The 72089-nt window shown below is 45.4% G+C and overlaps 3 protein-coding genes and 1 long non-coding RNA gene across 4 annotated transcripts; 3 read left to right on the forward strand and 1 right to left on the reverse strand.

Annotated features, from left to right (window-relative positions):
* Nucleotides 1–6069: 6069 nt before the first annotated feature.
* On the forward strand, nucleotides 6070–6960 carry LOC103626328 (uncharacterized). Its single transcript, XR_552862.3, has 2 exons — nucleotides 6070–6606; nucleotides 6690–6960. It is a non-coding gene; the product is annotated as an uncharacterized lncRNA (long non-coding RNA).
* Nucleotides 6961–33918: 26958 nt separating this feature from the next.
* LOC100279180 (uncharacterized) lies at nucleotides 33919–34836 on the forward strand. The gene has a single exon (NM_001152204.1). It carries the CDS (start codon nucleotides 34026–34028, stop codon nucleotides 34320–34322), a length of 297 nt encoding a protein of 98 aa, NP_001145676.1. The 5' UTR covers nucleotides 33919–34025; the 3' UTR covers nucleotides 34323–34836.
* Nucleotides 34837–38756: 3920 nt separating this feature from the next.
* Nucleotides 38757–40795, forward strand: LOC100381851 (uncharacterized). The gene is made up of 2 exons (NM_001356968.1): nucleotides 38757–38918; nucleotides 39047–40795. Exon 2 carries the CDS (start codon nucleotides 39070–39072, stop codon nucleotides 40498–40500), a length of 1431 nt encoding a protein of 476 aa, NP_001343897.1. The 5' UTR covers nucleotides 38757–38918; nucleotides 39047–39069; the 3' UTR covers nucleotides 40501–40795.
* Nucleotides 40796–41716: 921 nt separating this feature from the next.
* On the reverse strand, nucleotides 41717–43990 carry LOC103626329 (uncharacterized). The gene has a single exon (XM_008646725.4). It carries the CDS (start codon nucleotides 43633–43635, stop codon nucleotides 41893–41895), a length of 1743 nt encoding a protein of 580 aa, XP_008644947.1. The 5' UTR covers nucleotides 43636–43990; the 3' UTR covers nucleotides 41717–41892.
* Between the last annotated feature and the right edge of the window lie 28099 nt (nucleotides 43991–72089).

Genomic DNA, 72089 nt, shown 5'->3' on the forward strand with positions numbered 1-72089 from the left:
CGTTATTTGCACTTTTGAGAAGCACGCAACTAAAGCCCTTAGCCCGCTATTTAAAACCATGGTTTTAGGTCTTCATTTTTTATGTCTATATTCAAACAAATGATAATGAAACTAGATACATATTCAAAACACATACATCAAATATTGAATGAATTTGTTAAAAAGCTAAAACGACTTCTATATTAGAACAGAGGTAATACATACAAAGGTCCAATATAGAGCCAGATGTTGGATTGAGTAAATCCATCACATGTCACCTAAATCATGTGTGTTTCAGTTATAGCTAGAATTTAATACATTACTGATTCTTCACTGTTTAGTTACACCACTAAATACAAATCCTTGTTAAACACACACAATTATAGTAAAGTCCATGCTTTTTTCCCAACCAATGCACAATAGCTTGTTCAACATTGAACTGTTCTTAGAAAAATAAGGACGAAACACATACACACACGATAATGCTGATTGCAGTTTACGCATAATTTAAATAGCTAGTGTTGGGACCATGCTTCATCGCCGAAGGTCCTGCAGGAAGAAACAGCTTCGGCTGAAGCTGTCTACACGTGATGCCGAAGGGTGCCGTTCATGAAGCTTCGGAATTATAAACCGACTTAAAAGTAGAATGACCTTTTAGTCCATAAGTGTTTGAGTCGTTGTTGTAAACTTTTATGAGGGGTATGATTGTAATTGCTCACCGGCTGTGTTCTGTGCCTATAAATAGTGAACAGTATTCCTTTACTGTTCACGCTTTTCTGTAACTGCAACCGCGTCATTCGAGAATTATTCTTTGCCAAGGCAGAGGTATAAATGTATCTAATATTTAAGTATATCAAGTTGATATAATATGAAAATGATGTTGTTCATTTATAATTTGCTTATCTTTAATGTTTCATATCTCGTATTATTTTATACAATCTATTAGAGTTCAATTACAAAGATTCGACCTTCGTAATTGTATCGTCTTTAACCTTCGTCCGAAGTGCATTAGATCCTTAAGGGAATAATGTTTCAGCGGACGAAGGGCATTAACATTTAACATTTCATGTTGCCTTGTTCTTAATTCATAGCATTTGAGAACAAGCCCCCAACATTGGCGCCCACCTCCGGTGAACCCACTTCCACTTTTCTGAGCTGATGGCTTCGTTCAATATTCAAGCTGGAGCTGCTTCGGTTCCGAAGCTGGTACTCCCGATAACAGGCGGTTCATGTTCAGAACCAGCCAATAAGAAGCAGAAGAAGGAAGCACAGAGAAGGGTACAGCATGTCGGGGTGCAAGGACCCTTCATCAAGTCAAGATGGTCTCACATCCCTATTACCTTCTCCCAAGAGGACCTTCAACTCAAGGATTACCCACACAATGATGCTATGGTTATCTCTTGTGTTATCAAAGGATTTCTGGTCCACAATGTTTTGGTTGATACAGGCAGTGCAGCTGATATCATATTTGCTAAGGCCTTCAGACAGATGCAAGAGCCCGAAGATAAAATTCTTGATGCCACACATCCCCTCTGTGGCTTCGGAGGAAGGCAGATTGTAGCACTCAGCAAAATCTCAATGTCAGTGGCCTTCGGATTCATCAACAACACAAGGACTGAACAAGTTATGTTTGATATCGTTGACATGGAGTACCCTTACAATGCAATCATTGGTCGTGGTACTCTTAATGCCTTCGAAGCAATTCTGCATCCAGCTTATCTTTGCATGAAGATACCTTCGGACCAAGGGCCCATTGCTATTCATGGAAGTCAAGAAGCTGCCAGAAGGGCCGAAGGAAATTGGACAGACTCAAAAGCAATCCATAATATAGATGGAACTGAAGCTTGTGAGCAATACAAGTTCAGAAGGGAAAAAGCTGCTTCGGCTGACCAGCCGAAACCCATGCTCCTATGTGAGGATATAGCAGAGCAGAAGGTGCTATTGGGATCTCAATTGTCCGAAGAACAGGAGAAAACCTTGATAAGGTTTCTGTTCAACAATAAAGATGTTTTTGCTTGGTCAGCTAATGATCTTTGTGGAGTTAACAGGGATGTTATTGAGCATTCACTCAATGTTGACCCATCCTTCAGGCCCAGAAAGCAGAGGCTTCGGAAAATGTCTGAAGACAAGGCCGAAGGTGCCCGGAATGAAGTAAAAAGACTCCTCAGTGCCGGAGTTATATTAGAGAGGTAAAATACCCAGAATGGTTGGCTAACACTGTTATGGTAAAGAAGGCCAATGGTAAATGGAGAATGTGTATCGATTTTACTGACCTCAATAAAGCCTGTCCGAAGGACGAGTTTCCATTGCCAAGGATAGATTCCTTAGTTGATGCAGCAGCTTCATCAGAGCTTATGAGTTTGCTGGATTGCTATTCAGGCTATCATCAAATATGGATGAAGAAGGAAGATGAACCAAAAACCAGCTTCATAACCCCTAGTGGGACATATTGCTACCTTCGGATGCCTGAGGGGCTTAAAAATGCTGGAGGAAGTTTCAGCAGAATGACAGCGAAGGCCCTTCACTCTCAGATAGGAAGGAATGTGCTAACTTATGTTGATGATATCATTGTAAAAAGCACGAAGCAAGATAACCACATAGCTGATTTGCAGGAGACTTTCGCTAATTTTAGACAGGCTGGTCTAAAATTGAATCCAGAAAAATGTGTCTTCGGAGTAAAGAAGGGGAAATTTCTCGGTTGCCTAGTCTCAACAAAGGGAATCGAGGCTAATCCAAGCAAAATCGAAGCAATACTTCGAATGGAACCAACAAGTGCAAAAAAGGGGGCTCAAAGATTGACAGGAAGGCTGGCGTCTCTCAACAGATTCATATCTAGATCAGCAGAGAGAAACTTACCATTCTTCGAAGTGTTGAAGACAGCTGAAGTCTTTCAATGGGGACCAATCCAGCAGAAGGCCTTCGAAGAGCTGAAGCAGTATTTGATAGGTCTAACAACATTAACTCCACCTACGCCAGGGGCTCCTTTGTTATTATATGTGGCAGCTTCGCACTCAGCGGTAAGTGCAGCACTTGTTCAGGAGAAGCTTGAAGACCAAGTCAAGAGGCAGGCCCCAATATATTTTGTATCCGAGGTTCTTAACTTATCAAAGAAAAATTATACAGAGTTGGAGAAGGTACTGTATGCTGTCTTGATGGCCTCCAGGAAGCTTCGACATTATTTTCAAGCTTACAACATAATTGTTCCTTCTTCACAACCTCTGAAGGATATTATGAGGAACCGAGAAGCTACTGGAAGGATTGGAAAATGGGCTGCAGAGCTCAATGAATTTTGTATTGATTACGTTCATAGATCTTCGATTCAGTCCCAGGCGTTAGCAGACTTCATTGCTGACTGGACGCCAGGGGCTCAGGAGGAAGAAACAAATAAAGACGCCGAAGCATGGACAGTGTTTTGCGATGGGTCTTGGAGAACCTTCGGAGCGGGAGCGGCTGCTGTGTTGGTTTCACCTTCCAAAGTTAAAACTTGTTATGCGGCAAGACTTGATTTTAGTTGCACAAATAACATCACCGAGTATGAAGCTTTGCTTTTGGGTCTTCGGAAACTAAAGGCAATGGGAATCAGAAGGGCCATTCTTAAAACTGATTCTCAAGTTATTTCTGGTCATATTGACAAAAGTTACAAAGCAAGAGACCCGAAGCTTGAAAAGTACCTAGATACAGTCCGAAGGATTGAGGCTTCCTTCGAAGGTTTCTCTGTCAAAAATATTCCTCGTGGAGAAAATGAATACGCTGATCTATTGGCTAAGTCAGCAGCTCAGGGGCTGCCTATACCTTCGGAAGTATTTTTTGAAACAATAAAAGCACCTTCGGTCGAGCTTCTTGAAAGAGCAATCCTTAACATCTCCCCTGTTTATAGTGAAGATTGGAGAACTGAGATCATCTCTTTCCTTCAGGGTAATTTTCTTTCAGACGACGAAGCTTATAACAGGAGAATAGAAGCAAGAGCTACCCGTCTGTTTATATAGCGCTGCAGGTAAGAAGGTGAATCGTCAGGATTTTTACACCAGGCAAACAGCTGCTTACACCCGCTGCGCGGTGGACCGCAGAGACCAAATAGTAACCCTGCAGGGTGGGACCGCTACGCGCTCGGAAACTGAATCGTTTCTCGACAACGAGCTCAGGGAAGGTGTTTTTCGGACCTTCGGCTTCCTGAAGCCTAAGAGACTTTTTTCACGGATCAAGCTCGTTACGAAAAACGATCTAGCACCGCGAAGGGGCTACTGTCGGGACCATGCTTCATCGCCGAAGGTCCTGCAGGAAGAAACAGCTTCGGCTGAAGCTGTCTACACGTGATGCCGAAGGGTGCCGTTCATGAAGCTTCGGAATTATAAACCGACTTAAAAGTAGAATGACCTTTTAGTCCATAAGTGTTTGAGTCGTTGTTGTAAACTTTTATGAGGGGTATGATTGTAATTGCTCACCGGCTGTGTTCTGTGCCTATAAATAGTGAACAGTATTCCTTTACTGTTCACGCTTTTCTGTAACTGCAACCGCGTCATTCGAGAATTATTCTTTGCCAAGGCAGAGGTATAAATGTATCTAATATTTAAGTGTAACAAGTTGATATAATATGAAAATGATGTTGTTCATTTATAATTTGCTTATCTTTAATGTTTCATATCTCGTATTATTTTATACAATCTATTAGAGTTCAATTACAAAGATTCGACCTTCGTAATTGTATCGTCTTTAACCTTCGTCCGAAGTGCATTAGATCCTTAAGGGAATAATGTTTCAGCGGACGAAGGGCATTAACATTTAACATTTCATGTTGTCTTGTTCTTAATTCATAGCATTTGAGAACAAGCCCCCAACAGCTAGTTTAAAAGCATCTTCTCCTTTATTTGTAGCTCAACTTTTGTGCCTTATTTGTACTAGCACCACCAACGCCACTTCCTTGTCCGCTAAAAGTACAAGATGTCGTTTCTTTAAAGAAATTTCTAACCTTAGCGGAAATTATAGAAATTGTAGAAATTTACTAACTGGTTCTGTAGAAATTACTGATTTGTTCAATTGCAGATATTGCAGCCTGATTAGTAATACCTAATCTGAGCTGTTTTTGGCAAGTGTTTGCATGGAAGAGGATAGATGAGAGAAGAGGGGAAGGAAGATAGCATACCAGCTAGGCCATTTCATTTCTCAGCCAAATCAGTGCAGACTCGACATCATCATCGCATGCACTCAAGAAAATTAGCATGTTGTCAAGGTCCTTGAAGACATTGTAGGCTTTCCCTTTTCCTCCTTTGTAACTGTCATTCATTGTACCAAAACGGATATACACTTCTTGATTGAGAAGTCGGCAGGTTGACTCGCCTCCTTTTTCTCCCTCTCCTTTGCTTAGTTGTGTGGCTTCTTCTTCATCTTGCTTCATTCTCATATCGATGTATCCCAATTATTCTTTTTAGGTTATTGCTCTTTTTATGCTTCTATGTCCCTATTTCTCCACTATTCTCTCTTGCAACATCAATTCTTCTCTGTGGCACCGGATCATGGCTTTCACCTGTTGCATTTACTCACTTAACTACATGGACACCATCTTCTTCATGTGTTGCCCAGGTTTCTTCCACTTCAACTTGTTCATGTTCTGTGTTGAGAAACTTGTGACAACTCAGATGTTTATTTCACGTTATGCCATGAGATTTGATCGTTAGTGGAAATTTTTTGTTTCTTGATCGCTTCTATCTCCGTATCTCAAATTTTATTCCTAAAAGTTCTAGCAAATTCAAAGATATTCGATCTCAAGAAATGCCGAATTTGGAGCCGGTTAAAACTTTTATTTCTTGAAAAGAATGCAAATTCGGAAGTCAATCTCATCTCGTAAATCATGTCTCGCTCGTTTATTCGAACTCTCGATGGTTGTTATCTGACCTGTGTCCGAATATGATTTCTCAATTTTCGATCTATGTCCAAATGTTTATCCAAATCTGTACTCTCAAACGGAATGCTATGTTGCATCTGCCTCTACTTAATTCTTATCCGACTCGGTTTAATGTCTCTGTGTCCAATTCGAATTCAAAAATAATCAACATCGGCAATGCTTTTAATTCAACTGACTCGCCTATCCCAATCGCAAATCCGAAAGTCGGTCGAATTCCATGACGATTTATTTTTCTAATAGTGTGCAAAAGATTTTCCCAAGCGATACCAAAAATCAATTTTCTCAATCCAATTAATTCCTCGGTCTCTCGCTCGTCCGGACGTCGGTTCGCTCTGTTCTCCGCTCTGACCGATTCCCCTGCTATTTTTTTCTCTGAGTGCCATCTCCCTGCAGCCATGGTCGAGCTCCTTTTCCCCTGCCATGGACGTGCCCCTCCCTGCACCTCCCCTCCATGGTGGCTTCCAACATCCACGTCGCCGAGCTTCTCCCTGGCCGAGGGCACCCTGGAGCTCGTCGCGCCCCATGCTCGGGCTTGCTCCCTGTCTGTACCCATCTCTCAAGCTGCTGCCACATGCCCCTATGTTTCCCCTCGCAGTTGTAGCCTCGGCGTCATCGTCAAGATTTCCTTGTTGTGCCTTGCACCGTCGACGTTAGTTGGGCGTTCGATAAAATTCCTAAACCAACCAGCATGTTTTGAATAGCCCCGTCCGTGGCGTCGTCGACCCTCGGTGAGACTTCCTGATATCCTTGTTGTTTTCGCGTCCGTGGTGTTCGACGAATTGCCAAACCAATAACTCTTGTGTTATCGCAGCTAGCTGTCGCCATCACGTTTGGCGCTTTGCTTGATCAGTGAAGTGTCGCCGAGTGGGCAATGCGCGCAACTAGTCTCTGTTCTTCCAGGGTAACTACAGTGATGGTTTACTGTATTTTATAAAAAATTGATTGATGTCGTGCGTATGTATGTGCGTACATGTATGTGTGTGGTGGTGGTTGTTTCCGCATTTGAAAAGCAGGCGTAGTGTTGACATGAGAATTCGGTTTATAGTGCAAATCATGTGAACAATGCATCAGTAATTATGTATGCAAATCATGTGAATGGGGGGGGGTCAATGGGGACGGTTGATGTGTGTGGGGACGGAGTGCCCTGACATGTCGTGTATTTAGGTTTACCTTGCAAGGTTAAAACTCGATTCAAATCATCTACTTCTCGCAGCTAATGAGACTGCTTGATCCATTATACTGCATTGAGTAATAAGTGGAAATGAGATTATGACATATGCTTTCAATTATGCACTTTAAATTGCTCTTTTCAATTGGTATTTACCTTCAATTAATTAGCATGCATACTAGAAGAATCATACTGTAGGATTTGCTAGGTTTAATTCATAACCTTGGAACAAAGCCAACATGGTTTAAAATATTAAATAAATCACGACACATAGCTTAGCCAAATTCCAAAATAAATGATGCCTAAGTGATAAACCCAACGGGTAGAAAGGGAGCCCGATCTTTCGATGAGAGTTGACGATGGTTGGAAAAGGGTTGGAGAATGACATTGGCTGCCCGACTACCACAACCAAGATGGTGTGGCGCCTTGAGCGACAGGTACACCGTCTCCTGATAACTACGATTTATGGTGGAGGTCGACGTTATGCTATCTGACTACGACAACCACAAGGGTGTTGCGCCTTAGCGACAGTTACACCGGCTCCTATTGTTGCTGCTCTTTCCATGCCAAGAACAACCTTGAACCTACAAGCAATCGAGAACAAGCAAGAACAAGATAAAAAGCAGACAATCACGAATCTGATGAAGTTGGTGTCATGTTTCAAGTAACCGGGTGGTCTAGCCGACACACACGTTTACAAGGAAGTAGTAAAGGCTAAACTTACATCAAACAAAACCCAAGTTCTTTGGGGCTACTAGTTGCTTAAATAGAGGTATAGAAATAAGGAGTTCTGGTGGAGTAACGAAACACTCTAGGCAGTTCCTGGACGCCTCAGTTGGTATCTCTCATTAATTCTTGATACACCAGAAAGAAGATGAAGAGAGCTTTCGAACAGTACTTATTTGCCGTAAATAACCTTGGGAGTTGAAAGATATACTCCATTTAATTTGGTGCATGTTGCGGTTACGAAATTGACTTGGGTAGAGCAGGATTTCACTTAGTAGTTCCTGGACGCTTAGTGTGTGATCTCTCATTTATTCTTGATCCACTAGAAAGTAGATGAAGAGACCTTTCCAAGAAGTGCTTATTTACTTTAAACAACCTTGGGAGTTGAAAGATATGCCCTCTTAAACATGCACTTGTTGTAGTTACAAAATCCTCTCGGGTGCAACAACTTTTATTGCCTTGTTGCCTTCCCCACTCCAAGATGGTTCACCTCCCAAACACCTAAGCATAATAAAGTCATAGCAATACTTTAGTACCTCATTTAAAGAAGAATTAGCTTCAACAGCAAGGAACGAGTTCAGCTGATAATTAAGTTTACGTGCACGAGCTCGCGTCATTGGTCCTTAATTAGCTACGAATGGTGAAGTGGCCACTGGTGTGGTTGTATCAATGATAGTGATTTCTTCATCACCAAGTTTATCTTTCATTTGGTATTCTAAATACCAATCACTTCTTAAGTATTGTTTTCAAATAAATCAAGACACATAGCTTTGCCAAATTGGAATCATATTCATTAAACTGACAATTGAAACAAGTTTAACTTAGCCAAATTCCAAATAAATCACGAGACAGCTTAGCCAAATTCCAAAACAATGATCTCTTTCATTTGGTACATGCAATCACTTCTTTCAATTGGAATCATATTGTTTCAATTGATATCTTACAATTCGGTACCTTGAAATTTTCAATTGGTATCTATTGGTGACTTGTTTTTTAAACCTGAAAGAGATAAAAAAACAAGCCAACACAAATGAAAAGATTCCCCCTTCACACATTCATTAACCTCGTAGGAGGAGATTAATGAAAGGGAGAAGGTGTAAAAAGGTAATAGAGAATTGACAAAATGATTCATTTTGATTCATCTTGTTATTCATCATTTCATATTGAAAATTGATTACATATGTACCTTCCGCTTTACAAAGAAAGCATGAATATAAGACAATATATCTTCGAAGTCTGAGCGAATTGGTTCTCCCTCGGACTACAAGTCTCCCTTGTGCATGTCACTCTACTCCTATTTATAGTGGTGAGATACAACTTCATATAAAATTACAAACATGTCCATAAATCCTATACATATGAGCTACAAATCTTGTAAGGCTAATGTTGTCTTTTCCAACCTCGTATCATGCCAACCAATCTTCTGGATTCTTCTCATCCCCTTCTTCTTGTGTGTTAGCGCATCGGAGCTGAAGCTTCTTCTCCCCTTCATTGTTGTTCACAAGTCAATCCGACAAGGCTGAAGCTCCCCAGCTTCGTCCCTTCCTTGCATGTCGCTGCAGACTAGATGAAAATAAAGGTCCATCATTATAATAAGTGTCTAACATCTCCTTTGATACTTAGAACTAGCTGGCCCTTAACCTTTTTGAATGAGTCGAACGTCGATCTCCATCAATGCGGTATATAAACCTATTGAGCATATTGTTGACACCTTTTTGGAGGCGCCAAACACTCAACAAGAACCGTGGCGGTGCCCTCTGCACAGAGGCGGACGGTCCACGCGCGAGGGCCTGACGGTCCGCGGCCTGGTGCGAGGCGCGGCGGTACTCTCTGCGCAGGGGCGGACTGTCCGCGGCCTGGGGCCGGACGGTCCGCAGCCTGGTGCGCGGCTAGGGCTCCTGCCTGACGGCCGGACGGTCCGCGCCCTGGGGCCGGACGGTCCGCGCGTACGCAGGGACGGCGGAAGATCGCCGACGGTGCCTGGATCTTGCTCCCGGGAGGGACCCCGTCGGGGAGTAGAGATCCTAGGTTGTGTCTAGGCTCGGGCTGGCCGACCTAGACTCCTCTAATCGACGTAGAGCCGAAGAGAGATGAAGAATTTGGGGATTGGAAGGCTAAACTAGGGCTAAACTAGAACTACTCCTAAGATAAAATGCGAAATAGAAGTTGTATTGATTCGATTGATGATTACAAATCGGCCGTATACCTCTCTATTTATAGAGGAGGGGGGCTGGACCCTTTACAAACTAATTCCCGAGCTTATCCCGCGATTTTAGCTAACAACCGTAGCACAAAACTCGGAACCCTAATCTGCTCTGCGCACGCGTGGACCGTCCGGCCCACAGGCGCGGACCGTCTGGACCGCGGACCGTCCGGCCTCAGGGCCGAACAGTCCGCCGGCTCATTTCTGGTTCGAACATATGCCCCCTGCCTTTTGGTGGAGCTGGGCGAACCAAAAGCAACTAACTCGATGTGATCACATCGGTTTTCTTAGGCATCTTGCCACATACTAGGATGGTACTGTTTGAGGAAACGCCCATTCAAAGCCTTAGGTAAATCCTTGCCTTGTAATGTTTGTAGTAAATAAGCGTTACCAGACATCACCTGTTTCACTTTATAAGGACCCTCCCAGCTTGGCGACCATTTCCCGAACTTTCGGTCTTTATTCCTTAGAGGCAGAATGGTCTTCCACACCAAGTCTCCTACTTGAAATGATTTTGCTTTGACCTTCTTGTTGTAGGCCCTGGCTACCATGATCTTGTCCTTTTCTATTGCTCCCAAAGCTATCATCCTCTTCTCGGTCACCTCATCAATATTATCCATCATTGAATTATAATAATCAGTAGCAGTTAGATCATTTTGTCTGGCAAACCTGACAGCATTCAAACTTATTTCCACAGGTAACACTGCTTCCTGCCCATAGACAAGCTCAAAAGGAGATACTTTAGTAGCACTATGTTTAGATATTCTATGAGCCCATAAAGCTTCAGACAAAATCTTATGCCAATGTTTAGGATTATCAGATACCTTCTTCTTTATCAAATTAATCAACGTCCTATTACTAGACTCGGCCTGTCCATTGGCCTGAGCGTAATATGGAGACAAATTAAGCAGCTTAATTCTGTATAATTCAGCAAATTCACGTACCTCCTTTGACATAAAAGAAGTACCTTGATCTGTAGTCAAGGTCTGGGGAATGCCGAATCTATGAATAATATGCTCAGTTATGAACTCAATTACCTCCTTGTGCGTCATGTTCTTTAGAGCAACGGCTTCAGTCCATTTGGTGAAATAGTTAGTGGCAACTAACACAAACTGATGCCCCTTTGATGATGAAGGATGAATTTCTCCAATAAAGTCTAATCTCCATCCTCTGAACGGCCAAGGCTTGATGATAGGATGTAATTCGGCTGCAGGGACCAACTGTAGGTCGCCGAATTTTTGACACACTTGGCAACCCTTGTAGTACTTGAAACAATCAGCTATCATACTAGGCCAATAAAAACCAGACCTTCGCAACAACCACTTCATCTTTGGAGCTGATTGATGGGTACCACAAATTCCTTCATGTACTTCGGCCATGGCTAATATAGCATCATCTGGGCCCAAGCACTTAAGCAGGACATCATTAACCGTTCGGCGGTAAAGTTCATCACTCATCAAAACATACTTGAAAGCTGTTCGCCGAATGTTCTTATCTGTCCTGATATTGGGATTTTGCAAATAATTAAGTATAGGTGTCCTCCAATCACTTGCATCGGCTTCATTGTCAGCCAAATCGATTAAGAGAACATTTCTGGTAACCTCGGACGGTCCGGCGTCATCACGCGGACGGTCCGCGACCTGGGAATTTGGCTCTGCACTGGTTATCAGATTTTCAGTTTTGTGAAATTTCCCTCTCTTTATCCGATAACCTGATGCATCTTGTGCCAAATCATTAGCTCTATGATTCTCAACTCTAGAGATATGCCGAATACTGAATTCGTCAAAAGAATGGATTATGCTCCAACATTTCTCAAGATAATTATTTAGAGTACCATCAAGACATTGATATTCTTCTAACACTTGTTGGACAACCAGCTGAGAATCACCAAATACCTTCACATGTTTTACTCCCATACCATTTAAAAGTTCTAAGCCGAATAGGAGGGCCTCATATTCAGCTTGATTATTAGTGCAATAAGTTTTCAATCGGCTAGAGAAGTCAAAGGAGACATTACTTGGTGAAACAAGCACAATGCCAATTCCTTGCCCTTCATTGCAAACTGATCCATCAAAATATAAAGTCCAAGGAGTAATAGTGAGGTATGACATGTCTAGTTCATGAATATCATTAACCCGATGTTCTACAATAAAATCCGCTACGACTTGGCCTTTCATAGATTTCAATGGTTCATAGGCCAAGTCATATTCTATGAGTGCATAAGCCCACTTACCAATTCTACCACTCATAATTGGGTTATGCAACATGTATTTGATTACATCGGCTTGACCAGAAACAGTGCAATGACTAGACAGTAAATAACATCTACATTTTGTGCATGCATAAAACAAGCATAAGCATAACTTTTCAATAAAAGTGTACCTTGTTTCAGCATCCACCAACCTTCGGCTTAGATATGTCACCACATGCTCCTTCCCTCAGTTTCTTGTGTCAGAACAGCCCCAATAACCTTGTTGAAAGGATCACGATGCCCAAGAGGGGGGTGAATTGGGCTTTTCTAAAAATCAACACTAATTAAAACCTAAGCAAGAGCTAAACAAGAGCCCAACTTCACCCCAACAACTAGCACTAAGAAACTAATACTAGAAATGTAACAAGGCTAAAACAATGCTTCAAATACTTGCTAAACAAATACACAAAGTAAATAGCTTGAATTAAGTGCGGAATGTAAAGCAAAGTTTAGAAGACTCCTCCAATTTTTCCCGAGGTATCGAAGAGTCGGCACTCTCCACTAGTCCTCGTTGGAGCACCCGCGCAAGGGTATCGCTCCCCCTTGGTCCTCGCAAGAACCAAGTGCTCACTACGAGATGATCCTTTGCCACTCCGGCGCGGTGGATCCCTCGAGACCGCTTACAAACTTGAGTCGGGTCACCAACAAGATCTTCACGGTGATCACCGAGCTCCCAACGCCACCAAGCCGTCTAGGTGATGCCGATCACCAAGAGTAACAAGCCATAGACTTTCGCTTGACCAAGAGAAGCCTAATGCAAGTGGTGTGTGCTCTAGGTGGCTCTCACTAGCGCTAATGAGGAACAAGCGCGGATTATGATTCTCTAATCTCCTCACTAGGCTTTTGGTGCTTGCAATGCTCTACCAAGGTGCTGGAATAAATGTGGAGTGCAAGACAATGAATGTGGTGGGTGGAAGGGGTATAAATAGCCCTCACCCACCAACTAGCCGTTACAGGAAACTTGCTGCGCGATGGCGCACCGGACTGTCCGGTGCGCCACCGGTGCGCCAACGGTGCGCCACCGGTGCGCCAACGGTCACTTCCAACGGCTAGTTCTGACAGCTAGCCGTTGGACTCATGGCGCACCGGACAGTGAACAGTTCACTGTCCGGTGCACACCGGACAGTCCGGTGCGATGTCCGGTGTGCCGCTAAAATTCATTTTCCGAAGGCTGCGCTCTCGGGTTTCTGCTACTGGGTGAGTCCCTGCTGTGGACCAGCCTGGTCCCACCTGGCAGAGGGTGCACCGGACAGTCCGGTGCACACCGGACAGTCCGGTGCCCCAAAGCCAGAAACCCTAAGTCTTGTTTTTCAGCTGATTTTCAAATCGGTTTTCGCTCTAACTTGTGTGTGAGTTCTAGAGTGACACCTAGCACTGTGTATGAGTGTGATTGTGCACCAACACTACACTAGAACTCTCTTGGTCAAACTACTCATCGACAACCCCTCTTTATAGTACGGCTAAAAGAGAATAAAAAGCCTAATTAAAATGCGAGTGTCCACATCTCCTTGACACTCGGACTCCGTAGACCTTCACCTTTTGTTTCGTCGTTTTAGCCGTCGCTTCGAGTTCTTATCTCCGGGATTGTTTTCTCCGTTGTAGTACTTCTACCTGTCATGTGACCTAACTTACCATTTGTCTCTGCAAAACACACGTTAGTCACATATAATAATACGTTGTCATTAATCACTAAAACCAACCAGGGGCCTAGATGCTTTCAATCTCCCCCTTTTTGGTGATTGATGACAACCCTACAAGTTTTGTGAGAGTAGTTTGTTTTGAAGATTCTGTCAATTGAAAGAATGGTTAGTTATACTCAGTAATTTTTGACAGAAAGAATGTGTACCATAATAATAAGAGTGAGCGCATACACATCATAAGATTCTTGTTCATATAAAAGAAAAAGTAAATTAATGAAACAAGAGCTAGAAGACTGGCGATTTGAAATAAGGTGAAAACGTAATACACACAGTCAACCAGAAGCAACGAGAGTATATGACGAGTTTGTGAGCCAAAAACATAAAGCTAGTACAGAGAGTAGCAGGCACAAATATTACATCAAAAGAACACTGACTCTCTCTCTAACTCCCCCTAGCTCTCACAACTCATATCTCTCCCCCTTTGGCGTCAAACACCAAAAGGGACCTGAACCTAAACACCTGATGCAGGAGGAGGCGGCGGGGGCGCATCCGGTCGAGGTCGAGGTAGCAGAGCAAACGCCGACGGAAGGTCAGAGTCAGTCTCAGATCCAGGATCTGCGGTAGAGGCTGGAGCTGGTACTGACTCGGACGCAGGCAGCGCTGCAGGAGCTACCGGAGCAGAAGCAGTCACAGATACTGCCACAGCAGTAGTGGTAACAGCAGATGCTGGTGGCACTGGCGGCTGCGGGCAGACAGAGCTGAGAACTGGTGAAGTGAACGCCAAGGTGACCGGCCGGAGCGGAGAGGTAACAGCAGGGGGTGCAGACAAGATCGAAGGCACTACTGGAGCGTGAAGCGAAGAAGGCGGAGCAGACTGAACTGGAGACGCTGAGATACCAGAATGCTGAAGCATGAGGGCCATGAATGCCCTATTCTCTGCCCTATCCTGAATAAGCTGCTGCTGAAGTGAATCCTGCCTGTCCTGCATAGTCTGAAACATTGAGAGCATTCTCTCAGACATACGGGCCTGCTCGGCTGCCAGCTGAGCCTGCTGCTGAGTGAGAGTCTGAAGAATCGAAGCTAGAGCAGGGTCCATAGCCTGAGTGGTAGCAGGGGCAGCACTAGAGCTCCCAGCCTCATGATCATGAGAGCGTGGAGGCATAGGAGGCGGAGGTGGAGGAGGAATCCCAAAATCATCATCATCATCATCATCATCTGCTGCACCCTGGGTGTCAAACTGACGAAGTGCTGCATCCTCAGCCTGAGTGTCAAACACAGGAGCATAAGCTGGCACTGGAATCTCTGGAGCAGGACGGTAAGATCCAAACACAAGGCGAGAGGCCTCAAGGGTGCTCTGAAAGCGAGGTGGCTGGATCAGCTGCGCAAATATGTAGCATAAGTAGTGAGCATAGGGTAGCTGCCGCCGAGCACGAATCCCATCCAGAACAGTGTCCTCAATCTCACAGATCAGAAAGTCAACAACATCAAACTCAGAGTGGGATACCAGGGCACCAAGGAGCCAAAGCTGGATATGAGTGGTGGCCTCCCTGTATCCCATCCTAGGCAGGAGTGTCCGTCTGACGAGCTCATATAAGCACTTCGCTGCAGTAGTGAAGTCTGCTGGAGAACGTCGCGACCCATCTGTGAAAGGCGGGCGGAACAGAGCCGCGACGTGAGCTGTCCCTGGAGCTACACCACCGTGAGGGCGACGTGGAGGATCTGAAGTGCCGTAACAGAGACTGTGGAGGCGAGTCGACGAATCAGGGAATCCAAAAAGCTGTCTGATCTGACTGGCAGTGATCGTGACATCCTCGCGCTCAAAACGGAACCTCATCCACTGATGATCCGGGTCAATCCAAACAGAGGCATAGAAGACGCGGACCCACTCCTCAACATATCTGCCGCTGATAGTCAGAAAGGATAGAAGGCCTGGCAAATATGTGAGATGCGCCTCAGACTCAGCACCGGCTGCTAGCAAGAAGGCTGGAAGATCTAAGAGGCGGTGAACACGAAGCGCAATCTGAGCTGACATCTGTGCCCTGAAGAAAGACTCCTGAATCCGAGTGCTGAAAAGAACTCCTGCTGCTGGGTCTCTCTGAGCTGGCAGCCAAGACTCCACGGGTACGTACCTGAACCGACGTACCCGGGCTGCAGTGGCACGCTGAAGATCAAATAGACGAGGATCCGAACCCAGTGGACGGACCTCAGTCTCATCGCGCTCCCGGAAGCGAGGTGGAGGGACAGGTGGAGCTGAAGCGGGAGCGGGGACAGGGGAAGCAGTGGAAGCTGGCGTGGTGCTGGTAGTGGGTATGGCGGTGGAGGTGGATGGAGCAATAGGAGTGACTGGAGCAGGCAGAGTGGGTGGCGGAGTGGAAGCGGAGGTGTGAGTGGAGGAGCGAGACCGGGAGGCGAGACGACGAGCACGGAAAGCAATCTGATCTGATGGAATATCCGGCTGATCTCCAAGTGCTGCCTGTGCAGCGGCTGCGGCAGCTGCTGCTGCTGCGCGAGCCTCTCTGTCTGAACGCCGCTTCTTGCGGCCTTCCTGCTGCTCCAGGTACACAGTCTTCCCCTTCACCTGCCTGAAGGGGCGACGAGGGTCCTCGTCATCGCCACCCCCTGATGCCGACGCATTCTTCGTGCGCGGCATCCTGAACTAAAGTCTGGAAAGCGCACACTGGAGGTGACGATCCAGGCAGAACGGAAGACGGCACACACAAAGTCACTGAAATGACAGAAGAGGTGAGCACGTATTAGTCACATAGTCATAAGCATATGAAATGTGAATAAATACATACACAAAGAGATATGGCACGAGATGGGACGATCGATAAGTCAAAAGCCGTGAAAACGACGTTCGACGGACAAATAGAGACATAGGATGATTGGAATTCAAATTGAGGCACAAAACGATATGGGATTGAGCCGATACTTCACGAATAGGTTTATATAGGTCAATATGAGTGAAGTGTGTGCTTGGTTTGAATTTAGGCGAAGAAATAGGGTTTTGGGCACTCGGCTCGGAAACGATCGTGCAAAACGAGAATTTTGGTTAAATTTAAGCCTGGGATCTCGGATTGGCGTGAAATTTGGCAAGTAGGTTACTGGAAGTGTGGTGAAGGTGCCTGAAAAATTTGGGTTCAATTGGAGCAAGTTTGGCTGGTTTGGGCATTTCACCGAGCACTTGGTGGGCGGGGATTTAGGGTTTTAGGTATATGGCCATTTGAGGTGGGAATGCCCTCCCGAAGGAGCTAAGAGTTTGCAAGGATACACAATAGGGACATTAGAGCACAAACCACCAATTGGATTCACAGGAATTCACAGATTTGGAAGATTTGCAAAAGGGGGTGGTGAGTGGAATGCCACAGAGACCTTCAATCCGAGAGCAGGGAGATTGAGGGAAGGAAAGGAGCTGCTCACCGAGGGGAAGGGCACGGGCGAGGTCGCCGGAGCCTGGCGAGGACGGTGGCCGCCGGTGAGAGAAGGACGCCGGCGGGCGCTGGGAAATCGCCGCTGGACAGAGAGCACAGGCGCTGGCTGGGAAACAAGGGGCTTCTGGCCCGGCTCGGGCTGGAGGCCGTTTTTTAAAACGCGAGATGGGCACACCGGACAGTCTACAGTGGCTGTCCGGTGCACACCGGACAGCGCACAGTAGCTGTCCAGTGAACCACCGGACAGCGCACAGGAAAAAGACTTTTAGCGCGCGGCTGCCGGTGCACCGGACATTGCACAGTGCAGTGTCCGGTGCACACCGGACTGTCCGGTGAGCCCAGACAGAGGGGAGTTTGGAAAATTTTGAATTTTTCTATCTAACTCCTAACCAAACCAAATCCCAACTTATAATCACACAAAAGAACACTTGTTGGGACAGGTATTGGCACCCTCATATACTTTTCAAAATATTTTGCCATAGGCTAGATAATTTTTAGAGAAAATAGGCAAATGGTGAAATTTGCATTTTGGTTTGCACTAGGGGTTTTCATGAGTGATTTGAGTTTTGAATACTCCCCCTAAGTGCAGTACCTCATGCATATTTCAAGAACCAATAATTGCATGAAAGTAAGAATTTAAGTGCTTAAAAGCTTAAAAACTAAGACTTGTCAAGTTTGACCCGAGTTAAGCTTTTTCACTCGCTTTATTGGCGGTTATCTCAACTAGGTTAGACAAGCCCTAGATGCAATACAAGGAATTTAAATATGCAATGCAAGCTTGACAACACCATTTGACATTTCACATAAAATTTCTGAGATCAAGAATATTTAGTTCATTCCTCAACATGCAAAAGCGGGTCTTATCAAGTGGCTTAGTGAAAATATCCGCTAATTGATCTTCCGACCTCACTCCTTCTAAAATGATATCTCCTTTAGCAACATGATCTCTAAGGAAGTGATGACGGATATCAATGTGCTTGGTGCGAGAGTGTTGTACAGGATTATTAGCAATTTTAACAGCACTCTCATTATCACACAACAAAGGTACTTTTTCTAGAACTACGCCATAGTCTAGAAGAGTTTGCTTCATATATAAAATCTGTGTGCAACAAGCACCTGCGGCAATGTATTCCGCTTCGGCAGTTGACAAGGCAACACTATTTTGCTTTTTGGATGTCCATGAAACTAGTGATCTACCAAGCAAATGGCATCCCCCAGAAGTACTTTTCCTATCAATTTTGCAACCGGCATAATCCGAATCGGAATAGCCAATTAAATCAAAAGTAGCTCCTTTGGGATACCACAGACCAACGCTTGTGGTGTGCTTGAGATACCTAAGAATTCTCTTAACAGCGCGAAGATGAGCTTTCTTAGGATTAGATTGAAATCTAGCACACATGCAGACACTAAACATGATATCGGGCCTAGATGCGGTAAGGTATAATAAACTACCAATCATAGAACGGTAGAGAGTTTGATTAACCGGGTTACCTCCCTCATCTAAGTCGAGATGTCCATTTGTAGGCATGGGGGTCTTGATTGGTTTGCACTTCTCCATGTTGAATCTTTTCAACAAGTCTTTGGTATACTTCTCTTGAGAGAGAAAGTTACCATCTTTCATTTGCTTGACTTGAAAGCCGAGGAAGTATGTTAGCTCACCAATCATTGACATCTCGAACTCCTTCGACATCAACTCACCAAATTCCTTGCAATGACAGTCATTTGTCGAGCCAAAGATTATATCATCAACATATACTTGACAAATGAAAATATCACCGTTATGTTTCTTGGTGAAGAGAGTCGTGTCGACGGTCCCGATTTTGAAGCCCTTTTCGATGAGGAAGTCGCGAAGACGCTCATACCAAGCCCTTGGAGCTTGCTTTAGTCCATATAGCGCCTTGGACAACCTGTAAGCATGGTTAGGATATCTAGGGTCTTCAAATCCAGGCGGTTGCTCAACATATACAAGTTCATTTATGAAGCCATTTAAAAATGCACTTTTTACATCCATTTGATAAAGTTTTATATCATAACATGATGCATATGCAAGTAGGATACGGATGGCTTCCAGTCGAGCAACCGGTGCAAAGGTTTCTCCAAAGTCTAAGCCTTCAACTTGAGAGAATCCTTTTGCAACAAGTCTTGCCTTGTTTCTTACAATCACACCTTGATCATCCTGTTTGTTTCTGAACACCCACTTTGTTCCAATGATTCTTGCATCTTGTGGGGGCTTCTCCAGGGTCCAAACTTCGTTACGGGTGAAGTTGTTAAGTTCTTCATGCATGGCATTCACCCAGTCCGGATCCTGTAGCGCCTCATCTATACAAGTAGGCTCAACACAAGAAACAAAAGAGTGATGTTCAATAAAATTAGCATGTCTATGTGATCGAGTAATAACCCCTTGTGAAGGACTCCCGATGATTTGGTTTTGAGGATGAGCTTGAAGTAGTGATGAGTTTCTCCTGTTAACCACTTGGGAAGAAGATCCTGGAGCATCAACATCTTCGGCTTGTACCCTTGCTTGTTCATGAGAGACAAATGTATCTTCATTTGCATGCCTCTCATCTTTTTCATCATCTTGTGGTACATTTGATGAAGAAGGCCTGTCAATGATTCGCACCTCTTCTTCATCTTCTTTTGGTTTGATAGCTCCAATAGGCATGTTCTTCATTGCTTCCCTAAGTGGCTCATCACCTACATCATCAAGATTTTCAAGTGCTCCTTGGGAGCCATTAGTCTCATCAAATTCCACATCATATGTTTCTTCTACCACGCCAGTGGCATGGTTGAATACTCGATATGCTTTGGACTTTAATGAATAACCCAAAAGAAAACCAATATCACAACGTCTTTGAAACTTCCCTAAATGATGGCGTTTTTTGTAGATGTAGCATTTGCACCCAAACACCCGGAAGAAAGAGACGTCTGGCTTTTTCCCATTTAGCAGTTCATAAGGAGTCTTCGCAAGTAGCCGGTGAGGAAATAGCCTGTTTGATGCATAGCAAGCAGTGTTGACAGCTTCGGCCCAAAACCTCTCCGGTGTGTTATACTCATCAATCATTGTTCTTGCAAGAGTGATCAAGGTCCTATTTTTCCTTTCAACAACTCCATTTTGTTGAGGTGTATATGTGGCAGATACTTCATGCTTGATCCCAATTTCATCACAGTACTCATTAATGTTGGTGTTGTCAAATTCTTTGCCATTGTCACTTCTAATCTTCTTAATCTTGCAATCAAATTCATTTTGAGCTTTCTTGGCAAACTTCTTGAATGTAGATGCAACTTCAGATTTGTCATGGAGAAAGAACACCCAAGTGTATCTTGAGAAGTCATCAACAATCACTAGACAGTAGAGGTTGCCACCGGCACTGACATAATTTGTAGGTCCAAATAAATCCATATGAAGTAGTTCCAGTGGCCTTGATGTTGACATGAAAGCTTTAGTGGGATGTGTATTAGCAACCTGCTTTCCAGCTTGACATGCACTGCATGGCTTGTCCTTTTCAAATACCACATCCTTTAATCCTCTAACCATATCTTTCTTTAATACCTTCTTGAGTGTGCTCATCCCAACATGTGCAAGCCTCCTATGCCAAAGCCATCCAAGAGAAGCTTTGGTGAAGAGGCAGGTTCTTAAGTCTGCATCTTCTGAAGTGAAATCCACTAAGTAGAGGTTGTTGTATCTAAAACCCTTGAATACCATTGATTCATCATCCATTTTTGTTACAATAACCTCTGATGGAGTGAATAAGCATTGAAGTCCAAGATCACAGAGTTGTCCCACTGATAATAAATTGAAGCTCAAAGGTGCAACTAAGAGAACATTTGATATTGATAAGTCATTTGAGATTGCCACCTTGCCAAGTCCTTGTACTTTTCCTTTTGAGTTGTCTCCAAATGTGATTTTATCTTGACCATCAACATTCTCATCTAATGAGGTGAACATCCGTGGGTTGCCTGTCATATGTTGTGTGCATCCACTGTCAATAACCCAATGGCTCCCACCGGTCTTGTAGTTCACCTACATTCACAGACAATTCAAGCTTGAGTTTTGAGAGCCCTATATTGCATAGGACCAGTGACTCTCTCAATTAAGGACTTTGCCACCCAGATTTGTCTAGGTCTACTCTTATTTGGTGGACCTAGGAATGTAACCTTAATCTTTCCATTTGCAACCTTTCTTAGAACATAGTGAGCATTGAAAGCAAATGGTCTTGAGTGCTTAGGCAAGGGAGTTGGTGGTTTAGCTTTGCAGTTGTGGGCAAAATGACCTTCATTTCCACACTCAAAGCATTTGATAGGCTTGTGAGTCTGCTTTGGCTTGTATTGAGTGATAGATTTCTTTTGCACAAAAGCATTGTATCCAATACCACTCTTGTTATTTTTCATAACAGTGTTCATAAGCAGCTCATTTTGGAGGTATTGACCCTTGTTGAACTTTTGCACACTTGTTGCAAGATGTTCATTTTCACTTTTTAGTTTCTTGACCTCATTCTTAAGCCTTTGATTATCCACTGCCAACTCATTGTTGAAATCATTGTTCTCAATAGCAACTTTTCCTCTAGTAGTTGCATCAGTCAAATAATTCTTCAATTTTTGGTTGTCTAAAGTCAGGACTTCAACTTTTTCAGTCAATTCAGCATGTAGACTAGTTTGCTCTTCTTGAATCAAATCATCACATGAGGTTGCTACATCAAGCTTAACAACAGGGTTAATAGCCTCATGTGTTTTGCAAGATAAAAGTTCATTTTCAACAAGAAGATTGTCATGATCAAATTTAATTTGAGTATAGTCTTCCTTGATCTTAACTAGTCTATTTTGCAACTCCCTATTAGCTTCATTTAATTTGTCATATTTTTCCTTAGCATCTTTTAGGGAGATTGTGAGCTCATTTACAGTTGATGACATAGTTTTATTTTCTTCTTTTATTTCATCACTAGCCTTTATAACTATGTCATACTTGGCATTTAAAGATTCATTTTCATTTTTCAACCTATCACATTTAGCTTTTGACTTTCTAATGATTTGAGTATATTCTTTAAGTAAGTCAGCTAACTCATCATATGAAGGTGAAGCAAATTCTTCATCACTATCACTATCACTATCATCATCAATATCATTTTGTACCTTTCGTTCACCCTTAGCCATAAGGCACAGGTGAGAAGTGGATGATGGCGATGGTGGTGGTGAAGAGAAGTCCCCGGCGATGGCCGCAACTTTTTCATCATCCTCTTCTTCACTTGAAGAAGATCCACTTGATGATTCGACGTCGGTGAGCCAGTCACCAACAATATAGGCCTTTCCATTCTTCTTCTTGTGGAACCTCTTTTGCTTCCCATCCCTTCTTTTGAAGAATTTCTTTTCTTTCTTTTCATCATCACTGTCATCTTCTTTCTTGCCCTTGAACTTGTTCTTCTTGGGCTTGTTGCATTGATGAGCAAGATGACCAAGCTCACCACAGTTGTAGCAGTCCATCTCAGAAATGGGCTTTCTTTTGTTGGAGAAGAACTTCTTCTTTCTTGAATCAAATTTGATGCCTTCTCTATTTAGCTTCTTCAACATCTTGGTGGTTTTCCTTACCATCAAGGCAATGTTTGCATCAAGGTCATCATCACTTGAGGATTCTTCCTCAACTTGAATTTTTGCTTTTCCTTTTCTTTCATGATTTGCTTTGAGAGCCAAATCCTTTCTTTTGGAAGATGATTCTTCTTTGTTGATGTGCATGTACATCTCATGAGCATTGATCTTTCCCAAAATTTGTGTAGGTGTGGTAACTGAAAGATCCATTTGATGTAGCACAGTGACAATGTGTCCATATTTGTCTATTGGGAGGACACTGAGAATCTTCCTCACAACATCCGGTTGTGAGATTTGAGTAAGCCCCAATCCATTGACTTCCTCTACAAGAATATTAAGTCGTGAGTACATAGCGTTTGCATTTTCATTAGCAAGCATTTCAAAAGAATTTAACTTTCGCATAGCTATGTGATATCTTTCCTCACGTTCACTTCTAGTTCCTTCGTGTAGAGCACAAATGTCCATCCACAAATCATGAGCATTTTTATGATTCCGAACTCTATTGAACACATCTTTGCAAAGACCTCTAAAAAGGGTGTTTTTGGCCTTTGCATTCCATTTCTCATAATTGGACTCATCACCTACAAGATTTGTGGGATCTCTAGGTTGGGGAAACCCTTGTGTGGCGGCTTTATAGACACCAATGTCTATAGCCTCTAAGTATGCTTCCATACGAATTTTCCAATAAGGAAAATCGTCACCATCAAAAACGGGAGGAGGTCCATCCCCACCGGACATCGTAACTCTAGCGGTTAAGCTAATCTATGAGCAACAAGGCTTTGATACCAATTGAAAGGATCACGATGCCCAAGAGGGGGGGTGAATTGGGCTTTTCTAAAAATCAACACTAATTAAAACCTAAGCAAGAGCTAAACAAGAGCCCAACTTCACCCCAACAACTAGCACTAAGAAACTAATACTAGAAATGTAACAAGGCTAAAACAATGCTTCAAATACTTGCTAAACAAATACACAAAGTAAATAGCTTGAATTAAGTGCGGAATGTAAAGCAAAGTTTAGAAGACTCCTCCAATTTTTCCCGAGGTATCGAAGAGTCGGCACTCTCCACTAGTCCTCGTTGGAGCACCCGCGCAAGGGTATCGCTCCCCCTTGGTCCTCGCAAGAACCAAGTGCTCACTAGGAGATGATCCTTTGCCACTCCGGCGCGGTGGATCCCTCGAGACCGCTTACAAACTTGAGTCGGGTCACCAACAAGATCTTCACGGTGATCACCGAGCTCCCAACGCCACCAAGCCGTCTAGGTGATGCCGATCACCAAGAGTAACAAGCCATAGACTTTCGCTTGACCAAGAGAAGCCTAATGCAAGTGGTGTGTGCTCTAGGTGGCTCTCACTAGCGCTAATGAGGAACAAGCGCGGATTATGATTCTCTAATCTCCTCACTAGGCTTTTGGTGCTTGCAATGCTCTACCAAGGTGCTGGAATAAATGTGGAGTGCAAGACAATGAATGTGGTGGGTGGAAGGGGTATAAATAGCCCTCACCCACCAACTAGCCGTTACAGGAAACTTGCTGCGCGATGGCGCACCGGACTGTCCGGTGCGCCACCGGTGCGCCAACGGTGCGCCACCGGTGCGCCAACGGTCACTTCCAACGGCTAGTTCTGACAGCTAGCCGTTGGACTCATGGCGCACCGGACAGTGAACAGTTCACTGTCCGGTGCACACCGGACAGTCCGGTGCGATGTCCGGTGTGCCGCTAAAATTCATTTTCCGAAGGCTGCGCTCTCGGGTTTCTGCTACTGGGTGAGTCCCTGCTGTGGACCAGCCTGGTCCCACCTGGCAGAGGGTGCACCGGACAGTCCGGTGCACACCGGACAGTCCGGTGCCCCAAAGCCAGAAACCCTAAGTCTTGTTTTTCAGCTGATTTTCAAATCGGTTTTCGCTCTAACTTGTGTGTGAGTTCTAGAGTGACACCTAGCACTGTGTATGAGTGTGATTGTGCACCAACACTACACTAGAACTCTCTTGGTCAAACTACTCATCGACAACCCCTCTTTATAGTACGGCTAAAAGAGAATAAAAAGCCTAATTAAAATGCGAGTGTCCACATCTCCTTGACACTCGGACTCCGTAGACCTTCACCTTTTGTTTCGTCGTTTTAGCCGTCGCTTCGAGTTCTTATCTCCGGGATTGTTTTCTCCGTTGTAGTACTTCTACCTGTCATGTGACCTAACTTACCATTTGTCTCTGCAAAACACACGTTAGTCACATATAATAATACGTTGTCATTAATCACTAAAACCAACCAGGGGCCTAGATGCTTTCACTTGTCTTCAGCTGCAATGTATAATCTGAATGGTGCTCCTACTTGTGGTGCTTTTAACACGGGAGCCGAAGACAAGTATTTTTTAATGAGATCAAATGCTTCCTGCTGCTCTGCCCCCCAAGTGAATTCAGCATCATTCTTAAGCCGAAGGATAGGGGTGAAGGCATCAATCTTCCCGGCTAGGTTAGAAATAAACCTTCGTAAATAATTCACCTTGCCGAGAAACCTCTGCACTTCGACCTTACAAGTCGGAGGCCCCACATTCCGAATAGACTTGATTCGGTCAGGGTCTATTTCTATACCATGTTCATGGATGACAAATCCTAAAAACTTACCAGCCGACACTCCAAAAGCACATTTACGTGGGTTCATTTTTAAACCATACCGACGCATTTTATCAAAGGCTTTGCGCAAATCAGCTATATGAGAACTAAACTCAGCCGATTTGACTACAATATCATCAATGTAGACTTCCACAGTGTTTCCTAACAACTCATGGAAGATCAGATTCATAGCCCTCTGATAAGTAGCACCAGCATTTTTAAGACCGAATGTCATGACAACCCATTCAAATAAACCAATGAAGCCTGGACATATAAAGGCCGTTTTAGACGCATCTTCTTCGGCCATGAAAATCTGATTATATCCGACATTACCATCAAGGAAGCTAATAATCCTATTTCCTGATGCATTATTGATTAATGTGTCGGCTATGGGCATGGGATATTCATCTTTAGGAGTTGCTTTATTTAAATTACGAAAATCAATGCATACTCTAAGTTTACCTGACTCCTTCTTCTCCACCGGCATAATATTGGAGACCCACTCTGCGTATCTGCAAGGTCTAATAAAATTAGCTTCTAGCAGCCGGTGGATTTCGTCCTTGATTCGTGGGAGAAGATCTGGACGAAATGTTCTAGCTTTCTGCTTGAAAGGTCTGAAACCAGACTTAATGGGCAGCCGATGTTCGACAATCTCTCGGCTTAGTCCAGGCATTTCAGTGTAATTCCAAGCAAAACAATCTGAATATTCCTTCAATAGACCGATCATCTCATTTCTAGAATCGGCCTCCAGGGTCTTGTTTACAAAAGTCGGCCTTGGAGTTTTACCATTTCCTATGTCAATCTCCTCCACAGGATCAGCCGATGTAAGCCCCTGTCCTAGTTTATCAAGATCTCTGAATTCCTCTATCATGTCCCCCACAGAGGAATCAGATGATTTTTGTGTGATGGCGGACTTTCCGGTCTCGGGGACCGGATCATCCGTAATACTATCTTTTCGCTGTGGTAGATGTTCGGTCTTAAAGTCCGAACTGTTCTGTGAAAGACCAGACCATCCGGCTTTGAGGGCCGAATTGTCCGTGATCAAAGACTCATGAACTTTGTGTGTATTCATCATTTAAACTCTATTTAGGATTTAGCCGATTCTCCATCGGCTCTAGCATTACAGGAATGAAACCTTTCTTATCTATACTTATGAACTGATAATTAGAAAAGTCTACCCCTGTGAGACATGTAGCAGTCTCATAAGTCCAGAGTACAGGGGCATCGGCCACAGCGATGCAGGCCGATACATCAGCATGTACTTGTTCTACCTCATCGCCTACCCATTGTATTAGCATTTGATGTAATGTAGAAGGTATACATTGATTGGCATGAATCCAATCTCTGCCTAGAATTAAACTGTAATTCCCTTCTACATCAGCGACGAAGAATGCAGCAACAAGGGTCTTAGTCCCGATGGTTAATTCAATGGACGTGACTCCCCTGGCTTTAATCGAACTATCCCCAACACCGTTGAGGGTCATGTTGGTTTTGACAAGTTCGTCATCTTGTTTACCTAATTTTCTGTATAATGAATAAGGCATTAGATTTACAGCCGCCCCCCCATCCACCAACATCTTAGCAATCGGTATTCCATCAATGTGACCGCGCACGAAGAGCGGCTTTAAATGATTTACCGATTCCTTTGGTTTAGTAAAGGCGGCTTCTTTAGGACCAAAATCAAACTGGGCAGCAACAGGTTCATCGTCGCCGATGATAGTACAATCGGAAGAAAATGTAATAATATTTACATCCATACCTGGGCGTTCTGGAGAAACCTCGTAGTCGACCAGGTCTTCTCCTAGCAGGTCGTCCTCTTCCATTGATGTTGTCGTGTCGTTGGAGGCTTCCTGATGAACGACGGACGGTCCGCACGCGGGGGCCGGACGGTCCGCGCCTGGTGCAGGTTGTCCAGAGCCTTCCTGGTGAACGGCGGACGGTCCGTGCGCGGGGGCCGGATGGTCCGCACCTGGTGCAGGTTGACTTTCTATTTCTGTGGCCGTTTGTTTTTTCTCAACGGCCTTCGGTCTCCATTTCTTTTGCGGTGGCGGGTATAGTGGATGTGTGTCATTAAATGTCTTTTCCGCCTCCTTCTCCTGGCTCTCCTTTGCTCTTAGGCGCTGTAATTTTCTCTTTTGGGATCGTGTCAATCCCGCTGGGCACCATCGAGGCATGGAGTATTTTGGATCGGCTGTTTTGATGGTAGTCGTATCCTTTTCGGTTGTGTTGGCCGATTCGCCGAAAATCATCGGCCCTTTATTGTCTCCCTGTATGACAACATCTGCAGTGCCTATTTTGATGATGTCCTTTTTTGTTGTTCTTTGAGTTGCTACAGGCATATGCCCCCCTGCCGGATTGGTCGGCCTAGGAGGCCGAGTAGTCCGGCAACCTTGTTGGGCCTGTGTCTGGTGACCGGATTCAGCAGTGCTCAATCGGTCTTGCACTGGCGGTGCCAACCTATCAAAAATGGATGTTTGGGGTGCCCCCCAGGCGGGGTACTGTGGCATCCCAAATGGATATGGTGGCATGCCCCACATTTGATTTGGGACATATGGTGGAGGTAAGTATGTGTATGGATATGGCATAGATGGATAAGGAGGTGGAGGGGTCCATGTCGGCATGTTAGGTCTCAATTGTACAATAGGACCTTTCATTTCTCCCGATTGGTGATGTGGTCCAATCGGCCTGACCTGACGTTGCTCATGAATGGGTGAGCGGGGTCGCTTCGGTGGCCGGTCACTGGGGCCGGCCTTCTTTTTCACATATTTAGACAACAATTGATCGAAAGTCGGGCCAGGCTTGATCAGCCGACCAGCTGCTTTAAATGTATTTGTTTTCCACGTACCTATCTCTGGTCGTCGTGGTTTGAAGGTACGTGGTCGTTGCGAGTCCTGAGCATGGCCGGACCGTCCGCCAGAGTCCTCCGAACCGTCCGGAGAAGCGTCAGACCGTCCGCGTCGGGACGGCGGACTGTCCATGATGCGCAGTACGGGTTCCCGCAACTGTCTCCCTGTCTGCGCTTGCCCCCCAGTGCTAGAGGCTGTGATGGTCACCTTCAGGGTCTCCCCTCCATCGGGAGTCTTCTCGGCCACCACTTTCCTGCAAGAAACTTTACAATCCCCATCGGCCTTTTTAGCATTGCCGATGATTGTTTCCTTGCCTTTGCCTTTATCGGCTGTATTTGGCCGAACCAGGACTTTCTTGCCCTCGAAGTCAATCATGTTCATCGGAAAGGGCTCTGTATCCACCTGCATTTCCTGAAATTTCAATCGTCCTTCGTTAATGGCCGATTGAATCTGTCGCCGAAATACATTACAATCATTAGTGGCATGAGAAAATGAGTTATGCCACTTGCAGTACGCACGACGTTTTAGCTCGTCGGCGGATGGAACAGTGTGATTTATTTTAATATTGCCATTTTTAAGTAACTCATCAAATATTTTATCACATTTACCAACATTAAACGTAAACTTAACCTCCTCTTGCCGTTTCTTTTGAACCGGCTGCAAGGAGGAACAAGCCGAAGATTTGGCCTGTTTTGGCCAAACCATTTCAGCAGCATATACTTCTGCTGATTCGTCATCTGAGCTACTTTGGTCGCATTCTACTATATGTACGTTGTGACGCATTGTTTTAGCAGTTTCTTTGCTCCGGCTTTCGCAAGCCAAAGCCCTCTGGTGTAACTGTGCTAGTGTAAAAAATTGGATGCCTTCTAATCTCTCTTTTAAATAATATCGTAGACCATTAAAGGCTAATCCTACTAGTTGTTTTTTTGCTAAATGAATTTGAAAGCATCGGTTTCTTGTATCGCGGAATCTCCGGATGTAATCATTAACCGATTCGTCTTTTGTCTGTCGCAATGACACTAAATTTACCAAATCCAATTCATAATCACCGGAGAAAAAATGATCATGAAATTTTTGTTCTAGATCCCCCCATGATGAAATGGAATTAGGAGGTAAAGTGGCATACCATGCAAACGCGGTTCCTGTTAGCAATAATGAAAATAAACGCACGCGAAATGCCTCTGTGTCTACCAATTCTCCCAATTGCGCTAAGAACTGGCCTATATGTTCGCGCGTGTTTTTCCCTTGATCACCCGAAAATTTTGCGAATTCGGGTATTCTAGTTCCCTGTGGGTACGGGTGGTGATCAAATCGGTTGTCATAAGGTTTCCGATATGATTGCCCCCTAGGGACCATGCTTACTCCGAGCTTATCTCGGAACGCCCCGGCTATTTCTTCCCTCACTATATCAATGGTAGCCGGTGCAAGACCACCGGCTCTCTGGTCAAACATAGGTGGGGTTGGTTGCATATTAGTATGTTGTCGTTCCCCCCATTGATTTGAGCTACGTGGTGCATTTCCATTTGCCCTATATGGCTCATAGGTTTGATCGTTTCTTTCCGGCCTTTTAGGTGGGGCCGGAAAGCTTTCCTGGGATCTAGATCTCGAATTAATTGGTTGATGCATTGTATGGTGCGATGGGAAGTGCTGCTGGGACGGGTGAGGATTCAGGTAACAATTCTCCTCAAAAAGGTCATGTGCGGACTGTCCGGACATTGGCCCGGACCGTCCGTGATTATGTGCGGACCGTCCGTCGTTGTACGCAGACGGTCCGACTGGGTAGTTTAGATTCTGTGTCGTGTGTGGTGGTTCAGGCGCATATCTAGGTAACTCATTAAAAATCGGCCCGACTGTTGTTGGTCCGGACGGTCCGCGCTCACGTGCGGACGGTCCGGGCATGTGCAGATCAGCTGATTTGCTGCCGATTTGCGGTTGCTCAGGGTATGTGTCCATCGGCATCCCATAAAGGGGTTGTGACTGGTCGTGACAACCTGTAGCCGATGTGTTACGCGTGTTACCTCCTAACTCAACCTCGTGCGAAGGAAAATTGGCGATACTAGATTTATCAAATGCACGTACTAGCCTCTTAAGATCGCTTTGCATACCCCCTATGATGTTCTGCATTTGTTCACGTTGATCTTCTACATAATTTCTAAGAGATTGCAGATCGTTGGTATTACTTACATTGGGGATATCTGGCGTGGGTTGGAGCAAAGCCGGATCCGTCGCCCGATATCGGACGACCTTGTTGTTCCTGTCCACTTTGAAGTTGGCCAAGAACTTTGCTTTCGCTTCCTGGATCATCCGCTCCTTGTGCTCCTCGAACTGGAGCTGCTCGTCACCCGGCAAGGTTTCCCAAGTCGGCTCTATGATGTTGCTTGGAGAAATATCAGAGCTATCCCTTGAACCGGCCATTGAGGGCCGATTTGATGAGCTTAGATGTGTTGTCCCCAGCGGAGTCGCCAAAAAGTATGTTGACGCCTTTTTGGAGGCGCCAAACACTCAACAAGAACCGTGACGGTGCCCTCTGCACAGAGGCGGACGGTCCGCGCGCGAGGGCCGGACGGTCCGCGGCCTGGTGCGAGGCGCGGCGGTACTCTCTGCGCAGGGGCGGACTGTCCACGGCCTGGGGCCGGACGGTCCGCAGCCTGGTGCGCGGCTAGGGCTCCTGCCTGACGGCCGGACGGTCCGCGCCCTGGGGCCAGACGGTCCGCGCGTACGCAGGGACGGCGGAAGATCGCCGACGGCGCCTGGATCTTGCTCCCGGAAGGGACCCCGTCGGGGAGTAGAGATCCTAGGTTGTGTCTAGGCTCGGGCTGGCCGACCTAGACTCCTCTAATCGACGTAGAGCCGAAGAGAGACGAAGAATTTGGGGATTGGAAGGCTAAACTAGGGCTAAACTAGAACTACTCCTAAGATAAAATGCGAAATAGAAGTTGTATTGATTCGATTGATGATTACAAATCGGCCGTATACCTCTCTATTTATAGAGGAGGGGGGCTGGACCCTTTACAAACTAATTCCCGAGCTTATCCCGCGATTTTAGCTAACAACCGTAGCACAAAACTCGGAACCCTAATCTGCTCTGCGCACGCGCGGACCGTCCGGCCTCAGGGCCGGACAGTCCGCCGGCTCATTTCTGGTTCGAACACATATTTTACTGCACTATGTGACTTATCTTATCATATACCTGCAAAACATACGTTGGTCACAATAACCATATGTTGTTATTAATTACCAAAACCAACAAGAGGTATAGATGCTTTCAACAGGACTAATAATAAATTATAAGGAGCTAAACATAAAACCCTAAGAAATGTATCAGATGGCCAAAGAGCAAGCCAAACCGTCCTAAATATTTTTACACGCTACCCTCGTCTTATTTCATCACTAAGGGCTAGTTTAGGAACTCCATTTTTTCAAGGGATTCTCATTTTCCAAAAGGAAATAAGCTAATTTCCTTTCCGTTTTCTAAAACCTTTTGAAAAAATGAGATTGCCAAACTAGCCCTAAGCAAGTATTTGCTTATCCATGGCGGTCGTTTTGCTTAAGCAGTTGTACTTGCAAATGCATCAATTTGCAGGACACACTTAAAAAATGAGATTTTTTAAATCTATACTCCTAGTTCAGCAACAATACTCGGGTTTGTCTCTCTCTAGTAACATTGCATAAGACGCTTTTACTACTAGAAAGAAACAAAACTGAATATAAGACAGATTTAGAAGTCCTTAAAAAAGATCGAACTTGCCGAACATGACCGATTCATATATTTCGTTTTTTTGTGTTTCTGCAGTAAGTTGTAACAGTTGACTGAAGTGGCACGCTGAGACGTGTTTCAAACAAAGAAATCTGACAAGTGACTAGATCTCATGGTCATGGTTAACGAAGCTGTATGCCGTAGACAGACAGCCACACACACAACAAAGAGGCAAACGATAGTGGTTTACTCCTTCATTAGTCCTCTCCATCTACTTCTTTGACCATGATTGGTCATCTTGGACTCTGCCTTGGTGAGCTGGAGAATCGCATTTGTAGTTGTGGAGTTGCCAATCATCATGTTGTGTGTTGCCACTAAATCCAGCCTTGGTTGTCAACTCAGAGGTTCGCAGATCCTTTTCTCCAGAACAGAGGTGTCGCTGCAGCCTCACACAGTTTTGCACGACTGATGTGGACGTTGCATCTAATCGACAACGACTAATATGCAAGCGGTCATTAGGTGCAAGCGTGCAAGTAGCTCTTTTGGTCCGGGATTAAGATCCAATCGTATGTGTAATCATGGTCTGTTAGAGCTTTTTTATAAATCTACACGAGGTGGTGGTGGGAGGATTTAAATGTTAAATATAGCATACGGTTAGATCTAGATCTAACGGACCAAAATATCTACTTGCACGCTTGCACATAATGGCTGCTTGCATATTAGTCATTGTCGCATCTAATCTACCTCTATCTTTCGTGACAACCTTTTTGACGCTGAAGTCTGCGAGACATGTGTAGCCTAGTAGCTCACCGAGAGGAGAGTGTGCAATCAGGCGCGTGCCAAACAGGACGGGAATGACAAAAACAACCGACAAGATCCCAATCGCTCCAGCAATCTGCTTAAGACCTTGTTTGTTTACTCTATAGATTATATTTTTTACGTTTTTTTATTTGCCATGTTTTATTTTAAAATTGAACTAGAGTGTGACAAATAGAACAGAGGTAGTATTATTTAAGCTTAAATAAGTTAAGAGCAAACAACATAAATTATTAGGTAGATTATATATTTTAGATACCTAAATTATATAATACATAAAATTGTTCGGTTGTTAAAGGATCGGAGGGGAACGAAGGAGATTAAATGTCCTTCTATTTAAATCTGACTAGAAAGGAATTAATCTCTTCTTAACCGAACAAGACTTTGTTTGGGTACTCTCAATCTATGTGTGTTGAGATGGATTGAGATATAAATTAGTTTAACTTACATCCCAATCCATCTCAATGCATATGTATTAGGGTTAATATATCAAAAATAAACCTAAGCTGCATACTCCCGAAGAAAACAAACATGCCCTTACTTATACTACCAGCCGAGCCGGCGGTGATCGCGCGCGGTTTCCGGCGATGTGGTGGGCAGCACGATGCGAGGCGACTTCCCTCGAAAGAACGTGTCGCGTCGTGCCACTGGCCGGTCATCTCGTATTCTCGTTGGCTTGGCAAGGCACAAGGTTCATTCCATTCCACCGCCGCGGGAGCTCAGCGAACAAACGGCGACCGCACGCGCCGCGCCGGCACCACGCCGCCCACTGGTTTCGGTGGGCTCGGTCCGGGCGCTTTCGCTGGGTTCGGCGGCGGCGCTGCCGCCACTCGGTACGAACACGGCCCGCGGGCTGGAATGGGCCAAAAGCCACCCGGCCGAACGCTGCCGAAACCGTGGACGCGCCCAACCACCGTTTCCGGAATTCCGGTTTCCCGCGCGCACTCCACACCACACCCGCCCCCGGCGAGACGCGCTTCACTTGTTTCTGGTCTTTGTGTGATCGGATCGTGCGGCTGAGAAATTCAAGCAGGGCGTCTCTCTATAAGTAACGGCTGAGGAATCTCAGCATGTAGCTAAAACGTACGTGGCCAAGCTATCAGTAGCGTATCCACACAAAGAGGTTGCAGCGGCAGCCAGCCAGCCGTCGAGCGGGTGTCCGGTAGCCGGCGAGCGCGAGGCATGTGCAACGGGCGGGAGTGCGGGCGCGAGCGCGCGTTCCGCGCCTCCCTGCACGAGCGCGACGCGAGGCCGAGGCCAGGGCCGGAGCCGGCGGCGGCAGCTGCGCCTGCGTGCCGGCACGACGCGAAGACGGAGGAGGGCGAGACGGTGGCGACGTTGCGGGCCAAGGGGGAGGGGCGCGCGCGGACGGCCGGGGAGGAGCGCAATCAGGAGTGGAGGCAGAGGCCTCGGCTTCGGGAGGCGGAGATTGAGAGGACGGAGAAACTGATGCACCTGCTCCTTTGGGGACCCAACTGACCGTCGCAGTCGCACAGTCGCACTGAACCCCGATCTGGTCGTCTGGAGGGGGTCGTGGCTTTTCGCGTCGCGTGCGTGCCTTGGTGAATTATACGACGCAGGAACAGCCTTGTTTGGCAGTTTCAACACGACGCAGCCTGTTCATTTGTTTGAGACTTTGACTTGGTCATACATCATCATGTCGAAAAGTACAGTAAGTTCAATGCCCAGGTGTAGTACTGGTGATCGTAAACACAGGCAGATTAAAGAACTTTACTGCACGGCGCGATGCCATCCCGCTGTCGAGTTTTCCAGGGCAATCTGGTTCTGGACATCAAGCTGCACCATCTGGTTCTAGTCATCAGGCTGGCTCCAAAAAGACCCTCTAAAGGGTCCGGTACCCTAAATTTAGAGGACGTCCTCTACTCCCTCCGGCAACGTTCTCTAAACGGTTCTCTAAATTTAGAGAACGCTGCTGGATCCTCTATATGTAGAGTTTCTCTAAACGGTTCTCTATCTATTTGAATACTTTAAACAACCGGTTTAATAAAACTAAAATATGTACAATACATTTGAGAGTATGACAAATACGTATGTACAAAAATTAAAAAATTAAAAATATCTTTAATATAAGTATTTACATATAGAGGACGTGATTTAGAGGACGTTGTTGGAGAGAAAGTAGATATAGGAGACGGAATCTTTTAGAGAAGACTGTAAAGGACGGATATATAGGATGTATATAGAGGACGTTGCTGGAGACAGTCTCAGTCCGTATCGCGCAATCCAACAGGGACCGGACCGCAGCAGCTTGGTTCTGTTGGCACTACCTTGGATGTGGACTTAGGGCTCGTTTGGGAGCCTCGAAACCGTCCGGTTTTCTCCTGTAAACTCGTATCGCTCAGCACCCGTGTAAAGGAAAGCTCGTGTGAGTTAGACAGTGTTTGGAAGCCCACGAGAGGGGAAAGTGTCATCCGTGTCGGGCTCGTGTGAGCTAGGCAGTGTTTGGAAGCCCACGAGAGGGGAAAGTGTCACCCGGGTCGGGGCTAGTTTTCACGGGCAGAGAAAACACACCTCCGAAGGCCGGACACACAGCACCCACCGAGCCTCCAATCCCCATCTCGCCTCCTCTGTATCATAATAACATTTTATTTGGTTTATTTCTCGTAACATTTTCTGGGACAGAACCTTGTGTTCGCTGAGCTGGTCTTCCCACGTAGACAATCTACGTGCTGTGAGTTACTCGTTGCCTCTCTATATTTATTGAGTAATTTTGTGCAATCTGCTAGTATTATTTACTTGGGTGTGATTGGACAATTTGTGAGCGGATTTGATTGCTCGATGATGATAGCGGTGTAGTGAGACGACATGACAGTCTGTGTTTTAGTATGTTGTTATTTTCAGCATTAATATTATTTATGCCTAGTAATTTCTTTCACTATTGTGCAGGCTGATTATTTAAGTTCATTATTGTTTTTTAATTCTTGTGCATACTGTTTTGATCTTGATATTCATGTTTGATTTCTAGGCTTATAATATTTGTTCTAAAACCCTGATTTGGTAAGGTAGGACTGTCACATCAGTCGAGGATCTCTGATCACCACTTAGCGTTGGAAGGCTGTCTAGTGCAGCAACCCACTATTTTGAGAGCAATATCTTAATATAAACACTTATGTTTATGTGTTTAATCTGCCTTCTTCATTGCATAAGAATTAAACACATGGACCTGAGTAGCTATGTTTCATGTTTTCGTTTACTGGAATTGCTACTGTTCATTGCTGTTATAATTACATATGGCATTTATCTGAGTTATATGCATGTTTTATTCAGAATTAAATATTTAATATATTTAAATATGATGGAAGCATGTCACTTATTTGTCTAATATTACAACAGGGTTTACATCGGTAGATCCACCGGAAGAAGTTGACATATGAGATGGTGGCACTCTAAAGATCGACTTTTGTAATCAAGAACCTGAAATCCGATCCTAGGAATAAAATGATCGGGTTATTGAAAGAGTACTTTGATTTGCGGATCTATAGGGAATTCTATAGGAAACGTCTAGGAACGGGTCTAGACTTCCCCACTATATATATGAAGGGGTACGATCGACTACGCATATCACTAATCGAACCAATTAATCAAATCTACTTTATTTCCTTTATTTCCTTCATCGCATTAGGAGTAGGCATAATTCAGACGGGCTTAGCTTTCCTCCAACCTCAAAAAGTCATCGCTCTTTGACTCTATGTCGTCTATGGACGTCCCGAGTGGCCTGCCGATCCCGGGGCATCCCTAAAACTCTCCTCCCTAATGGGGTCCTTCCTGGGGGAGAGTTATAGGGTTATACGGCCCTCTACGCACACGGGGACCATCCGACCAGCAAGTAGAGAAGACCCGCTCCTACAGTAGGATCATGGACCTTCCGGTCCCGCGCTGCGAACCGTCCGTGCCACCGCAGAGAGCACCGCCAGGCGGTAGAACGCCAAGTGTTTGGCTCCGAATCGGAGCCAATAGAGCCCAATCTTCCTTTTCTGGCTCAAAGATCATGGAAAGTTCTTGTACTTGATCAACTCCAATAGTTCTATAAATGATCTTCAAATGGTCTTCAGAGTGAACAAAAAAACGCTTCTCCAATAGTTCTTCAAATGGTCTTGCTAAATTTTAGTTACTTGCTATTTAACCTCATTTACTCCCCATATTTGGCAACTTGATAGCAACTCCCTAAACGCAGTTGTCATTGATTTCTGCACACCTACATGTTTATTTCATAGTCACAAGAAATAGCTACAATGGTAGCGACACTCGACCCAGAAACGTCATCCCCGGCACGGGTACGCGGGATCATTTTTGTTTTCACAATGTAAAAATCTCTCACGGGTAGCGTATCCCGTTCCTCGACCCTATCGATCCGGTAACTTTGTGACTATGGTTTATTTTTTTTCTCTTGCCAGCACAGCGAAGTTGCTAGATTCAGCATGCTCTTTTTTTATATATATTTTCCATGCAGCGAGACAAACCAAGTCCGATACACGTGGCACAAATATTGTCTAAATATGAAGAACTGTTGGAGACCAGGCTATTTTTTTTATTTCTAATAGCTAATTAGCAACTTGCTAAATATAAGTTTAGGAAGGTTTTTTCTAGAGAATTATTGGAGTTGCTTTAAAAAGACATATACCAAGATCAGACAACGTACACCAGGCAGCTGAACTGGCTTGAAGCCCGGAAACCTGCTGCCTGCTGTATGCCAGATGTGGTGGGCGCCGGCTGAACGTGCGCAACCGGCAGGCGCGCGGCCGCGGGGGCCGGGGGCGCGGGACATGCGCTATTGCGATGCCGCAGCAACGGTATAGCCCAGCCGGCTATCGGCAAGCAGCCGCAGCAACGGAGCGCGCCAACGCTGGGAACCCCATAACGTCCCGGAAAAACCGAATTCGTCTTCTTCCCACCTGTACTCCACTCCACCTCCACGGCGGTATAGGCGTATAGCTAACATTTGATGTGCGGCAGCTTTTTTCTCATGGACACAGGGCCGAAACCTCCAACTCCTGTAGTCGGTGTCAATGCTAGGAATAGGATCCGATGCCCACCACGAGTCCCAACAATCGGCACCATCCGTGCAGCCTACGGCGCTAGCCGGTTAAACTCGAACGAACGCAATTTCTTTTATGCCTCGGTCGATGCGGAAGCGTAGGTAGGACGCGACACGAACGAAGTCCCATATTTGTTCGTATCTGCTTGCGCCAAACGAGCAGCCTCTCTGAACTGAATTAAGCTGCAGTAGAGAAAATGTATGGATTTTGCAGGTGTAGAATCATCTTCGAATTTAAAATCTTCGAGATGGAACGACATTTTCCGATGGGGTTCGGTAGAAGACGCGCACTGCAACTGCAACGTCTGCCTCCCCCACCCGATCCTCCCACGTAGAGATGGTCAAACGGGCCGCCCGGCCCGGCCCCGGTGAAGCCCGGCTAAAAACCGGGCCGGGCCTGCTGAGCCCGCGGGCTCAATTTCTTGTCAAGCCCGGACTGCAGCGGGCCTAAACGGGTCGGTAAGCACATTTTAGTGTAAAAAAACGGGCTTAACAGGCTTAGAGGTAAATGGGCCGTGCCGGACTAACCCGCCGTGCCTAGTTTCCTGTCTAAGCCTGGCACGGCACGAAAAGCAGGCCAGGCTCGGACCGGACCCAAAAAGCGGACTTCGTGCCGGGCTCGCGGGACTCGTGCTTATTGGCTATATACTCCCACGGTCCTCCTACCTTTACCGAGGAGTAGTACATGCAGCGTGGCCCTACTGTCAGCGAATGTATTTTCACCTTTTCTTTCTCAAAAAAAAATCCACTCGCAATAATACAGGCGCGCGGCGGCGCTCCCCTTCCGCTCCCGAGCCCAACGGTCGAGTACTGACACCACCGGCCTCTTAAACCCTCTTCCTCTTTCCCCGCACCGCAATTTTCGAAGAAACAACGAATCCCGCCTCAAGACCACGCGAGTGCGCAAGGGGAAGCAGGAATACATCCGTTCCCGGCCTCCGCGAGTGCGCAAGGGGAAGCAGGAATACATCCGTTCCCGGCCTCCGCTCAGCCGTCGATCGATCGTTCGTCTGGTCCAGGTATCCGTCAGTCTGGTTTCGAGTTTCAGTTGGCCGGTCGGATTCGTCCGTGGCTCTGTTCCTGCTGGTTCGCTTCTCCCCTGATCTTCTCTGCTTGAGCCGATCCTCTCTCGACGGGAACGGTACAGGGGCGTCTCAGTTGGCCGGGGCGATGGAGGAGGACCCGCTCATCCAGCTGGTGCACGTCTGGAGCAACGCCGCCTGCGACAACGCCGCCGCCTCATCCTCCGTGTGTCACGCCCATTCCCCGGCGCCCGCGAGCGCCCGCGAGGGCGAGGGGGACAAGGAGAACCTCCGGCCCGAGCCCGACGTTGAGGCGGAGATCGGCCACATCGAGGCGGAGATCCTGCGCTTGTCCTCCCGCCTCCACCACCTCCGCACCTCCCAGCAGCTGCAGCCGCCTAAGTGCGCAGAGGTCGCACCCGCGCCCGAAACGAAGGCGGCGGCAGCGCGCCCGCGGCCGCGGGGGCGCAGCCTGGGACCGCTCGACATCGTCGCTGCCGTCAACCCCAACCTGCTCACCACTGACAAGCAGCAGCCGCCGCGCGCCGCGCAGGGGTTGAAGCCGATCAAGCAGGCCCCGGCGGCGGCGCGAGGGAGGGGCTTCAGCCTCGCGCCGCTCGACACCGTTGCCGCGAACCCTAGGGTCCCCTCCGCCGCGCCGCAGAGGAAGATTCAGGGCGAGGGCGGCGGCGCGTGGCCGACCCTGAGGCCGATCAAGGAGCCCCCCGTGCAGCGGCGCAGGGGCGTCAGCCTCGGCCCTTTGGAGATCCACCACGGCGTCGGCAGCAAGCCCGGGGCGACGGTGGCGGCAGCGCGGGTCAAGCCACTCTCCAACAAGCTCGGTGCCGTCCGAGAGGAAGGCCAGCGTTCCAAGCAGCACGCCGTCCCCGCCAGACCGTGGCCGTCCAGCAATGCCAAGCACCCACTGGATGCCAAGCAAAGCACCGTAGCAAGCAGGGCCAAGGCGAGGAGCGGGAGCATGAGTCCCAGCAGGTTAAGGAGGCAGTCCACTTCCAAGGCTACCGAGACAAGAGCAGGCAACGCCAAGGCTACAGAGGCAAGGGGTGGGAACGCGACACTCGGAGATAACAACGTGGCTGATGTGCTCACGCTCAAATGCGCGGTGGCCGATCATAACAGGAATGTATCTACTGGGAAGAGGCCGGCGGGGAGCTCCAAGGTCAGAATTGTCCCGAGCCGCTACAGCCTCACGCCCGGCTCGTCCCTGATAGCTGCTCCTGTGACACAAGGGAAGCTATGCAAGCAGCCCCTCTCAGGATCCGCTCGTGCTGCAAGCCACAGGGAGGAGATGGGAGCAAAGCTCACTGAGCCGTCTAACGACGAGTTGTCTCCTGAATCACTTGCCAAGGTTGCAGAGCTGCTCCCAAGGATCAGGACCATGCCGCCTTCTGACGAGAGCCCGCGTGACTCGGGGTGTGCTGCTAGGCGTGTTGCAGATTTGGCCGGGAAGCGATCCTTCTTCACCGCCGCAGCCGACGATGGCAATCCCGTTACACCCTACCAGGCACGGGTGGTTGAACTTGAAACACCCGAGACAGCAGCAGCAGCAGAAGCATGAGTGTTTGAAGCATGGTTTCGATCAAACAGCTTGGCTCCCCTTCGTCATGAGTGTTTGAAGTGTCTGCTTACTTGAGCTTGCATCTAGGTGAGAGGCCTTTTTTGCAGTGTGCCACTACATAATCTACTGCTACAATCGTATCATATCTCATGTCCTATTTTTTTTTCTTTCCCCTTGAGACCTGGCTAGCAATTCATCTTGTCTGCTGGTGCTCTTGTTTTGGATTGTAAGTATGGTCTTGGTTTGTGAAGCACAGGATCGTGATGTGGTTTATAATATGCCTCCTCCTTTTGTCCTGCTTTGTTTCCTTCGATTTTGAAATGCATTTAGATATTTTGCTCCGAGGACTGGTCACTGATGAACGCTGTGCCTTGTATGTACATGAAACTGGTATAGTACAGCTACATGTACATACAATATTTTGCTCCGAGGACTGATGAATTTCTTGACTGGCTAGGAATGTCACATTGTTCATCTCTGAATGTTGTACCACAACCATGCATGATGGTGTAGTTTTTTTCTTGAACACACAGGAAGTTCATGCACAGCCTACTGATGAAAAATTGGTGAAAATGGGTGTGTAAAGTAATACATTTTTTCAGCAATCGAAAATAAGGACTGCACAGACCATGAATCAACACCACCACTGCTTTCAGCTTGGAGATGTACAAACAAATAGAGGCCCGCCAGACTGGACCTGATATATTGGGACCACATACGGCCTGGATCACAGACATTCACGAGCTCATCTTGAATCATCACGGGAATGCCGAATGCCAAAATCCAAAGAATATTAGCAAGAAAACAAACTACTGGCGAACATCTCAACCCGTTTTTTGGTCTGAATACTTGCTGATGATTGTTTGACATGTCAGTTCTCTACTAGTAAATTTCACTGCTTTTGCCAGTAACAGTGTTGAAGGAACCGTTAGTTTGGCTGCTAGCTAACTCCCACTTGCTCCTATCATAACAAATCTGTACGGTACCTAATGGATATGCAGATGTACACAAGATTTGCTGGTTGACGGTTCAGCATATGCCTCTTATCCTAGCTCATAGTCATGGCAGTAGAAATTCGTGGCCGACATTATACTTCTGACAAGATCTTGAGCCACAGGCAAACCTTAAAAGTATGGACATTCTATCTGTCATTGTATGTGTGAGACAGAAATTTGGAAACTAAATGGCGATCACAATAGAAGACTGGCGAGGGCGCTGAATTTAGAACCCTGTTCCTAAAAAAGGATGAATTTAACCGAAGTTGCAATATATATCACAAAGGAATCAAAATGATGGATGCGCCGAGATTACAAGCAAAGCCAGAGAAAAAATACTATGGACATCAAATAGACTAGAGCTAAGCCTCAGTGAAAAAGGGGAGTCAGGAATAATCTAGACACTCCATATTTTGCTGAAGATGGTTTGCAGTCTGTTAGTAGATAGTTTCCTGACGATCTTCTTGGCGTCGAAGTCACCAGATTCTGCCAGTTCTTTCAGGCTGCAGAAATTTTCCGACGTCACAATCTTCTTCCTTCCGCTGTTGGTCTCAGCCAGGGACATGATAGCAGAGAGGATCAAGTCCTTCGCCATCAACTTGCCCTCGGCTGGATCAAGGAGCTGCAGCAGCCTGTTCAGATTGTCGCCGTCTTGGATGAAGATGGCACGGTTGGGGTGAAGCATCAGCAAGCTGGAAAGAACCTGCGCCGCCATTTCCCGGACTCGACAGGATTTCGCTCCAAGCAAGCCTGACAGGGCGCTCAAATACCCTGCTCTGCCCATCATCCGGTTGTACTCCTCAGAAACCTCGGAGAGATGCCTCAGAATCTTGAGCGTACATTCGAGGACGGCGTAGTCGCCGTTGTTCAGGTAGAAGAGCAGCCAGCCAAGAACATCCGAGCTGATGAGGTCATCCAAGGAGTTTGCAGAAGAGAAGCAGAAGAACCAGATGGCAGCAAGAGCAACCTCCCTGGCCTTGTACGAGTAGGGAAGGTCGGGGTATATCAACTGGAGGAGGGACTGGATCACCCCCATGCCGACGGCTTCCTCCCTGACGTCGGCGTCATCCAGAGCCATGGCGTGGAGCAATTCGACGGCGCCGAGCTTGCGGACCTCCTCCTTCTTCTGGGAGAGCTTCACCAGCTCCGTGACCACCCCTTGCTCCACCATGAACATCTTCACTTCCTCCACCCGACTGAGGTTCCTCAGCACTGCAAAAGAGGAGCTGACGAGCTTGCTGCTGCTGCCGGCGTGGGCGCAGGCGTGCAGCAGCGTGGTGAGGCCGCCGTGCGCGCAGACGGCCCACACGTTGTCGGAGTTCTCCGTCAGCTCCCTCAGCGCGTGCGCCGCCCTCTGCTTGCCCAGCTCGCTGGCGGTGTCCGCGTTCTCCAGCAGCTGGACGAGCGGGGCGATCACCCCTGCCTTCACCAGCATTCCCCTGTAACGCTCGGAGCTCGCGACGACGGCGACGGCGCCGGCAGCCTCTTCTTGGATGCGCGCGTCGGTGGACTCGAGGAACCCCGTGAGCAGGGCGACGCCGTCGTCGACGTCGAGGGCGACAACCTTCGCACAGAGCTCGTCTTCCACCAACAGCTCCCTGATGGCGGCCAGTGCCTGGCTCCTCTGGACGGTGCCGCCGATCCTGATCCTGGAAAAGAGATCCTTGAGGTAGAAGGCCTTCTCACCCACGCTGGCCTCGGCGCTGGGCCTGACGGCGACAATGGCCTTGGACGGCGACGGCGCCCCGGACGAGACGGCCATCTCCTTGAGCTGCTTCATGTGCGCATCGAGCTTGCAGCTCAGGTTGTCCAGGTCGCTCCTCAGACGAAGCCTTCCACCCTTGTATGACCCGTCGCTGCACTGAGAAGCAACGACCTGGATGCTCCTCACGGTTGCTGAAGCCAGCCGCAGAAGCTCAGCCAACACAGGATGCTCCTTGTCGTCGTCGTCGTCGTGGTCACCGCCGCCGCCGCAGAGTGAATTGAGGCTGCAGCAGAGCAGCTGGAGCTTGTCCTTGATGGACTGCCACTTGGCTGGGAACTGCGAGACAGAGCAGGCCAGCGAAGAGGACGCCATGGACATGAGGAGCTCCAGTGCCTCACCATTGCTGTCTCCTGGCGCTTCTTCAGCTTCTCCCATCTCTGCACTCTGTGGAGGTCACGTCACCACAAGAACACTGTCTACCTACGTAGCATTCATCTTGGGATTGGGAGCTTGAGATGCTATGTATGTGCGCGAATATATGGTGGTGCAAGGAGCCGGGACAAATGTTAGTTTTGTACGGGCATCTACTGGTAGCCAGTGCACGCCACTACGGAGGCAGATGGGTAGGGCTGGTTGGTAGTGCCGGTACCAACCTCTGATCTGTCCTCTAGTTATCCCTGCCATGCTGCCTGCCTCCTGTTGGTTTCTTCCATTGGAATCTTGCTGCTCTCTCTCTCTCTCTCTCTCTCTCTCTCTCTCTCTCTCTCTCTCTCTCTGTGTCAATCTGTGTAGCCTGCCTGCAGCTTCATCTCTAGCTTGGTCACTTGTTCTCTCTGTCATGGTAACTCTTGCACTCTACTTGGCAGTCAGCAGTAGCTAAAGAGTAATCTATTTGGCAAGTACTAATGAATCGTTAGCATATGCACTCTAGCCGCGAATTGATGCAATGAGAGCAATGGGATGGAATGATGGCTTGGATCAGTGGGTTGGGTGAGTTAAATTAAAGGATGCTGAATATATACCCTTCATTTCGTCGCCTCCTTGGTGATATATATAATGGGGTCATGAACTACAGTTGAGTTGGTGATTATGCAGTGCTCTCTCTCTCTCACCATGTATTATCATGCGGCTAGCATCGAGTACCTTTCCGGGAGTAAAATAATAACGGCAAATAAAAAGGGCTTTACATGCAAGCTGTGCTGTTGCCCTGTTGGTCACCTAACCTGCTCCGTGCTAGCAGTAGCACTAGCAGCGTATGATACTTGAAGGTAAAGTCACACCGTACAGCTCTCACACTATTTGCCATTCGAGCCATCATCAATGAGTAGCAGCAGCAAAAACATGTCAGTGACACATTAGTCTGCCATGCTTGCATTCACCAGTTGCGTATAGTCATTATTATTCAGTGACAAATATATGTAAATTTGTCCCAGTAGTTCCAAATAATTACATCATGCCATTATTCAAGTTTATTTATTTAGCATGTTCTTATTGTGCATCTGATCTGGGCCACGGCATGCGGCGAAACAAAGGCACTGCGGGCTGGCTGGCTGGGTCTAGCTAGGGCAATCAGTATTGGCGAGTGCGTGCAAATCTAGTAAGGTACTAGTACTACTACACTAAGGACTCTTGGGCTTTAAGCTTGGAGATGACTCGAGAGATCTCTTTTGTGTGAAAAAGGACGAGCGCCCCTACCTGTTCTTCGCTTCTAATGATTTTTCTTTTCGCCCCACACCGGCCACTCCAGTGATGGATGAAGAGGCAGGAGACATGCATTGATTTGCATAGGCCGGCCGCAGAAGAGTACCCGTCAGCTGCTCCTGCTCCAGGCTTTGCAGTGGATCCAGAGCAGATTATTATCACAACCGGAGCAGTACGACTCACATAAACTAACGGTCGAACGTTTAGACGTAATATATACATACATACACACAGCACGTGACTTGAGAAGTGCCAGCTGCGGCAGACGAAGACGCCGGCCGCCGGCGCGCGTCAGCAGCGAAACGGACCACTCGGCGTCGGCGTTCCGGTGTGGGCACTACTGTGAAGGACCAGCCCATGCGTAGACACTAAAGAACACATGGATGGCTGGCCGTGGTGGCGACCCTCGAGGCAGCAGACATGCCGTTATTGCTGACAGTTTCATCCTGTTGTTCCAAGCAGTGAAAACCTGAACAGCACCTAGCTTGATACCCTCATCTGGTGGGGTTCATATCATATACCCCATATAGTCCAAAAGATGAGAGCTAGCTCCCTGCAGCAACGATGAACTTGCACGGCATGTGTGTGCATGCAGACAATGGCTCGCGACAATTTCACGTGAAGTGGTTCGATTCTCGCGGCAAGGATCTGATGCCCATGTTCCAACAGTGCAGGCTAAAAAGGGGGGCCCCCCTCTCCTTCTTCCAAAGTTGCTTCACATGTTGAGGGAGAGAGAGAGAGAGCGCGCGCGCCATCCATCCATGCATCACGTAGCAGGAGCAAGGGAGGAACACCTTGCGACGAAAGAACAGCAGTTCCGTTGGCAGGACCTGGGGGCGGGGCGGGGCAGGAAACAACAGCTTTTGCTTCAGAAGAAACCCCTGTGCAGACTGCAGAAGAAGGGCGCGCGCACTAGATTCGGCTTGGAATCCCGCCCGAACACGAAGCAGGAGCCCAGTCTCTGGAGATACATGGGAAGATAAGAACGATAGGATATGAGTGGCCACCGAAATGACTTGCGAGGCCACAGGCCTGATTCATGATGAAAAAGGATAGGGCGGTGGCTGGGGTATGTAGATATAAGTTATAACAGCAACATGCAAATTAAACACAATGAATGGTCGTGCTTTCTCCGGTCAGATGGGTTCTACGTAGATGATTACAGCGCACTCGAGAGTCGAGGGCGAGTTTCTTCTACCTGACATACAGCAGAGCCACTAAATGCTTGTTTTTGAGCAAAGATTCGAGAGAAGATTGGAGGGTATAAAATCCATTTACTATTCAAAATTGAATTTTTTTAAGATGATGTAAGGCAATGTTTCGGCCTTCCCTATCACATAAGGGTATGGCTAACAGTTCCCATCACTCAAAAGAAACATAAATACCAGACCAATAATATCTAAACCGAAACGGTCCTATTTATAAATCTTCAGCTGAAGTGAGCGAAAATACGAATAGACGCTGCCTCCAGACAAGGCACCAACATGCTTCCTTTATTATGTCCTCTTCGTCCTTTTATAACTGAGCCTAAAGTCTAAGCCAGTAATAGCACCATACGAAATATTACCTGCATATAAGTAATCATAGGAGATTTGTCAAAAACTAAATCATTCCTACTAATCTATATAGCCTAACATACCGCTGAAACACATGTAATTATCAGTTTTTTAGTTTTTGAAGATACCCCTAGAAGCCACGAACCTAGCTAAAACGTGTTTCACGGATCTAGGAGTAGTGAGGCCAACACAACAATGAACAAGTTTCCACAAGAAACGAGCATAATGACACTGTTGGGGGCCTTCTTCTCTGCCGAATGTCCTCAGGACGAAGATATCATTTACAACCAAAAGGGCTGGATGCCGAAGCTGCAACCGATATGTGTAAAATGCCGAAGGTTCATAGCTTCGGCCCAAGACTGTTACGAAGGTCAAACACGTTGTCGAGCCAAAGATTAAAAGACCCTTGAGTCTCTGATGTTTGTATTAGGATAATGTGTACATATCAGGGTCATAAATGTACTTTTGCTTGGGATGAACAATACCCCGTACTGTTCACGCGGGATCGGGTATTGTACCATCATCTTCACTTTCGAGCAAGACGAATGTACAAATGTAATATATATCATATATTACTTTGTCATCATATGATACAGACTTTAATATTATTTAATGTTTTTATATGATATAAATAATTATCATGATGTTATATTTGTAAATACAATTTTGTATTTGTGGATTATGAAGACTTATTCTTCATAACCTTCGTTCCAGAACCATCAAGTTCGGAAGGGTTTGATGCTTCAAAGGATGAAGGTCCTTTACATTTGCCTTATTTTGTGATTCAGCAATCAAAAACAAGAGACCAACATTGGCGTCCACCTCCGGTGAACTCACTTCCACAACCACGGCAATGGCTTCGCAAGGTGATCAAGCTGTGTCACCTTCGGCAATGAAGCTAGTGCTCCCAATCACAGGTGGTTCAAGCTCCGAACTAGCCAATAAGAAGAAAAAGAAGAAAACACAGAGAAGAGTACAACATGTTGGAGTACAAGGACCCTTCATCAAGTCTAAATGGTCTCATGTGCCGATTACATTTTCTCAAGAAGACCTTCAGCTTAAGGATTATCCTCACAATGGTGCCATGGTCATATCATGTGTCATTAAAGGGTTCTTGGTTCACAATGTCCTTGTAGACACGGGTAGTGCAGCAGACATTATCTTTGCAAAAGCCTTCAAACAGATGCAAGAGCAGGATGACAAAATACATGATGCAACAAACTCCAAGTGTGGCTTCGGAGGAAAGCAGATAGTGGCACTTGGAAAAATAACAATGCCAATCACCTTCGGCTATCTGCACAACACCAGAACAGAGCAAGTTGTATTTGACATTGTAGACATGGATTATCCTTACAATGCAATCATTGGATGAGGGACATTGAATGCCTTTAAAGCGATACTTCATCCAGCATATTTGTGTATAAAGATACCATCAGACCAGGGCCCTATTGCTGTGCATGGAAGCCAAGAGACTGCTAGAAGGGCCGAAGGAAATTAAACAGATTCCAGGGCCATTCACAATATAGATGAAGCCGAAGCTCATCAGCAACATAAATACATAAGAGATAAAGCTGCTTCGGCGGATCAACCAAAGTCTATGCTTTTGTGTGAAGATATAACTGAACAGAAAGTGTTGTTTGGATCCCAGTTATCTGAGGAACAAGAAAAGGCTTTGTTAAAGTTTTTGTTCAATAACAAGGATGTCTTTGTTTGGTCAGCCAATGATCTTTGTGGTGTCAACAGAGATGTCATCGAGCACTCTCTCAATGTATACCCAACCGTCAGACCGAGGAAGCAGAAGCTTTGGAAGATGTCAGATGACAAATCCGAAGGTGCAAGAAACAAAGTTAAAAGACTCAATGCTGGAGTGATAAGAGAGGTGACATACCCAGAATGGCTAGCAAACACTGTGATGGTGAAGAAGACCAATGGAAAGTGGAGAATGTGCATCGATTTCACAGATCTCAAAAAGGCGTGTCTGAAGGATGAATTTCCCTTGCCAAGAATAGACTCCCTAATAAATGCGGCATCCACTTTGGAGCTTATGAGTGTAATGCCCTGAATTTGGGGGAAGAATTTTTTCTTCTTTAATACTCACCAAATTCAGACGTTACTCTCTTTTCTCTTCCCGTTTCGCTCCTTCTTCCCAGTTTCAAAGCAGTATAGCGACTGGTGTCCGTATTGCGTGTAAACAAAAACCTAAGTTGCCATGGGTGTTACATCATGACGAAGCATATTTCTTTTGTCTGATGTCGTGATTAACCACGTGTTCGCCTCGTCTCGTTTCGGAATTCGATTCGCGATAGGATTTCGATCTGTGGTTGTGCGTGCCGTGGGATTTCGACCCACGACGCGACCCAGCCCGACCCGGCCCGGCCTTGGACCATGCGCCCCTGGCGCCCCACCCCCTCCCCCATGCACGTGCCCCCCTCTTGTCTCTCTCTCTCTCTCATTCAATTTTCCCGCACACAACTCCCTCTCTCCCACCTCTCTCTCTTCCCCGTGGTGCCCTAGGTGATTTGGTGACGATTATCGCCGGATTCGGATCCCCGAGGTGAGCTCCCCTCCCCCCCTCTCTCTCTCTCTTCCTCTTCCTCCTCTTCCCTTCCCTGCGCGTTCCCCTTCTTCTCCCCTGCGTGCGCGCGCCCCTAGCGTCCCTAAGCGGCTCCTTGGCGCCCCGGCGACGTGGCCCCTCGGCCCCCCTCAGGCGTGGCCCCTCGGCCCCCTTCGGGCACGGCCCCTCGACCCCCTCGGGCGCGGCCCCTCGGCCCCCGGCACGGCTCCCCGGCCCCCGACGGCATGGCCCCTGGCATGCCCTCGCGCGTGGCCCCTTGGCCCCCCGGCGCGGCTCCCTGGCGCCCCTCGTGTGTGGCCCCTTGGCCCCCCGGCTCGGCTCCCTGGCGCCTCCGGCGGCGCGGCCCCTGGCGCCCCTCGCGCACGCCCCTCGGCCCCTGGCGGTGCGGCCCCTCGGCCCCCTCGTGGCGGCCCCCCGACCCCCAGTGACGCGGCTCTCCCAGCCCCCTCGTGCGCGGCCCCTCGGCCCCCGGCGTGCGGCTCCCCTGGCTCCCTGCGTGCGGCCCCCTGGCCCCGGGGCACAGCCGTCCCGGCCCCCGGTGGCGCGACCGTCCCGGCCTCGGTGCGCGCGGCCCCTGCCCTCGGCAGCGCGGTCCCCTGGCGCGGCCCCGGCGTGGCTTGCGCGGCCTCGCGCGCCTTTGGCTCGCACAACGCGTTCCCGCACGCGCAGCCCCACATGCGCGGTGATTGTTTTTTTGGTTTTAATTAATTTTAAACCTTGTTTAATTAACGTGCTGCGTCGCACGCTTCATCGCGTGGCGAATGAGTTTGATTTCAGATTCTATTAATGTGTTGCGCGCTTCGTCGTGCGATGATCCATTTTAATGTCAGATTATTTAATGTGTGGCGTCGCGTGTCCAGTCGCGCGACGTTTCGTTTTAAATTCAGTTTAGATGACGTATGCCGTCGTGCGCTTCGTCGCACGACGCTTGACGTCATTTTTATAATTAATTCAAGTGTCTCGTGGCGCGCTCCGTCGCGCGACGAGTCATTTTATTCTTAATTCAGTCTAATTGTTGTGTCGCACGTTTCGCCGCGCGACAATCTTTTTAAACTTACTTTGATTTGTTTATAATGATTAAATATGGAACATGACTTTATCCTATACATAGCACGATGGCCAAATTAATACCATTCTGTTTAGACGAGTACTTTGACTTACAATCGTGAAACGTAATCGCTCCTCGACCGTAGCCTCGACCGTTACTCTCTTTTTTCGCTTAGTCATAGGTGTGAGCCCTGCACCGAGCGTCTATTTATTTATAATATTTTGTTGCATGGTGTACTGTTCTCTTGTATTAAATTTGTGGAATGTATGTTTGAACTCGTATAGATAAAGGTCAGTTGGTGGAGTCCGAAGAAGTTGCAGGTGAAGACCCTGAGCAGCAGCTAGTTGGTGAAGGCAAGTGTCCCTTGACCTATCTATGTCATACTCATTCTTATAATTCACTCCCTGCATTTACACAGTTTATACCTAAGGATTGACTAGCTTTTGTTTATCTTGTCATTATTTACCTATTCTGAATGGGTTATTTTGGTGTAGCTATATGCTAGTGCTTAACATTAATCAATGAACATGATGAGATTATCTATGATACGCTGTTTTCCCTTTTGATTATGATGATATACTTGTGTCATTTAAGGGGACTCGAGCTGTTTCTCGAGTGCCTCTCCATAAGGACTGATTCGTTGGATGACCACCCGGAAAAACAGTGCAACCATGAGGATGGAATGAGACGCCCATAGCTAAATAATTAGAAGAATTAGGGTGTAGTTCTCTTCGTCGTCGTGCCGTCAATGGGGCTCGGTGTATGCGGCTCGCTTTGCCAAGGGTTGTTTGCCCCTTCGGGAGGAGTGGGTACATTTAGGAAACCTAACGGACAACTACAGCCTCAGGGAATCTTTGTAAAGGCTACATAGTGAAACCCTGCCTATTCACCTTGGTAGTGTTTAAGGGTTTGATCGGCCCGAGGCAAGAGGGAATCATGGCTTGTGGGTAAAGTGCGCAACCTCTACAGAGTGATATGAAACTGATATATCAGTCGTGCTCGCGGTTATGAGCGGCCAAGGGAGCTCCATTGATTAGAGATACTTTGATCAAAGATGTTTGGTTTACAAGTGGTGATGAGGATGATGGTCATGATTATGCTTATGGTAATGTTTCTAGTATTCTTTCCGTTTGGAAAGGGTACTTTTGGGTTAATAACTTGGGTTAATGCTAAAAACCTGGCTCTCTACTAGTAAATAATAACCTGACCAACTAAAAGCAAATGCCTGACTTAACCCCACATAAAGCTAGTCCACTACAGCCAAACGAGACAATTGCTGAGTATGTTGATGTGTACTCACCCTTGATACACACCAAACCCCCTAGGTTGTCCACATTGCAACCACTACTTAGGAGAAGATGAAGTCATGGAGGAAGACTTCCAGGAGTTCCAAGAGTATGATGAGTTCTAGGCGTGGGTTAGCGGCAAACCCCCAGTCGGCTGCCTGTGAAGGTCGTGTGTATGTACGTTTCTTTTCCGCACTTTGATAATTGTTAAAGACTATGTGGATGTCTTGGATATCATGATGTAATCGACTATTACCTTTTTATGTTATTATTTGAGCACTGTGTGATGATGTCCAGTTATGTAACTGCCGTGTACGTGAATTGCTGATCCTGGCACGTATATGGTTCGCATTCGATTTGCCTTCTAAAACCGGGTGTGACAATGAGCCTGTTGGACTGTTACTTAGGCTATCATCCGATTTGGATGAAAGAAGAAGATGAGCCCAAAACAAGCTTCATAACCCCCAGTGGAACTTATTGCTATCTTCGGATGCCTGAGGAGCTTAAGAATGTTGGAGGAAGCTTCAGCATGATGACTTCCAAGGTTCTCTACACTCAGATTGGTAGGAATGTTTTGACATCATAGTCAAGAGTATGAAGCAAGAAAATCACATTACTGATCTGCAAGAAACATTTGCCAATTTCAGAAAGGTTGGGCTCAAGTTAAACCTAGAAAAATGTGTCTTCGGGGTGAAGAAAGGAAAAATCCTTGGATGTCTAGTATCAACAAAGGGGATTGAAGCTAACCCAAACAAAAATAGAAGCTATACTTTGGATGGAGCCACCAAAGTAAAGAAAAGGTGCTCAGACATTGACAGGCAAGCTGGCATCATTAAATAGATTTATTTCAAGATCAGCAGAAAGGAATATGCCATTCTTTGAAGTACTAAAGTCAGCCGAAGTTTTTCAATGGGGCCAGTCCAACAAAAGGCCTTCAAAGATTTGAAACAATATCTTATACAGTTGACAACCTTGACTCCACCTTCATCAGAAGCCCCGTTGCTATTGTATGTTGCTTCTTCCCATGCTGCAGTCAGTGCAGCGCTGGTTCAAGAAAAGCAAGAGGAACAAACAAAGAAACAAGTCCCAATTTACTTCGTCTCTGAAGTATTAAGTCCATCAAAAAGAAACTACACAGATTTGGAAAAGGTACATTATGCTGTATTGACGGCCTCCAGGAAGCTTTGACATTATTTTCAGTCCTATCATATAGTAGTACCTTCGTCCCAACCTCTAAAGGACATCATAAGAAATAGAGAAGCTACAGGAAGCAGGATTGGCAAGTGGGCTACAGAGTTGAACGAGTTCACCATTGACTTTGTTCATAGATCTTCAATTCAATCTCAAGCACTATCAGACTTCATTGTCGATTGGACGCCAGGGGCTCATGAAGAAGTGAACCTAATAGATGCCGAAGCTTGGACAGTATTCTGTGATGGATCATGGAGAACCTTCGGTGCAGGTGCAACAGCTATTCTAACCTCGCCATCAAAAATCAAAACCTGCTATGCAGCCAGGTTGGAGTTCAATTGCACAAACAATATTGCAGAATACGAAGCGGTCCTTTTGGGGCTTCGAAAGCTTAGGGCCATTGGGAAAAGAAGAGTAGTGCTTAAATTTGACTCTCAAGTAATCACAGACCAGGTTGACAAAAGTAGTAAAGCAAGAGATCCGAAGCTTGAAATATATCTTGACACATCCCGAAAAATGGAAGCCTCCTTCGAAGGATTCTCAGTAAAAAAAACCCCGAGAGGAGACAATGCACAGACAGATTTGCTAGCCAAATCAGCAGCATAGGGGCTCCCGCTTCCACCGAAAGTATTCTTTGAAACTTTCAAAACACCTTTGGTTGAACTCATGGAAAGAGCGGTGTTTACAATTTCACCTGTGCATAGCAAAGATTGGAGAACGAAAATTGTATCTTTTCTCTAGAACAATTATCCTTCGGGTGATAAAGTTTACATGAAAAGGATGCATGCCAGAACAAGGCCATATGTGATTATAGAAGGGGAATTATTCAAACAAGGAGTATGCTCCTCATTACTAAAGTGCCTATCCAAAGCTGAAGGTCAAGAATTGATGAAGGAAATACACTCAGGAATATGTGGAGCCTACATTGGATCTAGGCCACTCCTTGGAAAAGTTTTTAGACAAGGATTCTACTGGCCGAAGGTTGCTTCGGATGCAGCGGATTTAGTACAAAAATGTGAAAATTGTCAGAAGTGTGCTAGGGACCAGAAACAACCTTCATCTCTAACGCAGTTGATTCAACCCACTTGGCCATTGCAAAGATAGGGACTAGACTTATTGGGAACACTGCCACCAGCCCAAGGGAATTTGAAATATGTTGTGGTAGCAGTGGAGTATTTCTCAAAATGGATTGAAGCTTAACCACTAGCTACGATAACTTCGGCCACAATCCAAAAGTTTTCTGACAAAATATCATTTGCCGCTTCGGTGTGCCGAAAGCTATCACAGTTGATAATGGAGCACAATTCAACTTTGAAGCGTTTAAAACCTTATGTGATTAGATTGGAATGAAGATACACTTTGCATCAGTGAGACATCCAGAGTCCAACGGTTTAGTAGAGCGGGCAAATGGAATCATCATCATAGGAATAATGAAATCAATCTTTAATCTGCCAAAGGGAAAGTGGCCAAATGAGTTAGTGAAAGTAGCGTGGAACCATAATATTGTTGTTTCAAGGTCAATAGGGTTCACCCCATTTAAGCTTTTGTTTGGAGATGAAGCAATAACACTGGAAGAAGCAAGAACAGGATCAATAAGGACTCTAGCTTCGGCGAAGGATGAAGACACTTGCAAAGTATCAAAAGACACCATAGAAGGAATCAAATTTCAAGCAATAGATCATATCAATAAATACTAAGCTAAAACAGTAAAGTGGTGGGACAGGAAAGTGAGATTAAAGAATATTAAGCCAGGTCATTTGGTGCTTCGAAGAATAGCCAACCCAGAAACAGTGGGGAAGCTACAACTCAAGTGGGAGGGCCCCTTCTTGGTGGTATCTTCGTCAAGACCAGGATTGTACAGGTTAAGAGACATGGATGGGAATGATATTACAAGATCCTAGAATGCAATATGTAACAGTCGTGTAATTTTCTTTTTCCTATGGCACCCTTTACCTTTCAAGAGGGGAAAAAGGTTTTAATGGGGCCATAAATTGTAATTTTCATTTTTTTTCTTCACAGCCCCGTCCAATACAAGGGCAAATTTCCCCCATATGTAAAATATAAATATTTGGGATTACACTATCGAGTGTAAAAAATATAAGAAAGCTCCAAAGTCATTACTAAGGGGATGCAGAGCTAAAATGCCACCTAAATAAAAGGTGAAGAAACTCCGAAGTCGTTCCTACGGGGATGCAGCGCTAAAATGTCACCTAAATAAAAGGTGAAGAAGCTCCAAAGTCGTTCCTAAGGGGATGCAGAGGTTAGCTCCAAAGTCGTTCCTAAGGGGATGCAGGGCTAAAATGTCACCTAAGTAAGAGGTGAAGAGACTCCAAAGTCGTTCCTAAGGGGATGCGAGTCTGTGTGCGTGTTTGTGTGGGTTTTGTTATCTTCGACATGCACTTGCATCTTTCATCACATCATACTTTGCATTCATACAAACATGCATTAGACATCCCTAGCTTCGTCGCACCATGGTGCATTGCATAAGACACTAATGGAAAAGTGGGTAAGGCGGTTTTTTATCTTCGGCTCAAGAATGTTTCATTATGAACGAAGAGGATGTTTCTTGACTTTGGCTCGAAAATGCTTTGTTGTGAACAAAAAGAAGGGAACCTGTTTTTCGCCTTTGGCTCAAAACAAATAAAGTGGTTTCGTCCACACCAAAGCAAACGACAACAGATGAAGGTAAAATCGCAAAGGTAACAGTATATTATAAGCCAATTTCAAAGTACTTCCATTACATTGATTTTTCTATCTACATACATTTCTTGCACAAAAGTTACAAGAATTCTTCCAAGACTGCGCCAAAATTCTTCAGCTTTGGGTCTCCAGACTATACTAACATTGTCTTTAGCTTCGGTTTTTCATTCTTCGCCAACATCAGCCTAAAAAATATATCATATGAAATGTTTGATAGTATGAAGCAGAAAAAAGAGAGGGAGGGAGTGAGGATGTTTTCATACTTTGTCATGGAGAGCCTGAGCTTCGTTTCTAGCTAGCACCTAGCCACCCTTCGTCCAAATTTGGGTAATAAACCTGTTACCCACACTTCGAGCTTCGCCTGGAATATTCTCAAGGTTAGCCGGGGAAATAGTGAAGGTGAGCTTGTTAACATTTTTTAAATGTTTACACCCAGCTTTTGAAAAAATAGTAGTAGTTCCTCGGGCGGCCACTAGAGCACAAAAATCTCCATGCCCCACCATCACTTCGTAAAATTCATAGATTTCTTTTTTGACAAACTCAAGCATCTTTGGAATATCGCCGCTAGAATAATTTGCTTCTCCTGACATTGTCCCGACCGAATTGAAAATTTCATGCAGACAAAGGGAGCACCGAGTTGCGAAGCCAGAGCAAGTGTCTCGAAGCATTTTGAGGGCTTCGTATAGCTTAGAGCTTTTCTCTGCTTCGACTTTGACTTCATCTTTTAGTTCTTTAATTTCATGCTCATAGCGGACTGCAACATCTTTTAAATTTGAGTTCACCTTTTCAAGCTCTGTGTTTAGCCTTTTTTAGTCGTTTGTCTTGATCAGAGATTTGAATAGCTTGATTTTCAATCCGAAGGCGAGCTTTAGCCAGGTCTGCTTCGACAGTTTTAATCTTAGAATCCTTTTCTCCGAAAGATTTTCAAGGTCTTTCACTTTCCCTTCTAAGTTACTGACAACAAGCTCATTCTTTCTATCTTTGTTTCCTGTTGCAACTTCAAAGCTTTGCTCAGAAGTAGGGTATGTTGAAAAAGCCGAAGCTACATTAGCTTGAAACTCTTGAAATTTAAAAAATAATAAATTGTAGACTTAAATAGTAAAATTTGCACCTTAAATTTTGAATAGAATAAACTTCCAATAATATGTTGCTTCCTATAGTTGCTCAGGTCACGTTCGAGGTTCGCGAATCCGATGCTCTTTGATAAAGTGTTGAAAATCTTTGCTCCGACACGATCAGGGATGCACCCTAGAATTTCTTCGTCAACACCACCAAATAGCATGAATCCAGGCTTGTAGCTGCTAGCAATAGCGAACTCTTTCAGTTTAGAGATATCTTCTTTGGAGAGTTCCTGGCCACCCAAGTGTCATAGGTCTAAATCTTTGATCTCCGAAGAAGCTCCTTCCAATTCTTTCATCTTTAAGGGCATAGCCGTACGAGCGGTTGTAACACCCTTGGTGTTACTAGCACTAAAACTTGAGCATAACATCATGTGTATTGACATTTCATATGTTTGTTATACCTAGAGTGCATTCACTAGGTAAAAATTTCAATTAAGTTGTGATGTTAGGACTTGTTGAATGGTTAACCCTAGGGTAGGGCACTAAACCCTGAGTTAGGGAATAGGATAAAACCTCAAAACTCATTAGAAATATTCATAAGGAATCAAAATTGATGGACTTTAGTAGTACAAAAACCCTAAAGTACTCAAAACCCTAAAAAGACCCCTAGAAAATCCTAAATTGGAACCCTAGGGGGGTAACTGTAAATTCTAGGCACTTTTGGACCAAAGTGCAAATATCAAAGTAAAAGAGCACCTCAAACCCACTATTTTTTATATTTGAGAATTTGCATGTCAAATAGTGGGATTTGGACTTAATTGCAAAAAGCACCTCATGTACTCCATATGCCTAAGTCTGAAATTCAGTGAATATGGTCAACTTTGGAGCTTTATATCTCCAAATCTGCAAGAGTTTTGCTTGAGTTCAATACATCAAACCTATAGAGATATGTTAGTAGTACAAGTTTTATTAAGTGACTAAGCATTGGTGCTGTACGAAAATTGGAAATAAAAGGGCTTAAAGTCGGGCTGACAGTCAGTCATTGAACTGAATATTGGTTAACAGTGAAGTTAGGTGAACTTTGAGATTGGATTCGACCATGATCAGTGATTGTTTGACTATGGTTGCTATAACAAGATTGTAGCTGGATTATAGGGCAACAACTGCGTAAGGATTCGCGCTGATCGTGATGATTCGTGCTGGACTCGGGCAGGATAGTGCCGGGAGGGTGAAAAGATCAGAAGGGGAGCGGATTTGGTCGCGGGGTGAAGCTTATCAACCGTGCCTGTAGCCGTGTGACGTGGTCGAACCGCCGGTGTCATTGTGGAAACTCCAGCGACCTCAATTATGCCACACCGTGGCTCTTTACTGCGCGGTAGTAACCGTGGCACGCCTAGGCTCACCATCTCTGAACCGCTGCACCGGTGAATGCCACGACTGAGCCACCAGTGACCTTCTTCCTCTCCGGCTACCAGCACGCCATGCCAAAATTAGGAGCCACTGCCCTTGGAAACTATAAATTGGTGCCCCAGCCTGCTCCGCTAAGTAATTGTGCACCCAGTGAACCAGCCCTCACCTCCAATCGTCCCTCACAACCCCCCAATTTGGGATTTCCCCCAAATCAGTCAAGAACCCCACTGTATGTGAGCTCGCCGTGGCTAGCTCTCCACAGGTCTGGTCACGCCCTCCTCGCTCTTATTTCAGTACTCTTATGTGTTCTTGATGCTTCCCGACTCAGCCAATTGAACTAGAACACGTAGGATCAATGGGAATGCCTCAGTTCATCCGTAATTTGCGCTATCACCATGGACAGAGAGATTAGGAGCTAGAACTTTGCAATTGATTGAGGGGAATGGTCGTTAGGGGTAGAATTAGGTGTCAGCCATACCAGAGCACCGGTCGTTGCGTTTTCCGGCCGGTACGGGCTCGCCGGAGCCGCTGCTCCGCCGCCCACGGTCAGGGACCTCAATTCGCGAAGGAATAAAAAGTGAGGGGCCTCGACGCAAAATGTCAGTGACACATAGGAATAGTGCGCGGGAGTCTTCACGAGTTATTTAAAAGAGCAAGGTCCTCTGCGCAAAGTGAACGCCGCAGGCGCACGCGGGCGTGCTTTCGCCTGTGCGTGGGCCGGCTTGGGCCAGTTTCAGCCCAGTACTATTCACCTTTTTCCTTTTTCTTTTTCTGCCAGACTAGGAAATTCATAAGAAATCATAGAAAAATGGTAAAAATACAAGACCAATTTTGTTGGATTCCTAAATTTCTCTAGTAATTAATAAAAATGGTTCCAAGATTTTTAGCCCAAACCAAGAACTATTTAGTATTTAAGAAGGCCAAAACCTATACTTTTGGAATCTTAGAAATTATTTAATAACTCCAAAAATCGCCAAACTTTTTGGATAAGCCTCATATGATATTTAGATCCCATGATTGAAGTTTGACTTGTTTTGGGTATTGTTTGATTCCTAAACCCAAAACCCTAGTTTTCTAGGTAGTATCTGCCTTATGAAAATGAAGTACTGACTCCGGAAAACCTTAGTTTTCCTAGTGCACCATGAAGGAAAGTTGTATTCAAGATACAACTTGGTGTATCTTTATTATCATTGCATTTTCATAAGCATCACATGAGCATTCATGGTTATATATGGTTATGTATAGAAAACAAAGAAGAAGTAGCGGTTGAAGAAGAGGAGACTGCTCCATCAACAGAAAATCCACCTGCCGAACTGTTTCTATTTTGATATTTGTGGAACAGAGCCTGACTCCCCTACAACACAAGGCAAGCCTCGGTGCATTTGCCACCTCCTTGCTGTTTTAAATCTTTATCACCTTATATGATGCATTAGGTGATAGGAGTTGTGTGTTGAACCAATTGCTGCATTTCCTTCCTTGGATCTTTTTACCATTCCTTGATTACCTGTTTTATTAAAAGGTTTTCTGATGCTTAGTCCTGCTTTAGAAAAAATGTTTTGTTTTAAAATAAAAGGTGATGCTTCAAAGTGGATGGGATGTTTTCAAAAATAAAACTTGATGGTGGATCCATCATGGCCATGATGGGTTTAGCATCGGAAAAGATGTACCTCTGCCAGGTACCAAACTTTGGGTTTTAAATGATAAAGCTGAGACCGGGCGGGTGACTTGCACGAGAAGAGAGTCTCGCTGTAGTGTCTCCGTCTGAGTCGCTTAAGGACCGTGTCGATGTGGGCCTGCTGACCGAGGACCCTTTAACTGGTCACATGCCTCATCATGGGTAAGCTTTACCTCAGGCAGACTAATACTAGAAAGGCCAACACACAATGGGAGTGGAGAGATGGCGAGAGTAGCGTGTACCCTCCGTGGCAAGAGGCTGGACGGTGGTGTATCTGTGCTCTCGGTTGGCATGAACCCAGTCTGGTCTTAAGAACCCCTATGGCGAGTTGACATATGCAAGGGTTAAGTGCTACATATGTCGTGTGATTGGAGATCCTCAGCTGAGTATTAATTGATTCAGATCGCCGTTACTTCTCGGACATGAAGACTTGGTCACTGACTTACACGTAGCATTCCAGTGAACTAAAGGGGTTGATAAAAGACTGCTAGTGCAGGACAAGTGCTTGAACTAGGGTAGAAAGAACTCTAGATTCAGGTAATGACTTAACTTGCTAGTAAAACTGGATTTTTAAGGGTCCACTTTTAGTAAGCATTTTTGCAAATAGAGTCTTTGCTACTTGATCAGCCTCACCTTAACTCCCTTAAGCCAGCATATCCTTGAGAGTCTTTTATTTTGACGGGTAAGACTTGCGAAAGTACACTCAGTACTCAGGGTTTTCGAACCCATGTTGTAGGTGAGGAAATAGCAGACTTTTGCTGTTTTTGCTCTAAGGTGGTGCCCAAGGACGAACCTCAGCAGTGAAGTGGTTGCGGGAGGATGTTGGCCTCCCTTTTGAAAAACAATATACTTTTATGCGGGAGGGGTTTTTGCCTCCCAAGTTTGTAATAATACTACTCATACACCCTTGTTTTATAATAACTAAAACACTTTCTCTATATTTTGATGAATGTAAATTAAGTTACTGTAAATCGTTTCCGCTTATTCGTTCCTCCGGCGTGTTGTAATATCTGCATGACGGGTGAAGCGCTCTTGGGTGAGGAAAAAAGATATAGATACCGAACTTGTCAAGTGATTATGTGCATCTACAGGGTTGTCCAAGGTCCGTTGGACAAAGACAACTGTAGGTAACTTGGGAGGTTCCGTCACACCGGTCACTTCATCCATTTCCCTGTCAGGAACCATATCAGCTATAATCCTGTCAATCTTCGATATTGTGGTCCCAAGAGGGCCTTCGCTATTTTCAGCTTCAGCGGCCATTTCATCAGCTTCGGCATCGGAGGGGGCAGTAATTTTTTCTATCGAGATCGGGGGTGGGGTCTTATGGATGGTCCTCATTACAACCATCATGCGTCGCTTCATCTGACCACCCTCATTTGCCCTGGTCACTGAAGTAGTCTTCTTCTCCTCCTTCGCAACTTTTTCAACCCGCTTCTCCTTTGACTGCAATAAGCTAGTCAGATCTGACCCTAGAGGACTTAGCATAGCAAACGGAAAGGGTTCAGTCATTACCTTTAGGATTTCTATTACACCGATGGAAGAAGACGAAGAGGTTCCAACAATCTTCTCTCGTGAATCTTGTACCTTCACCTCAATAGGGGCCAGAGTTGAGGACTTTCGCTTTTTGGGAGCCGAAAGCTTTGGCTCCGCTGAAATTTTTCTGTTTCTTGGAAAGAGCCCTTTGCTTGTCTTTTTCAATAGATTGAATTGCTTGCCTTTTCAAAATGCTTACAATCCTATATTTCTTTGCTCCTCCGGCTTCTTCATCAAGCCTTTCATAGTCCGATTACTCGAATCCAAGGGCATTCATTACCCGGTTTAGCCTTGGTTTCTTCCGAGTGTCGAAGGCAGTCGTCATCAATTGATCCTCTTTCTTCGTATAATTTCCATGGATCTCATTGCACATTGTCTCTATCATTTGTAACCATTCGGTACAAGGGCCGTCGAAAGTATTCTGAAACTTGAACCTGTATGGCAACCGAACAAGCTCAAATTTTTTCCCTTCATCTTTCCTCTTCGGCATTCCCCACCCACCAGATGTTAGAAAGGTTTTATTAGCCAAATATTCTTGCACCAAATCTTGAGTACTAATGTGCTCTGCAACGACTCTGAATTCTACTTCGGCTAATTGACATGGGGAGCCGAGTTGCATGTTGCACAATGGCCTCGTCATCCCGAAGCTTAACTTCAAGGGACTCATTACCATGCTCATGAGTTTTCCCTTTTCTTCTCATCAGCTTTTAGGTAAAACCATTAATTCGTCCAACCGGTAGGCCACTTGGTGCGATAAACAATGACTGGAGCCTTTGTGTCTTTTCAGTATGCGAAATTGTAGCATCCGAAGTTTTTATGTAGACCATCTGCCCTTGCTTTGGTCTGATAATGAAGCTCGTGGACCCTACGAAATTCTTTGGCATTAGCAGTTTTCCTTGACTTCCTAAAGCCTAGATATACACGCTAAGCCTGACTATAGTGTTTGGAGTCATTTGATGAAGATATATTTCAATTTTTTTTTCAAAAATTCACCGATCATTTCATACAAAGGGAACCGAAGCCCTGTCCTGAAGAAGCTCTTAAAAACAACAACTTCGTCATCTCTTAGCTCTGGAACTATTTTGTCTCCAGCGAACCACAACAACTCGTCATCATTTTTCCCAAAATAGCCAAGCTTTTTCATTAAAACTAAGTCTTCTGCCTTCATGGTGGATTTTCCAAATCCAATATGGCTAGGTTTGCTTGACTCAAAATGCCATCATCATCATCATCATCACTAGCAGCTTTGGCTATAGCATCATCCTTCTCTGGAATAACCTCTTCTCCCTCTTGAACAACCAACCTAGAACGTATCCTTACTTCTGAGATCGAGGTCGTCTCAGTTGCTTCAGTATAACCTTCGTTTGTTAGTCTAGCAGTAGATCTGATCCTAGCCATTTCAGTCCTTAAGACAAAGCTAAATTTCAACTAGCTTGACAATTCTCCGAAGGCTATGCAGCAAGTGCATAGACAACAGAAAGCTTCGGCTTCAGTAAAAATTTTCAATAGCACAACGATGAAATAGCAATGAATGTCATGGTACTTCTCACCAACTCATCTGTTTATATAACCCTGTAGGTGAAGAAGGTGAACCGTCGTATCGCTCATACTGACTGATCGGTTGACCGATAAAGGCCGTAACTTTTTATTCGTTTTTTAATAACAAGCTCAGGGATGGTGTTTTTGGTCCTTCGGTATTCAGAAGCATTCATGCTTTTCACGGATCGAGCTCGTTATGAAAAAACGACCAAACACCACGAAGGGGCTACTGTTGGGGGCCTCCTTCTCTGCCGAAGGTCCTAAGGACGAAGAAATCGTTTACAACCAAAAGGGTTGGATGCCAAAGCTGCAACAAATATGTGTAAAATACCGAAGGTTCATATCTTCAGCCCAAGACAGTTACGAAGGTCAAGCATGTTGTCGAGCCAAAGATTAAAAGACCCTTGAGTTAGTCATGTTTGTATTAGGATAATGTGTACATATCAGGGTCATAAATGTACTTTTGCTTGGGCTATGTCCCTTTCCTATAAATAGATAAACAGTACCCCTGTACTGTTCACACGGGATCGGGTATTGTAACATCACCTTCTTAGAGCAAGCCAAAGGTACAAATGTAATATATATCATATATTACTTTGTCATCATATGATACCGACTTTAATATTATTTAATGTTTTTATATGATATAAATAATTATCATGATGTTATATTTGTAAATACATTTTTGTATTTGTGGATTATGAAGACTTGTTCTTCATAACCTTCGTTCCAGAACCATCAAGTCCGGAAGGGTTTGATGCTTCGAAGGACGAAGGTCCTTTACATTTAACATTTGTGTTGCCTTGTTTTGTGATTCAGCAATAAAAAAACAAGAGACCAACAGACACTTAAAGAAATTGTTGAATAGATTCGTTTGAATCAAACACACATTTTTTATTTCCCTACCAATTACGCCTAGCTAGGTTATCTTTTGTTAAAACAACTTTTAGTAAATATCACATAAAAATCTTTATTTTCAATGGTACTTTAATTTTCCACAGAGGCTTATGATAAAAAACCTTGGCATTATTAATTAAAAAACCATACAAAGACTTAACAGAAAATTGTCCCGATGTCAGCAAATTCCATCTGAAGATACCCTTCTCATCACTAAGTTGAATATGAACAATATAGGCAACCATCCTATGCCAGTTTATTAAATTTTCCCCCACCAGAGATCTACGAAAACAAATTTGTACAGGAACTCTATCAAAAACACTTGCTACTGTAGCACTCTTCCGGTGAACAATGTTATATAAAGTAGGATATTTAAGCTTCGATGGTTGTCCACTTAGCCAAGTATCTTTCGAGAATCTAATTTGCTACCCATTCTTTAGGATGAAGGAACCAAGACTAAAGAAAGAATTCTTTACTTTCATGAGACCCGACCAGAAATGTGAGTCTCCTGACTTTCTAGTTACTTTTGATAAAGTATGATTCGGGATTGAATAACAAGGGGATTTTAGCCCCTCCAATCATCCCCGACATCCTTGCTCCCAAACAAGCCCTTAGTATTGTGGCCCATTGTTGGGTCTATGCTTCATCGCCGAAGGTCTTCTAGGAAGAAGCTGCTTTCGGCTGAAGCTGCTTGTGTGAGATGGCCGAAGTTTCCTCTTCATGAAGCTTCGGTATTGCAAACCGACTTAAAGATAGAATGACCTTTTAGTCCATAAAGGCCTGAGTCAATGTTGTAAACTTTTATGAGGGGCATAATTGTAATTCCTCACAGGCTGTGTCCTGTGCCTATAAATAGTGAACAGTATTCCTTTACTGTTCACGCATTCTGGCAATTGTAATCGCATCTTTCGGGAACCAATCTTTGCCAAGGCTAAGGTATAATTGTATTCAATAATTCAATATATTAAGTAAATATAATATTCGTGCATGATTCATTTATCTTTTCATACCCTTTATGTTATCTTATATCATCTATTAGAATTTAATTACGGAGACTTAACCTTCGTAATTATATTCTCACAAACCTTCGTCCATGGTTCACTATCCTCAAGGGAAAATTGTTTCATGGATGAAGGACGTTAATATTTAACACTTTATGTTGCCTTGTTCTTAATTCATAGCATTTGAGAACAAGTCCCCAACATTGGCGCCCACCTCCGGTGAATTCACTTCCACTTTTTTGAGCTGATGGCTTCGTTCAACGATCAAGCTGGTGCTGCTTCGGACCCGAAGCTCGTGCTCCCGATTACAGGTGGTTCGTGCTCAGAACCAGCCAATAAAAAGCAGAAGAAAGAGGCACAGAGAAGAGTACAACATGTTGGAGTGCAAGGACCCTTTATCAAATCAAGGTGGTCCCACATCCCAATCACCTTCTCCCAGGAGGACCTTCAGCTCAAGGATTTTCCTCATAACGATGCTATGGTTATTTCTTGCGTTATCAAAGGGTTTCTGGTCCACAACGTCTTGGTTGATACAGGCAGTGCAGCTGATATCATATTTGCTAAGGCCTTCAGACAAATGCAAGAGCCAGAAGATAAGGTTCATGATGCTACACATCCTCTCTGTGGCTTCGGAGGAAGACAGATTGTAGCGCTGGGCAAGATCACCATGTCAGTAACCTTCGGGTTCATCAACAACACTAGAACTGAGCAAGTTATATTTGACATTGTTGACATGGAATACCCTTACAATGCAATTATTGGTCGTGGCACCCTCAATGCTTTCGAAGCAATTCTTCATCCTGCTTATCTTTGTATGAAGATACCTTCGGATCAAGGACCCATCGCTATTCATGGAAGTCAGGAAGCTGCCAGAAGGGCCGAAGGAAACTGGACTGACTCAAAAGCAATCCATAACATAGATGGAGCTGAAGCTTGCGAATAGTACAAATTCAGAAGGGAGAAAGCAGCTTCAGCAGATCAGCCGAAGCCCATGCTCTTATGTGAGGACATAGCAGACCAGAAGGTGCTGTTGGGCTCTCAATTATCTGAAGAACAGGAGAAAACCTTGATAAGGTTTTTGTTCAACAACAAAGATGTTTTTGCATGGTCAGCCAATGATCTCTGCGGAGTAAATAGGGATGTTATTGAACACTCGCTCAATGTTGACCCATCCTTCAGACCCAGAAAGCAGAGGCTTCGGAAAATGTCTGATGATAAGGCCGAAGGTGATCGTAATGAAGTCAAAAGACTCCTCAGTGCAGGAGTTATCAGAGAAGTAAAGTACCCAGAATGGCTAACTAACACTGTTATGGTAAAAAAGGCCAATGGCAAGTGGCGAATGTGTATCGATTTTACAGATCTTAACAAGGCTTGTCCGAAGGACGAATTCCCATTGCCAAGGATAGACTCTTTAGTTGATGCAGTAGCTTCTTCAGGACTCATGAGTCTGCTAGACTGTTACTCAGGCTACCACCAAATCTGGATGAAGAAGGAAGATGAGCCGAAGACTAGCTTCATAACCCCAAGTGGCACATATTGCTATCTTCGGATGCCTGAGGGGCTAAAAAACGCTGGAGGAAGTTTCAGCAGAATGACTGCGAAGGTTCTCCAGTCTCAGATAGGCAGAAATGTGCTAACTTATGTTGATGACATCATTGTAAAAAGCATGAAACAGGAAAATCATATTGCTGATTTGCAGGAGACCTTCGCCAGTTTCAGACAAGCTGGCTTAAAATTGAACCCAGAAAAATGTGTCTTCGGAGTAAAGAAGGGGAAATTTCTTGGATGCTTGGTTTCAACAAAGGGAATTGAAGCTAATCCAAGTAAAATTGAAGCTATACTTCGAATGGAGCCACCGACTACAAAAAAGGGGGCCCAAAGATTAACAGGAAGGTTGGCATCTCTTAATAGATTTATATCCAGATCAGCAGAAAGAAATTTACCATTCTTCAAAGTGCTGAAATCAGCCGAAGTCTTTCAATGGGGACCAAGTCAACAAAAAGCCTTCGAGGAACTGAAGCAATATCTGATAGATTTAACAACATTAACTTCACCAACGCCACGGGCTCCTTTGTTATTATATGTGGCAGCTTCGCACTCAGCGGTAAGTGCAGCACTTGTCCAGGAGAAGCTTGATGGCCAAGTTAAGAAGCAGGTCCCAGTGTATTTTGTATCTGAAGTTCTTAGTATATCAAAGAAAAACTACACAGAATTAGAGAAGGTATTATATGCTGTTTTGATGGCATCCAGGAAGCTTCGGCATTACTTTCAGGCATACAATATTGTTGTTCCTTCTTCGCAGCCGTTGAAGGATATTATGAGAAATAGAGAAGCTACTGGGCGGATTGGAAAATGGGCTACAGAGCTCAATGAATTTTGCATTGATTATGTGCATAGATCTTCGATCCAGTCCCAGGCGTTAGCAGACTTCATTGCTGACTGGACGCCAGGGGCTCAGGATGAAGAAACAAATAAAGATGCCGAAGTATGGACAGTGTTTTGCGATGGGTCTTGGGGAACCTTCGGGGCAGGAGCAGCTGCTGTGTTGGTCTCGCCATCCAAAGTTAAAACTTGTTATGCGGCAAGACTCGATTTCAATTGTACAAACAATATTACCGAGTATGAAGCCCTGCTTTTGGGTCTTCGGAAGCTAAAAGCAATGGGAATCAGAAGGGCCATTCTTAAAACTGATTCCCAGGTTGTTTCGGGTCACATCGACAAGAGTTGCAAGGCTAAAGATCCGAAGCTTGAAAAATATCTAGACATGGTTCGAAGAGTTGAAGCTTCCTTCGAAGGATTTTCTGTCAAAAATATCCCTCGAGGACAAAATGAGCATGCTGATTTGCTAGCTAAGTCAGCAGCACAGGGGCTGCCTTTACCTTCGGATGTGTTCTTCGAAACAATAAAGGCACCTTCAGTGGAACTCCTTGAAAGAGCAGTCCTCAATATATCTCCTGTTTATAGCGAAGATTGGAGAACTGAAATCATCTCTTACCTTCAGGGTAAATTCCTTTCAGATGACGAAACTTATAACAGGAGGATAGAGGCAAGAGCTCGTCCATATGTCATGATAGAAGGGGAGTTGTACAAACATGGAGTTTGTGCTCCGTTGCTCAAGTGTTTGTCTAGAACCGAAGGCATAGAGTTGATGAAAGAAATACATGCAGGCCTGTGTGGATCTCACATTGGATCTAGGCCGTTACTTGGAAAAGTTTTCCGTCAAGGGTTTTATTGGCCGAAGGCAGCTTCGGATGCATCGGAATTAGTTCAAAAGTGCGAAGGTTGTCAGAAATGTGCAAGAGACCAAAAACAACCTTCGTCCTTAACACAGCTCATACAACCCATCTGGCCATTGCAAAGGTGGGGCCTTGACTTGTTGGGTCCATTACCACCGGCCCAAGGGAACTTAAGATATGTTGTAGTGGCTGTGGAATATTTTTCCAAATGGATTGAGGCAAAGCCTTTAGCCACAATAACTTCGGCCACCATTCAAAAGTTTTTCTGGCAGAATATTGTTTGTCGTTTCGGGGTACCAAAGGCCATCACTGTGGATAATGGAACACAGTTCGACTCCGAAGCTTTTAGGGATTTCTGTGATCAAATTGGTACGAAGATCCATTTTGCATCAGTCAGGCATCCGGAGTCAAATGGGCTCGTTGAAAGAGCCAATGGCATTATAATGACAGGAATAATGAAGTTAATCTTCAATCAACCCAGGAGAAAGTGGCCAGATCAATTAACCAAAGTGGTGTGGAGCCACAACACAACAACATCAAGGTCTACAGGCTTTACTCCATTCAAGTTATTATTCGGTGACGAAGCAATAACTCCGGAGGAAGCTAAAACCGGATCAATAAGAGTAGTAGCTTCGGCAGAATCAGGTTCTGAAGATGCTTATTCTGTGGAAAAAGATGCTTTAGAAGGGATTAGGCTTCAAGCTGTGGAGAATATCAATAAGTATCAAGCCGAAACAATCAAATGGCGAGATAGAAAGGTTCGGCTAAAGAATATTGAGCCAGGACATTTAGTGCTTCGGAGAGTGGCCAACTCAGACACAGTGGGCAAGTTGCAGTTGAAATGGGAGGGACCTTTCTTAGTAGCATCTTCGTCAAGACCCGGTTCATACAGATTGAAGGATATGGACGACAACGACATTCCTAGATCTTGGAATGCGGATGAGCTTCAGCGATATTATGTGTAACTTGATGTAACTTTTTTATGTTTTTTCTTTTTCATGGCACCCTTTTCCTTTCTAAAGGGGGAGAAAGGTTTTTAATGGGGCCATCATATGTAATTACCTTTTTTAGTTCTATAAGAGCAAAATCCCCCAAAGAATGTAAATGTAAAAGCTGAGAACGCACCATCGAGTGCCGAAAAGTAAAAGGCGAAGAAGCTCCAAAGTCATTCCTAAGGGAATGCAGAGCTTACAGCGAAAAGTCAACGCTGATTCCGCCAAAAGTAAAAGGCGAAGAAGCTCCAAAGTCGTTCCTAAGGGAATGCAGAGCTTACAGTGAAAAGTCAACGCTGATTCCACCAAAAGTAAAAGGCGAAGAAGCTCCAAAGTCGTTCCTAAGGGAATGCAGAGCTTACAGCGAAAAGTCAACGCTGATTACGCCGAAAGTAAAAGGCGAAGAAGCTCCAAAGTCGTTCCTAAGGGAATGCAGAGCTGATGTGTGATTGTTTCTAAGAAAATAATGGCTGAGAGTATGGCTTCAGATATGTGTTTGGACATTCATTCGCACATCACATTACATCATAGCATTTGCATTCATAAACATTCATCCAGGCATATGTAGGATAATCATCATCATGGCATAAGTGATTGCTTCGGCATAAGAGAAGAGCTTCTTCGCGAACAAAAAAGAGAGCTTCGGAAGAAAGGGAAATGTTATTTTCTATGCTTCGCTGTGTACGAAAAGAAGGGAAGGTGTTTTTTCGCCTTCGGCTCAAAAAAGATAATTTCGTCCACAACAAAGCACTTCACATACATTAAAGGAAGGGTAAGAGCATGATACAAGGTATGAACAAGAACTCATTAAAGACAAGTTTAGTTACATTTACAAAAGTTATCTCAAAAGTTTCCTGAGTCTGTCTACAGTCTACTCCTACTTAATCTTCGGGGGATCTTCGGCGTCATTCTTTTCAATCATCGGCTTCGGCTTCGTCATTCTACATGAATTAAGTTGTTGTAAGTCAAAATTGAGCTTGAAGGAAGAGGTAAGCACAAGGTATGATTTCTTACTGGTTCAAGATGACTCCGAGCTTCGTCTCCAGCCTTTTCTCGCCCGCCTTTTGTCCATATCATTTTCACAAATCTATTGGAAATACTTCGGGCGAGATCAGGAATGTCATCTAGGATTGATGGTGATAAAGTGAAATTGGGCCTATTGACAATCTTTCCGTGATCGCAGCCAGCTTTTAGGAAGGCTGCAGCAGTGCCCCGAGAAGCTACCCAGGCACAGAAGTCACCATGCCCAGCTATAACTTCGTCGAGCTCGTCAATTTCACCCTCAATATGTTCGAAGGTCTTCGATAAATCTTCAGCTGAGGGGGTGAATTTCTCACTGCTGGCTCCAACTGAGTGAAAAAATTTTCTTAGTCGTTGAATGCATCTGTTGCTAAATTCCAAACATTTTTCTTGAAGGCCCGCCAATAGATTTTTCAAATCTGAATTTTGTTGAGCTTCGGCTTCAAGTTTTGTATTAAGTTCTTGCTTTTCTTGTTCAAACTGCTCAGATTGGCGGAGAAGCTTCGTGTTCAGTTCTGTTATTTTTGCTTCGGCTTCCGCCAATAAACCTTCGGTTGCCTGGAGCTCAAAGTTCTTTTTTCTCGATAGCATCTGATTGCTCCTTTATTTTGCTTTCTAAATTTTCAACTATAACTTCGTGTTTCTTGTCGTCAAAATCTTGCTGCATTTTCAAGGCTTTGCTCAACAGCATACTCTGCACGAAAACAACCTTTGTTAGACATGTTTTTATTATTAAAAACAATAAAAGTTAAGGGAAAAATAGTTCACCTTGAAATTGGAATAAAATAAACTACCAACGATATGTTGTCGTCGGTAGCGGCTAATGTCCGTTTCTAGCTTCGGAAAACCGATACTCTTTGACAGAGTACCGATAACTTTGGCTCCAGTTTGGTTTCGGATACAATCTAATTTCTCATCATCAATACCTCCGAAGAGGAGTGCTCCTGGCTTGTACCCGCAAGATTTGGCATACTCTTTAAGCTCTTCTATTTCGGGTTTTGACAATTTTTCTCCAACTAAATTTTGAAACATGAAGGCTTCGTTTTCTGAAGCTTCATCAGCAATTTCCTTTCCTTTCCCCGACGCTGCGGCCGCGGCCTCTTCGGCGGCGGTGGTAGCTTCTTCTGTGGCCATGTCTAGCAGTATTTTGTCAATGTGTTCGATTGTGCTCTCCAGGTTCAAATCTTCAGCTGAGGCAGCTTCGGCAGTCGTGACCTCCGAAGGTGTGATTTCAATATCTGTCCTTTCCTCAGCTGCTGGTGTCTTCTGAGCTGAAGCTCTTGGCGGTGTCTTGTCAATTTCCTCTGTCACATCGATGATTCTCTGTCTCTTTACTTTAGTCGTTTTCTTCATTTTTTCGGGCTCCTTTTCCTTCTGAAAAAACTTTGTCAGTTGAGGCCTCAATGGACTTAGCTTTGCAGGCAGGGATTCAGTCATTACCTTCAAAATTGCCTCCACATCAGTGGCAGAGGGTGATGCGGGGGTTTCTTCTTCGTCGGATATTTTTCGCTTCGGAGAAGACGTTTTCCTCTTCTTCGGAATTTTCTTCTTTGGCGGTTCTTTTTCATCTTCATTTAAGGCTTCAGTTATCCTTTTCCTTTTCTGGCCTCCGACACCTTTGTTCAGATTTTCATAGTCAGGGTATTCAAAACCCAAGGCGTCCAGAACTCGGTTCAATCTTCGCTTCGGACGGGTGCCGAAGGCCGCAGTCATCAATTGATCTTCTTTTTTGGAGTAATTGCCAAGTATTTCATTACACATTACTTCAATTGTATCCAGCCACTCTTGGCAAGGTGTTTTAAAGTATTTCTTAAACTTGAAATAGTAAGGTAAACGCACAAGTTCACCTTCTTTCTTTTCCCCCTTTAGCTTCGACATCTCCCATTCTTTTAAACTAGGGAAAACCTTGAAAGCCAAAAACTCCTGAACCAGGTCTCTTGTACTGATATGCTCTGCAATAATTCTGAATTCATTCATTGCTTTTTGAGTTGGACCTTCCGGTGTCATGTTGCAATGGGGGCGGGTTTCTCCGAAGATTAGTTCAAGTGGACTTTGCACAAGTTTCTCCTTGTCGTCATCAACCTTGACATAGAACCACTCCGACTTCCAGCCTGCTGCCCATTTGCTTCGGTAGCTGATTACAGGAAACTTTGTGGTCTTCCGGTAAGCAAAATTATAGCAACCAAAATTGTCATGCAATCCATCTTTTCTAGCCTTCGTCTGATATTGCAGTTCGTGAACTCGACAAAAGCTGTCCGCAAACGGCTCCACCGCTTGGCTTCGGAGGGCCCAGATATAAACGATAAGCCTAACGATAGCGTTAGGAGTCAGCTGATGAAAGTAGATACCAAACCTCTTCAGTACCTCTGCAATGATCCCATGTAGGGGGAATCTTAATCCAGCCTTTAGAAAGCTCTTGAAAATGACAATTTCATCCTTCTCCGGCTTTGGGGTAGTCTCTTCTCCCC

The sequence above is a fragment of the Zea mays genome, chromosome 5, assembly GCF_902167145.1.
Source record: "Zea mays cultivar B73 chromosome 5, Zm-B73-REFERENCE-NAM-5.0, whole genome shotgun sequence".
NCBI lineage: Eukaryota > Viridiplantae > Streptophyta > Magnoliopsida > Poales > Poaceae > Zea > Zea mays.

What these genes read in the sequence shown, in the direction of transcription:
- LOC100279180 (NM_001152204.1), top strand. Translation starts at nt 34,026, where the DNA reads ATGTGCAACGGGCGGGAGTGCGGGCGCGAGCGCGCGTTCCGCGCCTCC.
- LOC100381851 (NM_001356968.1), top strand. Translation starts at nt 39,070, where the DNA reads ATGGAGGAGGACCCGCTCATCCAGCTGGTGCACGTCTGGAGCAACGCC.
- LOC103626329 (XM_008646725.4), bottom strand. Translation starts at nt 43,635, where the DNA reads ATGGGAGAAGCTGAAGAAGCGCCAGGAGACAGCAATGGTGAGGCACTG.